At 36.7% G+C, this 72089-nt stretch overlaps 4 protein-coding genes across 4 annotated transcripts; 3 read left to right on the forward strand and 1 right to left on the reverse strand.

The window, feature by feature from the left end:
- Nucleotides 1-21307: 21307 nt before the first annotated feature.
- On the reverse strand, nt 21308-22132 carry LOC123306962 (putative nuclease HARBI1). The gene has a single exon (XM_044889163.1). It carries the CDS (start codon nt 22130-22132, stop codon nt 21308-21310), a length of 825 nt encoding a protein of 274 aa, XP_044745098.1.
- A 5206-nt stretch (nt 22133-27338) lies between these two features.
- Nucleotides 27339-27845, forward strand: LOC123306963. The gene has a single exon (XM_044889164.1). It carries the CDS (start codon nt 27339-27341, stop codon nt 27843-27845), a length of 507 nt encoding a protein of 168 aa, XP_044745099.1.
- Nucleotides 27846-49560: 21715 nt separating this feature from the next.
- Nucleotides 49561-51487, forward strand: LOC123306964. Its single transcript, XM_044889165.1, has 6 exons — nt 49561-49691; nt 49743-49947; nt 49996-50187; nt 50242-50771; nt 50851-50945; nt 51434-51487. The coding sequence occupies exons 1-6, from the start codon at nt 49598-49600 to the stop codon at nt 51485-51487; spliced, it is 1170 nt and encodes a 389-aa protein (XP_044745100.1). The 5' UTR covers nt 49561-49597.
- A 3150-nt stretch (nt 51488-54637) lies between these two features.
- On the forward strand, nt 54638-55402 carry LOC123306965 (uncharacterized protein KIAA2012-like). The gene has a single exon (XM_044889166.1). The coding sequence runs from the start codon at nt 54638-54640 to the stop codon at nt 55400-55402; it is 765 nt and encodes a 254-aa protein (XP_044745101.1).
- Nucleotides 55403-72089: the final 16687 nt, after the last annotated feature.

Here is a 72089-nt window from a genome sequence, read left to right on the forward strand (position 1 = left end):
ATAGGAAATTAATTAATTATTTGGTGCTTGTTGCCAATTTGTAGGTGCAACGAGAGATCCCTTTTATGCTTCTGTCCCTTCGACTTTTTAAGTAGCATATTAAAGTATTAGACACGAATAACTTTTCTCAGATTCACAAAACAACTCAGTAAATCTTTCGGACAATCAATATTATTATAAATTTTTGTCACTAGGCCTTTTTGAAATTTTTCACCTTGTGGATACTTCAATCAATAGGGATTTTCCGTTCAAAATATCTAAATCAACCTTTGAATCCTGGCATTTTCTTGTATTGTAGACCTGAAAAATATTGCACATCATTTTGAATTGCATCGAGCGAATTTCGAATGAGGATCCGCAAAATGAATTGAATAAATATTAATTATAGACTGAACATTCAAATTTCAGTTTTCGAAATAACGCACTCGCGTTTCAATTATGCAACGTTTTCTACTACAAACTTATTTATAAAGTACTAATAACTTTTAAAAGTCTTCTCAGCACACACTAACGACAGAAATATATATTCTATATCTCTGACTAACGACGAAGTTTCTTTCCTAACGATTATTCTAAACAATTTACGTCCAGATAACCTACGCCACTGCTAACGACACCAGTTCTGTAAATTTAGCTTGACATATGCGTCCAATGACGTCATAATTTTCCCGACGAACTGGTGACCTGCGCCTCCTTTCCTATATCTCCTTGGATAGAACGAAGCAAATGACATGGTGGCGCCGCCACGAAACTGATCCCATATCCCCGATATTCTGAAATGTTGATGCTTGCAAAAAGTGACAAGTGCACACACCAGTGTTTTAGACATCTTAGTTTATTCTAATTCGTCTCACAGTCGACTGACTTCTCTCGACAAGACGACAGGAGTCTTCAAACTCAATACGCGTGTACAATATATGACATCTTCCTTTTTCAATTATTTTTATATAATATTTACATTACATACAGTTTTATTGATAATTCAGTATTTAAAATCTTTCAGGTTTTCTAACCTACCAAACTTGCTTTTATACATCGTTCGTCTTGTTACCTTCTGACTAGATATATCATCTGAATCTGAGACGAGTTCATGTTCAGAAATATTTTCATTTATTTTACTACAACAAGGTTCATTGCTTGAACTCGTCCTATGTTCAGTGTGTAAGTTTTCAATAGTTTCTTCCCTTTTTTCCTTTTTACAATTGCCAAAATCAGTAACATCAGTAACATCTAAGTTTTAATCAGTAGTGTTTTGATTAATTGGTTTCAAAAATATTCGGTTTCTTCTTCTTAAACCATTATTGCCAGAGTATTTCACTAGGTTGGAATTATCACCAAAATCTTCAATTACATTACCAGGGGTCCAGATATCCTTCTCCCTGATATATACTTCCTGATCTGGCAACAATGGTTAAAGTTGTTTTGCACTGGAATCATGATAATATGTTTGATATATTTGTCTTTCCAATAAGTTTTTTTTTTTTTTTTTAATTTAGAAATTTCGCTTCAACCACAAGGGTTATTAGCGATGGAGTGGTACATATTAATATTATTAATTATATAAGGTTGTCAATTTGTACACTTCTGAGAAAGTTTATAATATTTTTCACTTCACACTTTTCCACCAAAATGTCTTTCAGAGAACCTGCAATGAAATTTCTTGTTCTTTCTTCGTGGTATCTTGGACATTCACAAAATATATGTTTTACAGTTTGTTTCACGTTACACGTGTCACAGGAAGCTTCTTGGGTCCGGGTTATGAGGTGTTCGTGTGTTAGTCTGGTATGACCGATCCGGAGTCTACTTAGTATCACTTGGTGTCTCCTAATTTTCGGAATGTTTTTATGAGGTTCAATGAAGTTTTTTACTTCTGCCAACTTGGTAGTAGATGAGTTCCATTCTGCTTGCCACAGTTTCTTCTGGGTTTCTTTCAGAAGAGGTGTCAGATCTGTTTGTATGTTATATGGAACAAGTGTAGCGTGTTTGTATGTTATATGGAACAAGTGTAGCGTCTACGTTGGTTGTGGCAGTTTTAGCTAGATAGTCGGCTCGCTCATTACCTCGGATTCCTGTGTGTGATGGAGTCCACAAAAATTTGATTTTCGCTGCGTTGGTATTTGCCCTTTCTAGTTCTTTTTTAATCCTTGTCAAAATTGGATGGTTAGTGTAGAGATCTTGCGTGGCCTGTAATGAGGTGAGGGAGTCGGTGATTATGACGCATTGTCGAAGGTTTTCATCGTTGCAGAATTTTAGTGCTCTCCATATAGCGTATAGTTCACCAGTGAATACTGTTGCTGTTTGGGGTAATCTGAAAATGCTTTCGTGGTCGTCTGTGGTGAATGCAGCTCCAACTCCTTGTTTTGTCTTAGATGCATCTGTATATATATGTTTGTAATCTTGGTATGTTTGCAAGTGGTCATTGAAAATTCTTCTAATAGTATCATGGTTAATTTCTGTTTTTTTGATGTAGGTGAGCTTACAGTCACATTCAGGGAGAGGGACTATCCAGGGTGGTGCATCGTGAGGATTCGATGTCTTGATCATAGTTGGGATGGAGGTGTTGTATTTTGATAGGTATTTGTTCAGTCTTTCATAAAATGGTGGATCAGTTCTGGGATTTCCAAGGTATGTAGTTTTGAAACGATTAGCTATTACGTTATGGAGAACTGGATTTGATGGATTCGATGAAACTGACATAGCATATTTGATGGTGAGGAACTGTCTTCGTGATGCTAAGGATGGTTCTCCAGCTTCACATTGGATACTGCTGACTGGACTAGTACGGTATGCTCCCAAAGAGATTCTGAGTGCATGGTTTTGTATTGTTTCCAAATCTTTCGTTACAGTCTTCTTCGCTGAGTCGTAAACGATGGCACCGTAATCGAGTTTTGACCTTATGAGTGCTTTGTATATTCTTATAAGCATGGTAAAGTCTGCTCCCCAGTCTTTACCTGCTATGGACTTCATAAGATTCAATCCGTTTTGACAGGACTTTTTCAAGTGTGAAACATGGAGTTTCCAGTTCAGTTTTTCATCGAATATCATACCGAGGAATTTAATGCTCTTGACATATTCTGTAGGATTTCCATGTAACGTGAGTGAGGGAGGATTATCTAGAGGTTTCCGGGCGAAGAACACACATTTTGTTTTTGAAGAGGAAAATTGCAGTCCTGATTCGAGTGACCATTTTTCCAAGCCTTTGAGGATATCTTGTAGGTATCTTCGTGTTGTGTGTTGGTTTTTTCCTCTGGAAATTATAACCAAGTCATCTGCGAATAGTCTTGCTTTCACAGGTGGTTTGCAATCTAGTAGAATGCTATTAATTATGAGTAGGAATAGGGTAACGCTTATAGGGGATCCTTGTGGGATGCCGTTTTCTTGGATTTTTGATCTCGATTGATACCCATCTAATTTCACATGAAATGTTCGTTCTTTAAGGAAGTTTGCAATGTATCTGAGTATGTTGCCTTTGATGTTGTAGTTTTCCAATGTCTTGAGTATTTTATGTCGCCAGACGGTGTCATAGGCTCTAGTTATGTCAAAAAATATGGCTATACAGTGTTGTTTGTTGGCGAAGGCCTCATGAACTTCTGATTCGAGGTCGATCAAATTATCCAGTGTTGATCGATTCTTACGAAACCCACTTTGCTCGGGAATTATGAGGTTTTTATGTTCCAACGTCCACATAAGTCTTCTATTAATAATCTTCTCCATTAATTTGCTCATGGTGCATGATAGAGAGATTGGTCTGTAAGATTCAGGAAGGATTCTTGATTTTCCGATTTTGTGTATTGGAATGACTTCGCATTTCCGCCAGGCTTCGGGAAAGACATTGGTTGTACAGATGGTGTTGTATATTCTGACCAACATTTCTTTGGCATTTTCTGGAAGGTTTTTAAGGAATAAGACAGGTATGTCATCTGGTCCTGCACAAGAATTTTTTGTACCGCTCAGAGAATCATTGAGTTCTTGCATAGTGATTTGGGCATTGATTGGAGATTCTTGGTCGGTATCAAATTCCACTGGGTTGTTTTCTTCTTTTCTCTTGATATTTATAAATTCTTTTGGGTAGTTACTACTTTGAGAGTGTCGTTGGTAATTGAATGCTAGTGCTTCGGCCATGTCAGCAGTTCGAGATATAGTTTTGTTTTTATAGATCAAATTAGATATTTTTTTGTTGCCTTTTATTCCTGAGATTTTTTTGATACTATTCCATACAGCGCTTATTGGAGTTGAACTGTTGATGTTAGATGCGAACTCGGTCCAGGATTCCCTACGGCTTTTTTTCATGATGAATCTAGCTCTAGCTCTAAGTCGTTTGTATTCAATGCAATCCTCCTCGGTTTTAGATCTTTTGAATTTTTTGAAAGCACTTTTGGATTCTTTGATAGCCTTATCACATTCTGGTGTCCACCATGGCACCGGATGATGTCCGCTTACCATCTGTTTCTTTTGGACGTGGAGGTTGGCGGACTCTAATATTATGTTGGTGAATTTGTCGACAAGTTCATCGATGTTTTCAGAATCTGGTGTATTCCCAAAGAGTTCGTCCGTTTTCTCTTCAATGTGTGATGTGAATTTAGACCAGTTCGCCGATTTTAGGCGCCATTTCATAACTGGGGTAGTAAAGGGTGTTTCAAATTGCGCGGTTTTTTTTAAGAATAAATAAAATATAGATGGCGCACCGAATTGGTCTGGGTATTATAACATTTAAAAAGTATGATGTATGACATTTAAAAAAATGGCTTCGTACACGATTCAACAACGCGTTCAAATTGTTGAATGATTTCATGAAAATCAGAGTTCTGAGAAAAGTGTTTTTAGAAAATTTCGTGAATTTTATGGTTTGCATAATTGTCCATCTGAAAGCACTGTTGGTCCAATTATTAAAAATTTCAAGAGACCGGTTCGGTGATAATCGAATTTTTGTGGCTTGAATTAATGAATTTTGATCAGGAGGATATTTGGTTTTAACAGGACGGCGCCACACCTCACTTTGCAAATGACACAATTGATTTATTGAGACAATAATTTCCTGGACGAATAATCTCCATAAACGGTAATGTCAATTGGCCACTAAGATCATGTGATTTGACACCATTGGACTATATAACAATCCACAATCGATTCCTGAACTAAAGGATGAAATTATTCGTGTCATTAGTGAGATAGAGCCTCAGTTATGTCGAATTTTCATTGAAAATTTTAACAAAAGATTGGACGTCTGTAGAGCTGCAAGAGGAGGCCATTTGGCAGATATTATTTTTCGTACATAAATGTCATAACTTATTCTTCAATTACCAATAAAAAATTTCTGAAAATGAATGCAAATTATGTGTTTTATTTATTGTTGAAAAAAACCGCGAAATTTGAAACACCCTTTATTTGTTTCAGTTTCGTTGTTCGTGATAACTATTGGGAAATGGTCACTACCATACAGGAAAGGAAGTACTTCCCAGTCGAATGTGATTGACAGTGCAGGGTCGCAAAGTGAGAGGTCGATTGCTGATGATTCTCCCGTATGGGCATCGAAACGTGTTTCTTGTCCATTGTTCATTATGTTAAGGTTAAGATCCGTGATTAATGTTTCAATGTTACGTCCCATCGAGGAAAGCTTTTTTGAACCCCATATTGGGTTGTGAGCATTGAAATCTCCAAGGATAATCTTAGGGGACGGTATTTGGTCAATTAAGTTGGTGATCTCCTCGATGCTGGGTTGTTCGTTAGGAGGTATGTAGAGATTGCATATATGTAGTTCTGTTGGCCCGTGTATGGTGACTGCTATTGCTTCTAGATTAGTATTTATTGGGATTTGTTGTGCCTCTAACTTGTTAGATATATACGTGGCTACACCACCCCAAGCATGTTGTAAATTTCTTCGGTTTTTAAAGAAGCCTGTGAAGTTCCGGAGTCTGTGGGTATTGCTATCCCTGAAATGAGTTTCCTGAAGACAAATTATGGACGGGGTGAAGTCTGAAATAAGGAGTTTTAGCATTTCTAAATGGGTAAAGTACCCATTGATATTCCATTGTAGGAGAGATTTGAGCGTGCTAGTTTTAGTGGGTTTCTTGTGAAGAGTCACTGTCAGATGTTTTTTCCAGATCCAATTGTTTTTTTATTTTATTTTGTAGTTTTGTGCATCTTGTTTTCATCTTTCTATCCGTGAAGCAAGGATAGATTTTGTTCAGTGTATATAATAAACCATGTATGTCAGATGTATAAATTTTGGCAACGCTCAAAGGGTCTGGTGATCCATATACATTTTCGAAAAAATCGGAGATTTGTTGGTAGGTCAAGGGAAAACTGGATGCTTCTTGGTCGAACACTATTTTGGCTGGTCGCATCAGTTCTTCTATAGATGTTCGGGTGGTTGAGATGTTTTCGGTTTTTTGGTTGTTTTTTGTGCAAAATTTGGTTTTGTGTTAGCTTCGTTATCATCAGTTTGAATAGGAGGGGTGATTATATCGGATAATGGTCGTTTTGATGAAGTCTGTGGCTGCGGAGTATCTTTGATGGGGCTCACTGGTTTCGGTAGTTCTTTTGTTGGACGTGAAGGAGGTATATTTGTGCAGATAGTCGTGGTGGAATCATTCTGATTGATTGGTGTGTTGTGGGGGGATTCTGTTGCAGGGCAGTTGGCTGCAAGATGTCCTGTTTGTTTACAACGGAAGCAGCTATGATCAATTGACAGGAAAATACGGTATGATGTTTGGTCATGCGACACTACTATTGATTCGGGTATCTCAATTTGTTCTAGGGGAGCAATATAGGCTTGTCTACGAAAACTTAAAATATGCTTGAACTCGGGGTTGGGTGTACCGATCCTTAGGAAAGTTATTTGTGAAACCAGTTTAATTCCCAATTTCTGTAGTTCTGTTTCGATTATGTCGTGTGGGATAGAGGGACAAACATTAGATATCAGTAGTCTCTCGTTGGGTGTGATCAGCCTTCGCGCTTGTAGTGATTGTTGACCGATTTTTATTGTTCCTTGGTTTGTATCCATAAAGTTGTCGACAATTTCTTCCTTTGATAAGTAGATACAAATTCTGTTGTTCGATATCCTAGATGAGAATATGATATTACTTGGTTTTATTTTGTTGCCTAAGGCAATAAGGTAATCTTGTAGCTTGAGGTTTTCGAGTGCGGGGAAAATTATTGCTTGTTTCTTTGAAGGAAAAATTGTTGTAGGTTGGTTAAGTACTGATGAGTAGGATCTAGTAGTTGGTGAAGTTTGGGAAACCCTGTAGTCAGAGTTTTCCGTCGCAATGATGGAAATTATCAGAACAAATACACTTACAGTTAAAGCGGTCAATCGAAGTGAGTTTAGGTAATGGCTTTCACTTTTGTGTTTATTTCACTACACTTTGTCACAGTAGAAATCAAGTATTTTAGACAGACTGGTGCAGGTACGTCTTTATCAGTCGGTCAACCATACGGGAATCCTCCAATAAGTTTTTTCTCTGATTACTGTAATTAATATGCATAGGATTGAGCTTTTTTGGCATTATTGGTAAAATTTCTTATTTCTAAAAGTGCTAAATTTAAGTCTGTTTTGCTATTGATACATTTCTTCATTGTATTTTTTATTGTCTGAATCGCCCTTTCGACCATACCATTTCATTTAGGATAAAGCGGACTAGATGTATCGTGGTGAAAATCATAACTTTCTGAAAATTCTCTGAACAATGAATTCTTGAACTGAGGTCCATTATCACTATATACAATCAATGGAATTCCGTATTTGGAAAATACATTCTTTAAGATATTAACAATGGTAATTGATTTTGTAGAAAACAGTTGATGCACTTCAAAAAATTTCGAAAAACAATCTATTAATATATAAGATATGATGTATTATTCAAGTCAAACAAATTCAATCCTATTTTCTCCCAAGGAAATGCTGGAACCTGGTGTGGAGAAAGTGGCTGCTTCTGATTATTCCTTGAATAACGCATGCATGTTTCACAAGATCCGACAAGATTTTCTATATCGCGATTAATTCCGATCCAACATACAACATCTTTTGCTCTCAATTTAGATTTAGTCATTCCCAAGTGACTATAATGTAATTTTTGTAAAATATTTTGTTTAAGATTTTTTGGTACAACAATAGCATTACCTTTGAAAAGAATATTATCTATCACAAATAGTTCATTTCTGAAATTCCAATTTGGTCTTGAAGGAATGCAACATTTATTTTTAGAAGAAGGCCAACCGTTTAGAACATTCTTAATTACACTGCTTATGATTAAATCAGTCTGACTTTCTTTTTGAAAAACTTTCATCATTCTGGTGCTCACAGGAGCATATTTTTTAATAAAATCGATCTGAGCATCAAATTCTAAAAATACGTCACTTTCATATTCTGGTTTAGTTTTAATTCTAGATAAAGCATCAGCAATATACATTTCTCTACCGGGCTTGTATGTAATTTCTAAATCATATATCTTCAAATCTAATAACATTCTTCTTAAAGGAGTTTCATTTAGAGGTTTTTTGAATATTCCTAAGAGAAGTTTATGATCTGTCTCTACTACAACTTTTCTACCATATAAATATTGGTGGAAGACTTTACAACCATGTACAATTCCTAATAATTCTTTTTCAATTTGGGCATATTTTTGGTGTGTTGAATTCAAAGATTTAGATGCATAGGCAACTGGTTTGCATACCTGTATTATTGCTGCTCCACAACCTTTTTGTGATGAATCTACAGTAAGAATTATTGGTAAGTTCGGGTTATAGTATTGTAACAGTGGTGGAGAGCTCAATATTTCTTTGAGTTTACAAAAAGCCTCTTGTTGTTCCTTTTTTAATGAGCATTCTCAAAGGAGCTGTTATTTCAGCCGCATTAGGTATGAATTTATGAACATAGTTAATAATTCCGAGAAATGATTGTAACGATTTTACATCTTTTGGTACCGGATATTCTCTTATAACTCTTACTTTATCATAATCTGGTTTTATACCTTTTTCATTGAATATGTGTCCCATGAATTTAATTTCCTTCATTGAAAATTTACATTTTTCCTTATTTAATTTTAAATTCACCTCCCTAGACTTTTCCAGAATTATCCTCAATGGATAATGGATTGGGCTCCCCACTCTATAATTTGAACAAATACTTAGCTGAACTTTTGATGAATATATTTGAGAAGGATGAAAAGTATGTTGTGGATTCTTTTCATTTTGTCGAAGATCTGACTAATATCAACATTCCAGATGACTTCATTTTAATTTCATTAGATGTTAGTTGGTCGTTGTAATAGTTTTAAGGATCTAGTGGATGTAATTGGTCATAGCCGCGAATATGTCAAAAGATGTTTGGGTAACCACTTAAGAGGTATCTCTACTTAATTAATCGTTTTTTTTTTCGCTGAATCATTTTTTTCCCTTTTTTATTTGTGAAGGATAGAAATTGTTTAATTGAATATCAAAATTTTGTTTTTTTTTTGCTTCTATGTAAGTATTTGCACTTCTGTAAATCAATGTTAATTAGTGGACATTGTTTTTGGGTATTAATTTACCTGTATATGTTCTTGTTATGAATAAATAAATAAATAAATTATTCACCAATATACCGATAGAACTCGCGATCGATCTTATTAGAAAGTATTGGGACAAAGTAGAACCACACACTCGTCTGACCGCTGATGAGTTCATTCAATTGTTCGAGTTTTGTGTTAATAACGGTTATTTTGTTTTTAATGATCAGTACTTTTGCCAGACTTTCGGGCTTGGCATGGGTAACTGTTTGGCACCAATTGTTTCTGATGTAGTAATGTCGGAATTACAGAATTTCGCTTTGTCGCAGTTACCTTTCGAGGTTCCAATTTTTAAAAGATATGTTGACGATATTTTCACCTCAATACCAGCCGACAGCATTGATATTGTTCTTAATGCGTTGAATTCTTTTCATCAACGCTTAAAATTCACCTCAGAGATCGAGAATAACAACAAATTACCTTTTCTGGGTGTACTTGTCATTAGGTCATCAGACGGATTAAAGACGGAATGGTATCATAAGCCGACCTTTTCTGGAAGATTTTTGAATTTTAATTCTCAACATCCTTTCACACAAAAAATAAACCTTATAGAAAATCTCAAATTTAGATCTGTCCGTTTAGCTAGCACGGAGTATCGTTATGATAATTTGAATAAAATCAGGAGTCTCTTGATAAAAAACAATTATCCTGTAACACTGATTAAGAGAATTTTAAATAAAAATGATACCCATCACCCCAGAACGCGCTCCACGGCGAAAAGATTTTTCAAGGTTCCCTATATTAAAGGGCTATCTGAGAGGGTCGGTCATCTCCTAAGAGATGAAATAGTAGAAATAGCGTACAAACCGGTCAATACAGTTAAGTTTTATTCCAGATTGAAGTCAAAAACTGCACTAGACTCAAAATCAAATGTTGTTTATAGAATACCTTGCCGTGATTGCATCACGGTATACATAGGTCAAACGAATAGATACCTTAAAACGAGGATAACTGAACACAAAAGAGACATTAATATTCACAATCCCATTAAAAATAAAGATAATAACACAGCATTAGCTGAACATACTTTGAATACGTTACACTCTTTGGATTTTGAAGGTGTCACTATTTTAGATACTCAAACCAACTTGAATAAAAGATTGTTCTGTGAAATGCTTGAAATTAAAGAAGATGCGAATTCTGTTAACAAGAGAAGCGACATTGATAACTTAAATACGGCCTATTTTGATCTCATACAGAGAATACGAGATTTATAACATCCACAGATTTGTATTGTTCGTGTTCGCTTGAATTTACCTACATATTATTTCGTTTTTCTTATTTGATAATTATCAGATGATTAACACTGAATGTCATCCGTCCAGCTCGTTTTCCTTGACGTATTTTATTTCGTACAAGTTAGTCAACCGTATAATGTCTTTTATTATTTCATCCTCGTTGTTTTTAATTTTCGAATTGACAATAGAGACCAACTGGCAATGTGAGTAGCTTCTAATTGTTATTTGTATATATGTGATAATTTCAAAGATACTTTTCATCATATTTATTACTTTGTTAGTCTGATTAATGTTCTTATTCAATAATTGTTATATGTTCCTGTTTCGAGACTTCTATTCTCTATTCCTTTGAATTTTTATTTGTTTTTACTATAAAGTTTGTCATTTAATTTAGAGCCCTGAAGATGATATTAAAATAAAATCGAAACGTCGGCATTTTATCTAATTGAGTCTCTGAAATTTCGACCTAAAAGAAACCTCTAATCACTAATACACATTATCCTCAACCTATCATCATGTTCTTCCATATCCCTATCATAAATTAATATATCATCTATGTAAATTTCAGCTCCATCAATATTTTCAAAAATTCTGACATTTTACGTTGATATACTTCACTTGCTGACTTTATACCGAAAGGCATGCGAAGATATCTATACCTTCCGTAATAGTCCAAGAGCCAGAGCCAAAAAAAGTCTCTGAATTCCTTAAGCCTGTTTTTTTCTCAGGTGATTACAATCATAATATACACTAAAATGCTGCGGTCAGTCAAGTAGATGTTAGAACATGTGCCTCTGGTGCGCGGTCAAACATGTCGTGATTACCGACATAATAAAATCAATTTCTTAAGGCTGAAACTTTATAAACTTTTGTATTTTGGTATCTGAATCAAAATTATGATAGTCAGTCAACGTCCATTCGGGACACAGCTGGTCAGTCAGCATTAATAAGCGTAGATAGAAGTTGGGACTAGGAATCATCAAAGGATGATAAATGTCCGTAGAATGCATCAAAAATTGTGAAATTCTGTTTGCAATGCTCTTCCTGGACTGCATGCTCTAATTGGAAGTGATATTAACCCAGCTTTTTATGAGAAAGGTAAAAAAAAACCTCTGCAGATAATGAAGCAGAGCGAAGATTTTCAAAAAACATTCGCTGACCTTGGACTTGCAGATGAAAGCAACCAGAACAATATGTTAAATAGGGTTCAAGGATTTGTTTCCCATTTGTATGTCTTGAAAAAAATTAAATCAATTGACGAGGAAAGATTCGTTTTATTTTCGAAGACGTATAAATGTCTTAGTACCACAAACGATCGTTTTTAAAATTAAAATAATTAATGCAGATGGGTCGAGTATGCCACCATGCCAATCAGAATTGATGCAGCAGTTCTTAAGAGCGAGATTCATTACAAATATTTGGCATAATGCTCACCGTCAAATTCCAACGGAGCTATCTCCTACTGACTACGGCTGAAAATTGGTGGATGAGAAATATGAGTGTGATTGGTTCAAAGGCGATCAATTACCAGAACTTGTACATGATGATATTATTCAACCTTTACAAGAAAATTCAGGTATATCTTTATCTGAATTGAACAATCACAAATTTATTTATTTTTTAGATTCTGCAACACCTGAGCTTGACGTGTCGGATCACGATAGTGAGAATAATGATATGAAAGATTCAGATGATGAATTATGTGATGATTATTTATAGCTTGTTATCCATCATGAATTAAATGAATATTAATTAAAAATGTTTGAAAATCAAGGAGTTCTTACCTGTGAGTATACCTGCGTTAGTTGAGTACACTGTTGATTTCAAACGAATTTTATTTCTGAGATTTTAAGGCACAATTGCGACATGGAAGTGCTTTATTAAAATAAATGTGTTACTTTGAATGATTATCATGTAATATCTATAGAGAGCGAAAAAAATTTAATTTTTTATCCACTGACTGACGGGCGTTGTTCTGCGGAATGGCTGATTGACCATTTTATTCACTAATAATATAGTCAGTAGTAGTTACAAAAAATTTTCACGCTTGATAAACGAATTGCACCCTTCTAAACGACGCTACGCCTCGCGCTACGCACATTTAAGCTGACTGACCAGCTGTGTCCCGATTGGACGTTGACTGACTATCATAATTTTGATTTACATACCAAAAAACAAAAGTTAATAAAGTTTCAGCCTTAAGAAATTGATTTTATTATGTCGGTGATCACGACATGTTTGATCGCGCACCAGAGGCACATGTTCTAACATCCACTTGACTGACCGCAGCATTTTATTGTATATTATTATTGTAATCACCTGAGAAAAAACCAGGCTTAAGCAATTCAGAGACTTTTTTTGGCTCTGGCTCTCCGTCTATAAGGTGTGTTAAATGTGCACAATTTTGAACTTTCATCATCTAATTCAACGCACCAAAATCCACTAACCACATCTAATACAGAAAAATACTTTGCACCTTACATTTTTATAAATATGTCATCAAATGTGGGAATATGAATATGTTCTCTACGAATGGCCTTGTTCAATTCAGAGGGATCCATGCAAATTCTAAAATCACCCCTTTTTTTACCTACTACAACGAGAGAATTAACCCATTGTGTTGAACCTTCCTCTTTAATAATTATTTTTTCCTTCTCTAGTTTATTTAACCTTTCTTTAAATTTTTTCATATTTGCATTTGGAAACTTACGTGCTGCATGTACAGCAGGAGAAACGTTCCTGTCTATCTTAATATTATATTTTCCAGGCATTTTTCCGACACCTTGAAACAAATCAGCAAACTCTTCCGTTGAGTCTTCTTTCTCCACACCATCAACTTAGCAATACCTATTTTTTCTATCCCCTCCAAACCTATAATACAAGGGGCATTACATTTTGTAATAAAGAACTTTGATGAATATGAATTGTTTCTGTATAAACAACTCAAATTGCCACTTCCTATTCCCAGCAAACACTGAAATGCAGTCACTGTACAAAAACTGTACTTCGTTGCTTCAATTGACTGCAGTTACGGTAATGCAATAACTGCACCAAAAAGGACCGTATATGTCCCGGTGGACTTTGCAGTTTCTGTACAGTACAAACTGCATTCGACATACAGCCACAGTTGCACTTAAAAAACAGCGATGGTAGTGCAATCCACTGTACAGCAAGCTGCAATTCAAATGCAGCAGTGACGTGCTAAAACTGTACAGCAAGCTGTACTTTAAATGCAGTATTCACTTTGCAAAAACTGCACAGATAGCTGCACTTCAAATGCAGCAGTTACGTGCTAAAACTGTACAGCAAGCTGTTCCTTAAATGCAGTAGTCACTATGCAAAAACTGTACAGTAAGCTGCACTCAAAATGCAGCAGTCCCTGTGCAAAACCTGTACAGCAAGCTGCACTTCACAGGCAGCAATTAAGTGCAAAAACTGTACAGATAGCTGTACTTTATATGCAGTACTCACTGTGCAAAAACTGTACAGCAAGCTGTATTTTAAATACAGTAGTCACTGTGCAAAAACTGTACTGCAAGCTGTACTTTATGTGCAGTAGTCACTGTGCAAAAACTGTACAGCAAGCTGTATTTTGAATGCAATAGTCACTGTGCTTAAACTGTGAAGCGAGCTGTATTTTAAATGCAGCAGTTACTGTGCAAAAACTGTACAGCAAGCTGTACTTTAAATGCACATTTTCGATTGATGGTTGCGAAGGTTGAATTAATCAAACGAAACTTTCATTCACTAAATATATAATATTAATATTTATAATATAAACTACATATATATATATTATATATATATATAAAAAAAACAAAACTAAAAGAACAAAATAATATAGGAATGAAAAAATCAAAATATGCTTGAAATGTGAAATGTGAATAAAAAATAATTTCAAAACGGAAAAAAAATGGTCATTTATAAAAATTGCACTTCATTGAGTAGTCTCTCTGCGAGCTTCTCTCTCGTAAACGTTTCTCAACCATGCCTTGATAGTGCCTTCCATTTCTGATTGAGTGGCATCTTCGCACCCTTTATTTTTTTCTTGTTGCCACTAAAAGCAGAGAATAAAGAGTAAACAAGAGATTATTTGAATGGTGTCACTGTAATACCTAAAATTGTCTTATTTATATAGGCAAATTTTGAAAAGGCTATTTTCTGGTGGCGCCCCGTCCAATTCAGTTGGCAACAGAAATTTTTTGAAAGTAAATTGGAGAGGATACTTCGACAAATGTCTTCTCTGCTTTTTCCTCCCATAAATCCAAGAATATTAACCTTAAAAAAGTAGATAATTATGAGTCCAAAATTAGTTACAATGAAGGAAATAAAAACAAAATGTATATGTTACCGGCAATGTGTAAAATCCGGCATTCTGCACAATGCCTAGGCCTTGTATAGAATGCCTGAAAAGGTCAGGCAATATGAAATATTATTAGTTTCATACATTGCATCAGGCATTCTATAGAATACCTAACGCTTAGCAGGCAATGTTTTAAGGTAAGATCAGATTGCATTGAAAAGGGAAGTCTTTGACCATTTAAAGGGCGCGTTCGTTCGTTGCGAATTAATTGAAATGGCGGCCGATCAACGAGTGCCTCTGATGTTCGTTTTAAATAAAAAGTAAATATTAAACATATCTTCTAGGATACGAAAACTCGACTACTTTACTATTTACGACTAATAACACTGATGAGTTATTACGATTTTCACAAAATGAGTTTTTAAAGCACGGTACGTGATCTTTCGACGTCACAATAGCATATTCTCTTCGATTCAATATTTTAAGAAAGCTGCAACTGTTAATAAGTTTTGTTCGGAATGGATTTTCAGGTATCTCTCCCTTCGGTCCTCCATCAAAAGATGAAATGAAAAAAAAATTAATGTATATCAATCATAAAATAATTTCAATTACATATCACAAAGCATAATATGGTACATATATACCATTCAGATAAGATGATGGATTCACAACTGAATAATTCATTTCTGACATTCCCGGCAGACCCTCAGGCATTTTATATAATGCCTAGGATTCAAAAGTGTCCACCCACATGCAATAACTCAACCTCGAATCAGAATTTGTGAAATCCGACAGGTCGATTTTTGTTGACAGATCATGTTCCGGATCCAGGATACAATGAAGCTCTTGTTTCTACTAGCAACCCACTGGAGAGGGTTGCAACCCCATCAGGAATTTGAATAGGGAGAGTGGGTAGTTTTGTAGAACAAAAGTATGTATGCATGGATTCAAATTTGTATGAACCTGCAGTTTGTGTTCTATAAAGTGAATATTCACAAAGTTACAGGGTGTTCTTTAAGGGAATTATGGTACCAGTAAAACCGAATGAAACAGAGATATTCTCATTTATCGTATAATTCCTATTGAAAGAAAAGTATTATCAACAATTTACCACAATAGATTGCATGCAGCCATAAAACCGTGATTATCTTTTGTTCGAAGACGAAGCTAAAACACGGCTTTATCTCCGCAATCTAATGGTGGGGAATTTGTGGTAAATTTTTATAAATGCTGTTTGTGAAAAATATTTTTCTTGCAATAGAAATTATACAATCAATTAGAAACATCTCTGAGATATCGATTGAAATTTATTCTGAGAGGATTCTGTTTCATTTAGTTACCTATCGGTACCACAATTACATAAAAACATCCTGTTACTTTGTGAATATTCAATTTTAGAACACAAACTGCAGGTTCATAAAAATTTGAATCCATGCATACGTTTGTTCTACAAAACTACCCAATTTCCCTATTAAGATGATTCCTGATGGGGTTGCAACCCTGTCCAGGGGGTTGCTGGAAGAAACAAGCCCTGTATCCCAGATCATGTCCCCCTGTCATAAAAAATTGACCTGTCTGATTTGTTGATGAGTTATTGAGGGTGGAATTGAATTATATTCAATTGTTCTCCTGAATAAGTTGATAATCTACAATTCTCCGAATTGTCTATCTTAATATTTTTGAAAAGTTTTTTATACAATTTCGAAGACATACAGTTAGCCTGAGCTCCAGTATCAACTTTAAGATAAACTTTTTTACCTTCTAATGTCAAATCAACATTCCAAGAATACTTTGAATTAGTTTTCAAAAAATTATCAAGAGACAATTTTGATTGAATACAATAAACAGGCTTGTTATTTCTGTACTTACACTGTTTCGAAAAATGATTCATTTTACCACAATTCGAACATTTTTTACCGTGGGCTTTGCACATACCAAAATTATGTTTGGATCCACATTTGGAGCATTGATTTATTGATAATATTAGTTTCATGACCTTCAAATTGATATTTTTTGATAATTGGTTGAGGTCAGGGATGAAGGAAATCAATTAGATGAAAATTCTGCCGACGTTTCTATTATATTTAGATCATCTCCCTGTAGGAGTGCTCAGCTGAGTCCCAGAGCCGGATTAACCCCAAGGCAAAAAGGGCAATAATTGCCCTGGGCGAATTCAGTATTGGGGGCGAATTCATTGTTAGTAACAGTATCTAAATACAGAAATCACTGAAATCGAAAAAACCGATTCCAAGTAATAGAAACATACTGTTTTGATCGATATCAGTCGTCATATACATACAATACACGGTGAATAGAAAGCGCACGCATCGAAAACGAATTTTTGCGGTATGGAAATAGACGGGAATGTGATTTTATTTTATTATTTCTGTTTTTATATTTCTAATAGTACTGTCGATTTACGCCATAATATATTTCATTGGACGGTGTTCATTGTGCAAAAGATAAAAGTGAATGGAATAAGAGTGCTTAGGCCAAGCAGAGCAATCACAAAGGCACACGAAGCTCAATTCAATTGTTGATTAAATTCTTTAAAAATTTTGATGCCCCCAAGTGAATTTCGACCTCCATTCCACGCTTTTCTGGTTGAAGGGGTTATTTTGCGATACATATTTTGGATATATATTGTCTTTCATAACTACCAATTTTTCTGTCTGAAAAATATGAGAAACGTTTTGTTTTTTTTTAAATTGAATATTCTTGAATTTTTCATCATGTTCAGGCACGTACTCACTGAAAAACGGTTAGTTCAACATCAATGAAAATCCCAACCCCAAATTTTATGACTTTGTCAGTGTGGACGTATAGCTAACGGAACCCCTGCGTCGTTCGGAGCGATCCGATAGTTGTCAGTTTTAAACTGACAGGCTCAAAGGAAATAACACTTGGTCTGTGGACGAGTATTTTGAATGTTAGTGTTGGAGTCCTTAAATTATTAGCCAAAAACAACGGCTATTCCACTAACATAATAGACAAATTTATCTTCAAAAAACAACAAACCAAATTGTTAACTTTAATTTATCCACCTCAATTTAAAAATAAAATCAAGAAATTTACGTACATCAATTACATCCCATCTCTCAGTGAAAAACTTTGTAAAAGAATCAGAAAAAAAAAATGAAATTGAATTTATATGTTCCAATAAGAAGAATTTAAGATCAATATTTTTTAATGGCAAGGATCGACTGATTAATTCGCAGTTAAGTGGTGTATATATGCTGTTATGTGATGAATGCCCTGTATTTTACATAGGTCAAACTGGCCGTTCTCTAGGTTAGACTTGAGGGACATAAAAGATCTATTCTGCAGAATAAATCAACAACTGGTTTCTCTAATCATTGCATTACTCTCAATCACTTTATAGATTTCAATAATGTAAAAATTCTACATAAAGGTGATAAAGGTAAACGTTTAGATCTTTTAGAAATTCTAGAAATATCTTCAGCCCAAAAACAAAATCTCCCAATTGTGAACGATCAATTAGATTTCCGCCTGTCTCCAATTTTAACATGTGTTTTTTGATTATTATATGAATGTGTTCTTTCTGTATTTATGTATTCAGTTTTGAAAATGGGATAAAACCCGAAACACGCGTGTCAACAAATATTTTAATTAAAAATTGTGAAACTAAGTCAAGTGTTTTCTTCTCTTCGTTTTTATCTAATTATACACCAGTTTGAAAACGAAGACACCAAAATGAATGCTATCCAATATAATTTATGAAATACCTTGTAAGGACTGTGAATATGTTTACATTGGACAGACGGGTCGGTACCTCGAAACGAGAATTAGTGAACATCGCAGGGACAGCATTAATGTGCACAACTCAAGCAAAAGAAAGGAGAATAACACGGCCTTAGCTGAGCACTCCTACAGGGAGCTTCAAGCTTTTGATTTCGACAGTAGAACAGTAATAGGACGTCAGCAAGTTTTAAAAAAGAGATTGATACATGAAATGGTATCAATTCAACAAAATAACAAATCCATTATTGAAAGGTTGGATATTGAGGGTTTGAATACAGCCTATTTCAATATAATTGCCAGGTTATAAGAAAACGGCTGAATTTATGGTCGTTAGGAAGGAAATTCCTTATGACTGTGTTTTGAAACTTTTTTGAATGATAATCAAATTTCATTATCAGCCTGCGCGCCGTATGAAATATTAACAGGTTTTTCACGGTGGTTGTATTTCAGTTCCCCTCATGTCTCGGTCCTTCATGTTACGTCCGTACCTGTACTTTATAATGACACCATTTTACGTGTTTTTTGAGTGGACAATAGGAGTCAACCGATTATGTGAGTCACCATTTTTAATTTTAATTTTTTTTTATTGATTACTTGTTCATTCCTGCCTATATTCATTTATATATTTATTGTTGTTTCATTTTATTTCATTCAAATTGTCAGTAAAGTTTCCTATATATGTATATATGTTTGTACTTTTGGATGGCTATTCAAAGTTCGTGATCCTTCAGGTTCGGGATCCCTGATTTTTTATTTTTGTTTGAGTTGGCCATTCTGTATTGTTGTGTAATGTCCTTGTATTGCTCTTTCATAGTCCCGAAGGTGATTTAAATATAATCGAAACATCGGCAGAATTTTTATCTAATTGATTTCCTTCATCCCTGACCTCAACCAATTATCAAAAAATACTGATTATTATTGTTCGCGTGCAGGTTGGATTTTTGATTTCTACCTCTTGAATGGATTTTTTCTTTCTGCCTTCCATGATAAGTGTGCATTCCGGATGTTTCTCCTCTTGTTCCGCTTAAAACGCTTTTTTCCCATACTTTGTGTTTGTTTATCTGCATTATTTCGTTGGAATTTTCATATTCTGGGGTATGACAGAGTTGTGAAAGTTGTTTATTTGTCATTTCGGCTGCTTTACATATTTCGATGGCTTTATTTAAGTTAAGATCCTTTGTTCGCAATAAACGATCTTGGACAGATTTATCGCGTATTCCTTGAGCCGTATTCATAAAACTGAAGGATATCCTTCTAAGTATAAGGTAGAAGTATAAGGTTTTGAGTTGAAGAAAAAGGTAAGAGTATAAGCATTTTCTTCTTCACGTATTCATAATGATTACCTTATACTTGCAAGGATATCCTTCTAGAAGAAGTAAAGGGATATTGGCTTGTGCGCCGCATCTGTTCACGATGGTTTGTTTATTTATAATACATATTTCTATGTTATTTGTATTATTGAAGCATTGGTATTAATTCGATCAGAGAAAATGTATTCATCAAGCAGCGATAGTGAAAGTGCAGAAAAAGATATTGTTACGACCGAACTGCAGTTTATAGCAGATGAAGTTGCCAGTTCCCCAATGATTTTGGAAAAATCCCAAATACCAAAAATGAAAGCAAGAAAGGATGAGGCTATTAAAAATGTTATCACAAAGTACAATGTGACCTTTGGCAAAGCACTGGATAACAAAGGACTTTTGAAGAAAATCAACAATATGAAAAGCAGGTTGAAGAAAAAAACTGATTTGAAAAAAACTGGAAATAAAGCAATAAAACTGGTGGAATGGGAGAGAAAGTTGTTGAAGGCTATGGAGGGTGGCAGTAATCCTACAATTGGAAAAATCGTAGGCACAATGCAAGTTGGTGTTGCTGATGAATCTCCTCAGAATAGGATGGGCGAAACTTGTACTGCTCGAGAAGAGGCTGAATCAGCCATGAAATCACTAACTAGTGTTAAGACTGTCGAATCTCTTGTACCTAAAAAAAAAAAAATCTGCAACAGAAGAGTACGAAACAAATGAAACTAAAAGACTTACTACCAAAGAGCTTCAACGGCTTGTTCTTTTAGAACAGTATAAAACAACTGAGGTTCAAAGGGAATATTATGAGAAAAAGTTGGAGAGGATGAAGCGCCGGGAGGAATCAACAGCAAATATTTTTGACGAGGGGGAGGTAACATACTACAATATGTAAAAAATTCTCCAAATTTTTCCTTAAAACATTATATTGACAATGTAGTACATATTATGTTAGATACTTTTAATTTTTTTGCACGACTACATGAAGTTTCAAATAAAATAAAAATAGAACTGTTCGCATAAGAATTTTAATACTTTAATTTTTGTTATTCGAAATTAGTTTTCTGAGAACCCAAAAAATTTCATATTATTATAACGTAAATAATAAAAAGACATTAAATTTGAACTTTTATTTTATACACAGTCTTATACCTTCATTCAATTACAAAAGTTGTTGATTACAATGCTCAAATTTCTTCTGATCTCTCGTCCTTGCTGTTGAAGAGGTACATCAATTTCGCCATTATCATTGTCATCTTCTTCTATCACTTCTTCAGTTACTTCCAAATCGATGTCTTTCAAAGTTTTTGCTACGTTATGAAGCACAAAACAGGCAACAATTATTTTTGGAACCTTTTCCAATTTCACTCGGCAAACATATTGCAAAATAGGAAATCGACGTTTCAGTTGACCGAAACAACGTTCGATTATAACTCTTTCTTTCTTCAAAAGTTTATTATAATTCAGTTCAGGGCCTGAGTAGGGATTTCTGAAGGGAGTCATGAGCCACGGCTCTATACCATATCCTTCATCTGCAAGTAGCACTACATTTTTTTTATTTTGTAAATGAACCCTTATTTGTGAATTTCTCCATATTCTTGAATCACGAACCGATCCAGGCCAACTGACATCCACACTAGTGAACATTTCTCTTGCATCACAAGTGGCTTGCATATTGAGTGTTGGATGGCCCTTTCGGTTGACATACTCATCACCATGACGCTTTGGTTTCAGTATTCCAATGTGGGTACAGTCAACTACACCTATTGCTGTTGGAAACCTATACTTGCTCTGCCATAAATGTTTCGCATCCATAAGTTCACTGCTGGTTGACGGAAACTTTATCCACTGATTTGATTGGGCAACTATACTGTCAATAACGGCAGTCACTGTACGAGATACCGTTGCTTGACTTACACCCAGTTCTTGACCAATGCCTGTCTGATACCCAGGGTCACTCAGATAGCGTAAACATATCTTCATTTTAAGGAGGGATGATAACGCACCTCCCCGAGTTCCAGAATTTATCCCCAAAAATTGGTTGGCAAGCCAATGTACATTTTCTTATTCAAACCTGTATAAATCTTTGAAATCTCGAATAGGAGTGGATGAACGCCGCTTGTAGTGTTTGATCTCTCTCAATTCCACAACATCTACCATCGCTACCACCGATCACTACACGAATGAGTCTGCTACTGATCACACTCAAAATTATTGAAGCATATCCTTCTCCTTCAGAGTAAAAGGTTATGCTTATGAATAAGCAAATACTTTTTCTTGAAGGATATGCTCCTACTCTATAAGTATAAGGTTTTACTCAAAATATTATGAATGCGAGCCGAAGGATTTCCTTCATTTTCTGCAAGTATAAGCTTAAACTTTTTTTTATGAATACGGCTCCTTGAATCAATCTGTCTTTAATTATCTATCTATCTATCAACTCGCCAAATTCGCATGTTGAACTCTTCTCACGCAGGTCGGTCACATATTCGTCAATTGTTTCGCTTAGCTTCATATCTCTGCTGAAGAACAGATGTCGTTCGAATGTGTCATTTTTTTGTTGGTTCGAAGAAATCTTTTTCCATCACTTTTGAATTTTTCGGGAAGCCGAAATTCTCATTTAAAGTGATGAGGAATTCAGGCAATGAATTCACAAGCCATTTCGACAACTAATGCATTAAAATCATTGAATGAGGTGATACAGTGGACGGACTGTAATCAAAATCGTATTGACTATTTCACAATACTGGTCCTACATAATTTGAGGCATACAATGGTTCAGATGGGTCTAGAGAAATCGCAGAAGCAAACAAAAATCACCTCATTTTTTGAGAAAAAACCTTGAAATATCAAAATTATTTGTATGTATCACATTAAGTACAATGAACTCTTGTGAATTCCACTAAACTATATCGTTTCATCTAAACTTCGTTTTAGTGAACAAATCAAAATAGTGAACTTGGCGTGCACTAATTGTCACTACGTTTTCCATAAGTCTGTGTAGTGTACGCGATTACACTGTCTCGTGTATTCATGACTAATGCTATGAGTCAGAAGACGAGAACCGCAGGTGTCGACGAGTCGACGATTAGCAGTTAGTTCGTGGATATTGCCGAGCCAGTGTCTACAGAAGTGAATTCTACAGTCTGGACTGCCCTAGTTTATGAATTAAGATGTAAATTTATGAAAGCAGTTCAAGAAGAACAAAGTTCACACAATAACTTGAAGGTAATATCGGTATCACACCTTTAAAGAGCTGCTAACAAATCCTATGAAAACCATTTTTTTACCTTTGTGTAAAACTGCTAGGGTTTTCTGTCATGGTTGTTACCATGAAGAAATAATTCGTACAGCTTCTATACCAGACAGTGGTAAGGATGATATCGAAAAAAGTGTTCAAACTTCCCTTTCGAACAGAAAAATATTTGGCCATAAATGTAGGAGGATGTCGAGAGAAATGGCATATATGGGGATACATATGCATATGTAGGTATACCTATCTATATTGAAGAATTAGAAAAAAAATTCTTGGATATATTTAAATCACCATTATGAATATGTAACATCTGGAATATTAATAACAACAGTACTTATTCCAAACGACGACAACAGAAGATTCTTTCTGTTCTGGTATATTGTTTCAGACATAATTTCGAGATGGAGATGGAATATAGTAAAGCTAGTGCATAATGAAAAGGAGTATGACAATGTACTATATTTAGTTATCATCATTGTATATACAATGAAGGTATTTTGTGACAATCGAAGAAAAAACAAATTTTTTACTTCGACGGAAAATAAATCCTTCAGTATTGAAAACTTATTCTGTGAACAAATCTACATCACTACACTATTCACGGGGAGACGGGTTTTTTACGGAGGTTGTTCCCTAACCTCTTGTATCATACTCCCAATTGTATGGTACCCCCTTACGCTAACCTCTGTTAGAACTCATACATATGCTATATTGTTCGATGACTAAAAATGTCTTATTTTGGAGAACAGAAAAAACATCAATAGCGGAAAAATGAATCATTTCGTTTAGTCACGGCCAACTAATAAATAACTAAAGGACGGATTGTCTTACTGCTGTTCATCAAAATAGTTTTTTTTCGAACCAAGTGCCCTGGCAAATTTAATCACACATTTTTCTGGTGGTACTGCTCATTCGCCCGCACATAGCTAGATGTCAATGAAAATTGCTGACTTTTACGTGGTGCCAAGAAAATTCAACATATGAGATTTTTCCGTTTCTTCTTCAGCACTTGACAGCACATCGCCAGCATCGCATTCTTTCAAAATATCGATGGAAAATGCTGGCTTTCCTGGGCTACATATAAGTTGGACCGGAAAATTCAATTTCCAATTTTTACAAATCTATATGAGATTTTTCAGTTTTTTCTTCAGCATTCGCGAGCATTTTTGATTTTGGAAATATCGATGAAAAATGATGGGTTTTCCGGGCTGCACATAAGTTGGCCGGAAAATTCAAACTTCAATTTTTACAAAATTTTATGAGACTTTTCAGTTTTTTCTTCAGCATTCGCCAGCATTTTGCTAGCATTTTCATCGAAAAAATTGTCTTGCCGAAATGCCACAACTTCCGGGCTAACTTGATAGACCTTTCAAAATCTATGTTTTTGATATTTTTTTGATATTATCAGATTTTGAATGTATTGGCTCCATTCTAAAATCAGTCGTTCTCGATCAATTCTAGTGATCAATAGTTTTTCTTTCGTTTGATTTTCTACACTCGATCGATATGCAAGGCGAAACACGCAATTTGACCCAAGAGGAATGTGCCCAAGCGGTAGTTTTGCGAGAAGAAGGGTGGACATACACAAGAATTGCAGAAAGGTTTGGCGTTCCCCATACAAGTGTGTCCAGAATGTTGCAGCGATTCAGGGAGACAGGTATGAATGTCCGAAGACCAGGACAGACGGGTAACAACTGCCATTCAAGAACGTTACTTAAGAGTTTCTTCGTTGAGACAACGGTTCGCAACCGCTCGCCTCCTTCAAATTCAGCTTGAGCAAACTCATGAGGTGCAAATTAGCACTCAGACAATAAGAAATCGCCTCAGAGATTATGATTTAAGGCCTCGTGTCGCGGCAAGAGGCCCAGCTCTTACCCCAGCCCATCGAAGAGCGCGTTTGGATTTTGCGATAGAGCATATCCATTGGGAAGAGGCCGATTGGGAAAGAGTTCTTTTCACAGATGAGTCTAGATTCTGAAAATATTGAAATTTCATATGGTGCAAAATAATAACCATTGAGTTCTTTCATCTCCATGTAAATTAATTTTGAATAGAGAATACCATTTTTTCTGTTATTATTGAGAAATACAATGAAAAAGCAGTATAACTCAACGAGTTATACCATTTTTGCACTTAATTGATGTCCTAGTGCTGTCTCCACGTCATGGTGGTTAAAATGTCTTTTTATAGATTTCTTCCCGGTAACGGGAGGCAGCAATGAATTAAAAATTTGAATTTTGTTCTTTGTTAATTATAGTAAAAGTAGGAAAATACATGCAAACATTACCGATTTATTTTATAATATTTCATAAAATTTTCATGACTTTCTTGGAGGAAATAAAAAAAAGAACACGCAACTCAATGATAATAATTATTCTGCATCTTCTCCAAAATCAGACAGAGGTCCATGGTCAACAGTGTCATATATTGTACATGCGTATTGAGTTTGAAAATTCAAAAATTCAAAATCTTTATTTCCCACAAGACAATAATTCCTCCAATAAGACTCCTGTCGTCTTGTCGAGAGGAGTCAGTCGATTGTGAGACGAATTAGGCCACCGGCCTACTGGTGAAATGATGAGATCAAGGAGCTAAGCAGAATATGCAATATCGAAAAGAAGCTCAACTAGAAGTTACATGGAGCCAATGATGAGGAGTACGCAGAGTCAAGGAGGAACCTAAAGAATGCAATACGAAGAAGCAAAAGAGGAAAATGGAAAGACCTCATAAACGACCTGGACGAAGACATATGGGGTCAAGGATATAGAATATTGGTGAAACGAATGGGCCTACATGCAAGAGAAAACCTCGACGAAGAAACAGAGGATCGTGTAGTAATAACTCTTTTCCCTACAAGAGATGTTTTAGAGACAGAAGCCAGAGGACCAGAAACCGAAGCAGAACCCTTCACAATGAAGAATCTCGCTGCCCAGAAAATTAAGAAGAAGAAAGCACCAGGGCCCGATGGTATAACGGCAGAAATACTAAAGATGATAATGGAAGACAACAGCGAGAAAGTACTAGATATGTACAACGGAGCCTGGCAAAAAGCAGAATTCTTGGACATATGGAAAGAGGCGGAGTTAGTCCTTATACGGAAGCCGGGAAAAACAGATACGGAACCCAGCAGTTTTCGCCCCATATGCCTGCTGAGCGTAGTAGCCAAGCTGTACGAGCACCTAATACGAGGAAGACTACTCAAGGAGCTAGAGGGTAAGCATATAATATCCGATAATCAGCATGGTTTTAGGAAAGCCAGATCCACGATAACGGCCATAGAAGAAGTCATTAACTATGCAAGATGGTCCAGAGGAGGAACCCATAGGACAAGACGAGTAACTATCCTCACAGCAATTGACGTAAAGAACGCGTTCAACTCCGTCGGATGGAAAAAGACCCTCGAAGAACTAAAGAACAAAGGAACATCTGACCACCTACAGGATGTAATAAGGAGCTACTTCCAAAAAAGGACGCTGAGGACAGCGCACAAAAAGGTATTCCTAACATGTGGGGTTCCCCAGGGTTCTGTTTTAGGTTCCACACTATGGAATATAACGTACAACGGGGTACTAGAGCTAGCCAATGACGACCCCGATACAAAACTAGTGGCATATGCGGATGATTAAGGCATGATAACGACGGGGAAAACAGAAGAAGAAGCCTGGGAGAAAACTGAACAAATGGCAGCTCGAGTTGGAGCCTGGTTGAGAAGCAGAGGACTGCAATTGGCTCCATACAAAAAGGGAAATACTCCCGCTAACCGGAAGACGGCCAATAGAAAGGACCAAGGCAACCATAGAGGGCGTAGAGGTAGAGGCAAAGAGGCAATTAAAATACCTGGGAGTAATTTTGGATGAAGACCTCACCTTCCTCCGACACATAGACTACGCCGTAGAGAGAACAGGAGAGACGACGAAAGTCCTACGAAAACTCATGCCAAGAATAGAAGGACCCGCATCAAGGAAGAGAAGAATACTGGTAGCCGCAGCCATTTCAAGATTGCTGTATGGGGCTGAAATATGGGCAGAGAGCCTTAGCACCTACACAACCGCCAGAGACAAGATTAGAAAGGCGCAGAGAGGAGTCGTGGTAAGTTCCAACAGAGCTTACAAAAATGTTTCAGGTATAGCAGCGCTCATCATCGCGGAGATGATACCGGCCGACCTCTTCACAGAAGAGAAAAGAGAGATTTACCACGACCGAATAGACAAGAAAGAAGCCCGAGAGAAGACCAGAAGAAAATGGACAGAGGAAATACGAAATCACAGAGGCGCCAGATGGACGAAGGAACAGATACAAGACCCGTTGAAATGGATGGACCGGGCACATGGAGACCAAGAACACGAAACCGTCCAATTCCTGAGTGGGCATGGCTGCTTTGGGACCTATAGGAAGAAAATAGGAAAGAGTAACAGCAATGTTGAAACTGCCAAGGACTAGACAAGCCGGACTACATCCTATTCTGCAGAAAATGGGAAGACACCAGGAAAGACCTGGCAAGGGCGGCAGAAGGAAACCCAGACTTCCAATACAATAAGCACAACATCGTGGACAAGATGCTTTAAAATGAGGATAAGTGGAACCTCATAACAGAATGGATCTGGTCCGTTATGAAGGCGAAGGCAGAATAAGAAAAAGAAAGAGAAAGGGCAGGAAGGTACGACTAATGAAATAGACTAAGTATGTTTCAGGCAACGACCCCGGAAAAAGAAAGATCCAGAAATGACGACAAGATGCAACCCAAGAAGACGACCCAGCCCGATTATGACGATCCCGACCCCAATTCCTCTCGCATTCCAAGGGCTAAAGTCTAGGCGACCAGTTCGCCGGAAACAGAGCTATCGAGAAAAGGCTTCGGATGGTTCGCAGGAGGAAGTGGCGTGGTTAACTATGGCTTTCTTGGCTCCTCTAGTCCGCGGACAAGGGGTAGATCCAAGAAGTATCGTTAGTACCACCTACAAGAAGCAACTATGGCTTCCTTGGCCCCTCGTGTTCCTGAACACGGGGTAGACACAAGAAGTATCGTTAGTACCACCTACAAGAAGCAACTATGGCTTCCTTGGCCCCTCGTGTTCCTGAACACGGGGAAGACCCAAGAAGTAATGTTAGTGCTTCGAATTCGAACTGCGACTTGCCTTTCCCGGCGGGAATTCGAGTGTGGACGCAAGGAGTACGCCTCACTTTCCCCCTCGGAACCACGGGCTTGGCACAGTTTGCGGCGACCTGTCAGAGAGACTATGGCCTACTTGGCCCTCTGGATGGGGAGTAGACCCAAGGGGTACTGTTATTGTCTGATAGACACTACAACCTTACTGCGCAACCTCCGAGGGACCAGGGCCAACGGTCTGCTATAAATATGTCGTATTTGCTTATGAACCATACACAGCGGACCAGGCCAAGACCTTCCGAGGATCTACCCCGGACAGCTCGAGTTCCGTAACCAGAGTGCCAGAGTCAAGGGGAAACGACGGAACGAATCAAGCCAGTCAATAGACTGTGAGATCCGTGAGACGGGGTCCTAACTCCTTCCCCTCATCCCCAAATTCCCAGAGGGGCAAGGAGTATGTGGCATTCCACGCAGACAATACCGTAAATACCAATCGCCTTGGTCGAGACGGTTATTGTCCTGACGCACAACAACTTAGTCGTACAGGTCAGTGTCTTGAGACCTCGACTTCGTTGTTGAGGAGGGGGTTTTGGTGGGTGAGAGGTCCACACGAATCCGCAGCATTGCACCGCCCGCTGCGGAGAAGCCGGTATCGGTTTCCCCCTACCTCGTGGGCAAAAAAAAGGTTCATCGGGACGAGCAGCTAAACCTTCTAACCATGAGCTTGTTTTCGTGGTATAAGAAGAAATTTTAAAATACCTGCCTACTTTTTCATCCAGTCCAGAATACCATCAAGACTACAGATTTAAAACAGTTGATAGTAATAATAACAAAAGAATTACAAAGCATCGATATAAGAGCTTGTGCTACAATTTGTGATCAAGGCAGTACCAACAGAGGTACACTTGCCAGTTTGGTTCAAGAACGTACCTATCACAATTTTCCTTCTTCGTTTTCTAATAACTGGTGAATCCATTGTACCAATATTTTGTTCCCCATCTTCTGAAGCGTATCCGAAATGCTATGGTAAATGCTAAAGTTGAGTATGAAAAAAGGAAATTTGCAAATAAGTACACAACAAGCTTTTTGTATTGATGAATATCATATATCAATATCAACATTTATATCACTTGATCAATTGAATGAAAAACATTGTAATTTAGAAGATAATTGTAGATGGGTGATACACAACTATAAAGTCTGTAACAGTTTTTCGGGAAAAGTTAAAAGAACATAAGTTTGAGTTTTTCAATTTAAGGATTTCAAATCAAGATCCTCTAAAAAATCTTTTTGACCAGATAAGGCAACATGGATGCCACCATGTCAATCAGAATTGATGCAGCAGTTCTTAATAGCGAGTTTCCTTACAAATATTTGGCGTAATTCTCACCGTTAAATTCCAACGGAACTATTTCCTACTGACTACGGCTGGAAATTGATTGATGAGAAATATGAGTTTGATTGGATCAAAGGCGATGAACTACCAGAACTTGTACAGGATGTTATTATTCAACCTTTACAAGACAATGAGGGTATAGAAAATTCTTTATCTGAATTAAACAAACACAAAAGCAATTTTTTTGTAATGACTTTATTTTTTAAATTGTCAGTCTGAAACATCTGAGCTTGACGTGTCAGATCACGATAGTTAGAATTATGATATGGAATGCTTTTGTCACATCACTAAACTCACCAACTGTCATTACCTAGAGAAATTGGCAGGTGGAGCACAATATTTCTCCTGGTATCTCCCCGAAACTCTATTTTAAAAACATTGCTAGCCCTAGAGTGCTAGTACACAAAAATGGAAGTATAAGGATATGCTGCCATTACAGGAAAGAGCACTGTGAAGGATAGGTTAATTAGTTCCTTGAAGGTTTGGTGTGGAGGAAGTGTGAAATATACTTCATTTGTCACACATAATGGACAGTATGAATTCTTGAAGTATCCATTCCGCTTGAGCAACAGTTGTTCATCAGCTGTTTTTATATCTCGATGATCTAATCATCCCAAGCAGTACCGAATAAAAAGGTTAAGGATAGTTCTTAAATTTACACGAAAAAAAAATGTTTTGGAAGACGAGAGTGCAGCCGTCAGAAGAAAAGACCCTAGCGGACAAACGATTGCAATGGATTAGTCAAGTCATATTTCATAAATTTCGTAAATTGCGAACAGGTACCACAATGAACTCCAATTCCGCCAATATCACTTACTTAGTACATTCTGTAATCCACAGCTATCGATCGAAGTCGAATAGACTACATTAACCCAATTTAATTTCCTGATTTACAAAGATAACGTTAGTTAGTAGAACTAGGTGTAGGATAAATCGAGGATTCTTGTGGATCATAGGACAGTGTAGTTACTGTATAAATATAAAAGGGATTCAAGAATACGATTTTTTCCCTATCCTTACCACCAACATTACATATGGTGCTCCTGCCTTCGAAGATCAGGCTTTCGGAGAAAATATAAAAAAGGAATTGGCGTTGGTGGTTTGAAAGGTCCAAAAAAAAATCATCCGAAGAAACATGGGAAAACCAAAATCCGAAGAACCGGCGATGGATCTACCACTAAGGCAGACCAAAGCTCCATTTTCGTGAGAGATCTCGTCTAAACTATCATCATAGGGGTGGTAATTGCCATAATCGTATACCTATGCTATAGGTAGTAGCTGCGAAAAGAAATTAGATAGAAAAAGTCCCAGAGAAGTGAGCGGAAGTGAAGAAAATATTTAACATTCGAAGGGGGAAGAAGAACATTAGATCCAATGCGAAAGTGAGTTGTGACACGAAATGTCCCTGAAAGTGATCAAGACTCTAGTATTATTTCAGTCCAATTTGGGTCCCATTCCCTTAGCCCTTATAATATTCGCATCAACTTTTTCGTATTTATCACCTAAATGCATATGTTAGGGTAGTTTTTCCGGCATTACCACAGGCTTCTACATTTCGAAAATGGATGCATGAAATTGATTGGGAACCAGGTATTTTTGAAACATCTCTCATTACTTTCACGACGAAATCTGTCGGAGCTACAAGTGTTGGAAAACAGTAATGTCACTGTGGACGTTATGGCTATTAGGAAGCGTGTTAGGTGGGCCAGAAAATGCTTGAAAAGTTTTGTCATCTTTCGAAGAACCAGTACACTAGAATCTGAACAGAGAATCAGAGCAAAATATGTTATGAAAAATGGCTGTTTGTTGGAATGAAAATTGGAAAATTTGGGTAGCGTATCATTTTACAGACAATCTCAGTGAAGATGATAGAGCCACTATAATAAACGAAATGCATTGCAAAAATTCATAGCAACGGTATCACTACTTTAGCATTGACCTTTGAAGGTGGCTCGTCGAGTAAAAAGGCAGAATAATTAGGTGTTAATATGGCTCATAACAATTTTGATTTGAGTTTTCCACATCCAATAAAAAAAACCGATTAATTATATATAATAAGATGCTTGCCATGCAATAAAACTGGTAATAAATGCTTCCAATTTTATGAAAAACTATGGGACAGTGATGGAAACATAATCTACAGGAGTTGTTTTAAGAAACTCATGCATAGATGTGCAGCATGAGTATGGATTGCATGCCGGAACCAAAATGAGACAAATGCATATAAATTGTCATAAAGAGATAATGAAAGTAAACTTGTCTCGCAATTTGTTTGGTCCGTAAGTAGCGCTTTAAACTTTCTCAGAACATCACAAAATATGTTGAATTTGAAGGATCTTTTGATATCGATAGGTTCGCTTTAATAATCATGAATGATCTATTAAATTCACGGCAAGCATATTTCAAAGTAGAAAGTAAACAATGTATAACAGAAAAAAATTTTAAGAGATCACAAATAAAGTTCTACAATATATCAAAAATATTAAAATCGAAAAAATAAAAATATTGAACTCGTAACGCCGGTTAGGATATTACGGTCTCATAGTGTCAATGAAAAGTTGTTGGCAGATATTTAAGAAATACAGTATGGTTGAATGTGAAATATTACTACACATTATCTCAGGACCAACTGGAGCTATTCTTTCTTTTGTTCGATCACGTGGAGGTCATAATAATAATCCCACCGAAGAACAGTTCCAAGCAGCTCTAAAATGGTAACTGGTATATGCAGATGCATTTATAAAGATAATTGATGCTGGAAATTGTTTGAAGCCAGAAAATACTTGCTTTTTGAAAGCTATTATTATGATATTATATATTATAATTATTATATGCATTATATTATTATATATATTATTATAATACAAAAAAAGAAAGACAGCATTTCATCTGCTGCAGATAGTTTGTGAGAAAATGATGAGACAACTCATACAAGCAATATTTTATCAGAACATAACTACTGTTTGCCGAATTATTATAAAAATCACAAACATAAAAATTGTGTGGAAAAAGTCGTGGCTCATATTGTGGGTATCGTTGCCCGCAAAATATTAAGAATCTCAAAATGCGAGGAGTAGTGCAAAACTATGGTAGTTGAAATCATCATCATCAATATAATGTGTTTGCAGGAAAAAGGTTCAACACATTTCAAGAAATTTTTTACAGAAACTTTGCTCATTGGATTGAAATTTTAGAAGTGAGTTAAGAAATCAATGCATACATGTAATTGACGACGAACAAAATTTCATTCTGGTATTTTAAAATTAGTAACTTTATGACGACTCTCTCTCGCTCAATTTCGTTGCAAATGTAGTCAAATGTTGAAGTTGGCAGTTTCGTGTAATGAAAAAACAAATCTACATGACTAATCAGATCGCGGTAAAGATGATGAAATTCACCTAATTCGGATCGGGTTCTAACTAATTTCATTAGTTTTTTTCCTCTTATTTGGAAGAGCCGATTCTGCGAGAAGTATCGGAAAGTGCAAATTTCCCAGCAAAAATTCAGCATCTTCGTTTCTAGAAGTCATTTTAACTTGAAAAGCAGCAACTGCGCAGTGTGAGGTGGTCGCGCGAATAGGCGGTCCGAATTAGGACACCCATTTTTCATCACGCGACCAAGACGCGATGCGACCGACCAACGCGATCGCCTGCTCGCGCGATCATTTACCAATTAGGACATAGCCTTAGAAAAATTTTGTCCGACACTTCGGAAATCAAAACTCCACTATTTATTAATAACATTCCCGTTAGGTTTTATTATTATTATCACAAATCGACTAGTTGATCTCGCTAGAAATGGGAATAAGAAGGTAGGTAAATTGGATTATATAGTGAAATATCTTCAGTATTTTGCCCCCCACTAGAATTGACAATCTGATATCCAATTGAGAAAGTGAATATTAGGGCCATTCGGTCATAGATTAACTTGAAATATAGATGGATCACTTTGACAAGTGGCGCCACCTATTGTTATGGTACACTAATCACAAAATATTATTCTAAATTTGATCGTTAGGTGTCACTGCATTTTGAGCTTTCGATCGTTATCACTCGTGAAGGACCGTGATCTCCGCCGAATATTCAAACGACTAATCAAGATATCTATAGACCGACGGACCTAAATGTATTTTTGATTATCTATCAATATACGAATTGAAATAATTTACTAATAAATTATTCAATAGGCAAAGCGAAATGTCTGCAAGAGTGAAGTCGTGCTGTGTTGTTGGGTGTAGAAATCGTGATGGAAGAAGGTAATTATACGATATTACATTGAATTCAAAAGACCTTAAAACCTTTATTAAACAAGTTCATGTTCGCTACTTCCACAAAGTACAATTAAACATCGCCCTACAATATTCTCGAGGAAGCAGGGTTTTCTCACTGAGGTTTCTTCTCTGAGCTCTTGTATCATACGCCGAATTGTATGGTACCTCATTACATCAACATCTACTGAAACTTTTCCATGTCATACCTACATATGCTTTATTGTTTGATATTCAAAAATGTATTGCTGATATTCAATAGAACATGCGTAGTATATTAGGTATAAATATTGAATTGTTTTTGTGATTAGAAATTATGGTAGTTTATGAGAAATGTTTTCGTGTAAAGGCGCATTTATACCAAACGAGCATTATTCGCGAACACTGTTTGCAAACAGTAGTTCGGGCGGTGTAAACAGTCATCGGCGCCGAACAGAGTTCGCAAACCCTGTTTTCGAACGTTTCAGAGAGCTCGAGCTCATTTCGCCACATGCCAGTAAAGTAATGTTTCATTATAAGGCACTGTTTGCGAACAATGCACGCAATATGCACAGGCGGTGTAAACACTCATCGACGCCGAATAAAGTTTACGAAGCCTGTTTCAAAACGTTCAAAAAAGCTCGATCTCGTTCCGTCTCATGTCGGTAAAACGACGAATCATCAAAGGGATTCGGATTTCCTTGCACATCTGGCGTCGTGTCATCGAAAACACCTGAGGAATGTGATAAGTTATTGGGTATTTAATTTGTTATTGAAGTTTGGTGCGGTCTCTTGAATCTCAATTTCGTTATTAATTAATCCATTTGGAATGGAGTCGGACCACGAAAAATGCCTTGCCTTGATTGGGCTCTACGAGGAGAAGGCAGAACTGTGGCTTCCCAATCATAAATACCATCATAACAAATTTAAAAAAAATGATGCTTGGGAAGAAATTGCCAGCAAGTTGGGAGTGTCTCCTGATGCAGCAAAAGGAAAAATGCTGTCCTTGCTTGCCTCCCACAGGAGAGAAATTAACAAGGAAAGATCAAAAAGAGGAACTGGAAAAGGTAAGTAGCAAATAACTTTAGTAACTGTACTATAGGTACTGTAAAAGTATAGATATATTGCATTACATAAAAAGTCCAAAAAAAGTGAAAAATGATGAAAAGATATTTTTCTACAAGCGTGCGCGTTCAACCTTTTTCCCGCACGCATTTCAAGTTGCAAAGAGTCACTTTTCCAAAACGTGCGGGAAAAACGCCTGCTATTTCTTTCCCGCACGCATTTGCGTGCGGGAATGGATTAGCAGGGGTTTTTCCCGCACGCAAATCTTATAGAATAAATTAAATTCTATCATGTCTCTATGCACCGAACGTCAACGATGAGTAACCCATGGTAACGACATGCAGAATTACGTCTGTCATTTTATATGAATTAATCAAATGAGATATGATCTGCATCGTGCAATTGATATATTTATATATTTCAAGCGCTTGTAGAAAAAATATTGTTCCTAACTCTTGCGGAAAGTGTCTTGCCCGCACTCAACTGCTTACCCGAACTCTGCTTCGCATCGTTCGGGCAACGGCAGTTTCGTGCGGGCAAGTATCACTTTCCGCACTTGATAGGAAAATAACTATTTTCTACAAGCGTGCGCGTTCAACCTTTTTCCCGCACGCATTCCAAGTTGCAAAGAGTCACTTTCCCAAAACGTGCGGGAAAAACGCCTGCTATTTCTTTCCCGCACGCATTTGCGTTAAATTCTATCATGTTTCTATGCATAGAACGTCAACGATGAGAAACCCATAGTAATGACATGCAGAATTACGTCTGTCATTATATATGAATTAATCAAATGAGATATGATCTGTTTCGTGAAATGGATATATTTATATATTTCAAGCGCTTGTAGAAAAAATATTGTTCCTAACTCTTGCGTAAAGTATCTTGCCCGCACTCAACTGCTTACCCGAACTCTGCTTCGCATCGTTCGGGCAACGGCAGTTTCGTGCGGGCAAGTATCACTTTAACTATTTATTGCAACCAAAATATAACAAAAAATTATTCAAAACTACAGAAACATGAATTGACAGTGTAAGTCAAATGTAAAACTTGATAAATTGGTATTTATTTCCAGGGCAGGACGAAGTATACTCAAGTAAATGGTTTGCATATGAAGCTTTGAGGTTCATAAAGGATAAAAACCAATGTAAACCAACTCTGATCTCATCCCTTCCGCCAAAGGTTAATCAGGAGACAATTTCACAGGTAAACCTGAATCCAATTTCAGCATATGAATAATAAAATCATGTATAATCATTTTGCCATGATACTGCCCCTGTTGTCATGAAGTATTCAGAAAAAACTTTCCTGATTTCTTTACCATTTTTTGCTGGTTTCCTTGCGACCTTTTTCAAATTAAGTAGAGATGTCATTTCGGGATCATTTCTCCAGGAACCAGGTATAACCTCCACATTTTCTTCTGTATCCATAGCACCTGAAGGACAATATAAATTATGCGAAGTTGAACTTCGGCGTAAAAAATTGTGGAGGTACACACACGCCATTACAACCCACTTGGCTTTCCCTGGTTCTAACAGGAGAGGTTTTCGCAGTACACGAAAAACCGAACATAAAATGCCAAAAGCATTTTCGACAACCCTTCTGGCTCGACTCAGCCTGTAATTAAAAATTCTCTCCGGAGAACCTTTGGAGTAGAATCCTGAATAGGGTTTCATCAAATTGTCGCTCAATACAAAAGCATCATCTCCTAAAATCACATAAGGTACTGGAATTTCTCCATTTGGCAATTTAGACGGTTGTGGTAGATTCAAGCGTTCATTTTTTATATCCTGGTACAACTGAGAATTTTTGAAAACCCCTCCATCGGAAATTCTGCCTTGGCATCCAACATCCACAAAAATAAAGTTATAGTCAGCGTCAACTAAACCAAATAGGACTACACTAAAAAAGGACTTATAATTGAAGTATTCGCTGCCACTTTAAGGTGGACATTGTATGATGACATGTTTTTCGTCGATAGCTCCAACAGCATGGGGAAAGTTCCACTTTTGTTCAAACACCTGGGAGACGCGCTGCCACTCTTCTTCATTTTCTGGCATCTGTAAAATAATGAGAAAAGTACATTTTTGCACCTTGTGAATTAATACCTAACATACAATGACAACGAAATAAAGGACGAATGTTGAACACTTTTCATTTAAATAGTACATGGTGGCCGTTGGAAAATGAAACATAGCCATTTACTGGCGAATTGGCCACATTTGTTGAAAACGCCGAGTCAGGTCGATTTTATATCGTTAAAATGTACTCGAATTGGGCGTTTTTGTTGTGACAATGGTTTACCTCACTAAGACGTATCACTTTCCAGTGATTTGATATCTTTTTCGTTTTTGTGTTAGCAGGTTGAGGATCTGGAGTGCACCGCAACTGTTGATGTAGAGGACGAGGATAATGTCGTCATGGAAGCAGATGATATCGAACAGTCTCAGTCTGCATCTACTTCATCAAGGGAGCAATTTGTACAACCTTCTGCACCCAAGCGCAAAAGAAAAACACCACCTACTGGTGGTACTCAGGTGGACCGAGTTGTGGATATGTAGGAACGATATCTGGATGGCAATGATTGTGACGTGTTTGGTGAGCATGTAGCTATGAAATTAAAGAAGTATGACGAGAAAACAAGAGCTACAGTTGAGTACTACGTCAACAATATTCTGTTTGACGCTGACATGGGCTATCTTCAAGTGCCTACTCGGTATCAGCCACCAACATTAAGGTTTTCTGACCCTCCTTCACCCTTCACAACAAGCAATCCTTCAGCTTCAGGACGGTTTCCCTTCAACACCGAAATATGTGATCGTTCAGACACACTATCAGCCACGGGTGGCAACATAATTTCCTCGGCTGCAGGGAGCTCATACTCCCAAATCCCCGATTAATTATTAAGAATATCAGTTTAAATTCTTTGTTCTAAACTTTTTTCAGTTTCGCATATTTAATTATTTAAATTTTCAGTGTTGTTCTAGTCCAATTTACAAATATATGTTGTTTGTTCCAAGAAAATTATTAAATACATGTATACAAAAATGAAATAAAAAGTTTATTCTTACCTTTACATATTCCTTCAGTGCATTTACGATGGCTTCACACACTTCGGGAATAATTTTCGATATAGATGGTTTGGAAAGTCGAAAAATGTACATGAGACTTCCATATGAATCTCCTGTAGCCAAAAATCGAAGTGTTAGTGCCAGTCTAACTGACGCTGGAATACTCTCTCGATAATTGGTGTCCTTTCTTGACACTTTTTCCTCAATTTTGGCGAGTAATAAATTGAAGTCCGATAATGACATGCGGCAGAAATTTCTGAAAAGTTCCGTTTCGTCCGATCTCAAGTCATCTAGCAGCTGGGTATAATTTCTTCCTTTCAGAAAAGAATTCACCCAGGTTTTTCGTCTCCTCCTTTGGCGTAGTTTTTTCATTTGAGGGAGTATCACTATAAAAGCAGTAGAAATTGCAATTTTGGACAATGCGGGCGCCATGTCTGTGCACTTTAGAGAGACTTCGTTGAATTATCAAGAACAACTGCTCGCTCGAACACGCGCGGGCTGTGTGAACACCTCCCATTCTGAGTTTTCGAACGTTTGAAAAACGTTTTGAAACGTTCGAAAACAATGCTCGTTTGGTATAAATGCACCTTAAAATAAGTTTTGTAATTAGAATAAAAAGAATTTAAAAGCTAATTTCAATAATAAAATGAATCCGTGTTTGAAGAACAATGCAATAAATTTCTCAATTATGAACTGATTTTTTTTTCGATACTTCGGATCAGAGAAAAATCCAGATAAAGATTCGTATTATTCGTTATCTCACTGTAATTTCTCAATGAGCAATTTATTCGAATCTTTCTCTGACTTTCACTCAGAAATTTTCAAGTATATGATTATTATAAGAAAATTAAAAATGAGCCTTACAGATTCCCTCTTTATTTGGTTTCGTCGAAAATAAGTGCATGTACCGTAAAAACAGATGACGCTGAAATTTGTTTTTGGATACAGTGACTCTATCAAACACAGTGGCGACAATTGAAAATTTAGCAAGAATATGGCGGCTTAGAAGCACATATTTCAATGCTATGATCTCTAATTCGGAATGCGGATTGGCTCACGTCACGTCATGTGACCAAATCCGCCATATTCTTGCTAAAACGATGAAAAACGAGACCACAATTGTCGCCACTGTGTTTGATAGAGTCACTGTATTTTTGGAGTGGTCCATCTATTCTCTGTTCATTTAATATATGCATTCGGTGACGTTTCAAAAGATTTCGCCGACAATCTTACTCATTCATGACGTAATGATTTTGCGAAAAAAGGAAAGTGCGGGCATTGCATGCCAGGTGGCATATTTATGATTAGGGCAGAGACAGAGTTTGTCTCTGATTAGGGTAATGTCAGACGCGGCGGTTTGGACCGAGACGGTTCCCGCTAGCGTTCGTCTGGTGCTGGTGAATGTCAGACGTGTCGGTGAAGTCCGCGCGCTGGCCGAATAGAAGGAATTGTACGCATTGTACATTTTACATTGTTTCTACAAAAATTCAGTTTAATTGAAGATGAGTGATAAAAAAGAAGTTTCGTTGTTGTCCCTTCTTTAATGCCAATATAAGAAGAAGAAGAACAGAGGCAAAGGATATGGGTCCATCCAATCATTCAACAGAGGGAAGAAAAAGGACATTTCAAGAACCTGTTTTCTGATTTGAAGAAACACGAAGACAAATTATTCAACTTCACTCGGATGTATACAAATTCATTTCCAGAACTCCTGGATTTAATAAAACAAAATCTGAAGAAGAAAGACACAGTGATGAGGAAGTGCATATCCCCCGAAGAAAAACTGGCGATAACGTTGAGGTGAGTAGCAACAAAAATTGAGAATCTATGAAAATATCTACTATTTAATCAGTTGAAAACATAAATATCTATGTAACAAAAACAATATATGAAAATAAAAAAGTGAAACATAAAAAAATTACTCTTAAAGTATTAAAAAAGAATAAAATATAGGTACATTGGTCAACTCGATTGGCAGTTTCAGTTGCTGCTACAAAAATATCTTTTTGAGCCTGTATATTATATATTATCATACTGGGACTCTGATATGTAGGAAAAGGGTGTGGATTCCGATGTATATGCACTAGAGTAAGAAGAATACCTTGGCGGATCATTATTTTGCAGCAATGCGTATTCCTCATATCTATTGAGCACCTGCATTATTTCTAATCTACATTTTGAGGCAATAAGAGCAGCAAAAAATAAATGGCTGGAGGAACAGTGTAAGGAAATGGCACATCTACAAGAACGGCATGACGAGGATAACTTGCACGAGAAAATAAAGAAAACAGCTGGAGTATACAAGAAACAGACTTTCTCAAACATAAGAAATGAACAAGGACAAGAGGCACAAGACGACGCACAGATAAAAGCTATCTGGGAACAATATATTGCTAATCTCTGCAGATGAAAGAACCCAGTTAGAAGATAATCCGGAGGATAATTTGTCTGGACCATCAATCACAGTAGAGGAGATTACTAGAGCAATAGATAGCTCGAAAGATAGGAAAGCGGTTGGGCCAGATCGTGTGCCTGTTGAACTGCTCAAATTATTAGACAACGAAGGTATTAAGATACTTCAAAGAATTTTCAACCAAATTTATAACATGGGAAAATTCCCAACCAAATGGCTTACATATATTTTCATTCCACTACCAAAAAAGAACAACGCAACAAAATGTGAAGACCACAGGTTGTTCAGCTTGATGAGTCACACCTTGAAGATATTTCTTAAAGTCATTCATTACAGAATTTCCACAAAATGCGAAAGCTTTATAGGATCCTCACAATTCGGATTTAGAAGGGGTTTCGGTACGAGAGAGGCACTGGTCGCAACTCAAGTATTAGTGCAGAATTGCTACGACCAGAGGAAAAATGTAGCGATGTGTCTCATAGACTTTGAAAAAGCCTTCCACAGAGTGCAGCATCACAAACTCGTTCAAATACTAAAGCGACTTGACATAGATCAAAAAGATATACGCTGTATTGAAAATTTGTATTGGAACCAATCAGCTGCGGTTGAATGTGGCAACGAAGTTACAAGGGCACAAAACATACCTAGAGGCGTAAGATAGGGATGTGTCCTCTCCTCCCTCCTGTTTATCGTTTACTCTGAAAACATCTTTCAAGAAGCTCTCGAGGGACAAAAATTAGGTATCAAAGTAAACGGTACATGGATCAATAATATACGGTACGCGGATGACACAGTCGTGATAGCAGACAACATGAATGACCTCCAAAGGTTCTTGGACATAATAGGAATACACAGTCGGCTTATGGGGATCAACATTAACACAAAGAAAACAAAATTTCTAATAATCACACGTAATACAGATGATTTCCAGAATGCAAAACTATCATACAATAGTGAGGACATAGAACGAGTGGAAAAATTTAACTATCTGTGAACTTGGCTGTGTGCAGACTGGTCTTCAGACTTAGAAATCAGGTGCCGGATAGAAAAAGCGAGGAACTCATTTATGAAATTTAAAAACGTCTTTACGAACTCGGACTTTGACCTCAACCTCAGAATAAGATTCACAAAATGTTACGTATGACCCTGCTATTGTACGGCATGGAAGGATGGAAGGCTGGACACTGAAGGTTAATACCATGAATAGGCTGGAAGCATTTGAGATGTGGGGCTACAGGCGGATACTGAAAGTTTCTCGGACAGCAAGGAAAACCAACGAGGAAATTCTGAGGAGGATAGGAAGAGAAAGTGAGTTGCTGCTCACGATAAAACGCAGGAAAACAGCATATCTGGGACATGTAGTACGCAACGAGAGGTACCATTTGCTCCAACTGTTGATTGAGGGAAAGATAGAGGGAAAAAGGGGACTGGGCAGAAAGAGGATGTCGTGGCTCGGAAATATCAAACATTGGACGGGGATAAGGACGACTGGAGAATTGATCCACAGCATTAGAGACAGAATTAAATGGTCAGAAATGATCGCAAACATCCATTAGTGGATAGCAGCGGAAGAAGAAGACATTTTAAGTTCAGTCTTTTCGGAAGAGCCGATATAGATGGCAAAGACAACAGAAATTGCCGGTTGTCGTCATTTTCCATGGATGACTTGGTTCTGTTGTGATCAAGCCGATCCAAGGATTCGATAATTCTTTCTTCAAGAATACTTATTTTCTATCGCTTTTTGACGGTTCTATTCGAAACAGGAATTGTCTCAGTAGATACGGAGGAAAAACTAGCTTCCACAGCGGCATCCACTTGAACAACTGGCGATTCTTCTTTGGAATTGCATGTTCCCCTCAATTCAATTGTGTCCCTAAAAAATTGAAGTTGTTGGGAATATATACATATATATGGTGCTCTGCTGGCACCTCCTTCGCTTCCAGACTTCCTTTTTCTTGAGTGCAGGTTCCTCGAATAAGTATCCCTGATATTTTTTCGCAGGTTCCTCGAATAATTATCCCTGATATTTTTTCATCTCTTGTGCAATGCATTTCCTAAAAATAAAATACCACAATGTATATTAAAATTTCTAGAGAATTAATAGAAATAAGTGAAAATTAATCGAATCTAAGTAAAGCCGTTTCTGAGTGTTCCAATTTAAATCTTTTCAGACAAGTTTTTGTTACAGTGGTTACTGGTTTCCTTTGAGAATTCATTCATTTTCAGGCACACTATACCTTCTTTTTGTTACAGGTATCCAGCAAGTGGATGTTCTTTGACTGATTCACACCACAACATTCATGTAGGAAGAACTACTGCTGGAGTTATTGTAAAAGAAGTATGCGAAATGCACGATATCTCCATTTCCAACAGATCGATGGCATGAAATTGCAAGGGGATTTGAAACATACGCAAGGTTTCCTAATTGCATCGGAGCTATTGATGGAAAACACATTAGAATGAAACAGCCTCCAAACAGTGGCTCAATGTTTTACAATTTCAAGAACTATTTTTCAACAGTTCTTTTCGCAATGTGCGATTCTAATTACTGTTTCACATATACTGAGGTTGGATCTTATGGGAAGTCCAGTGATTCTGGTATATTTTAAAACTCCCTTTTTTACAAAATGATTTGTGATGGAACTCTCAATTTACCTACTCCACGAAAAGTAGATGAAAGTTCGAACGAACTATTTCCATATGTTATAATAATAATAATAATAATAATAAAGTTCGAAAAAGGTTCCTTATTACAATTACCATCCGGATGCTGTGTTGGAAAATGAACATCACAAGCTCTACTGGGATCGCACAGTTCTCACAGACCGGAAAATAACCCACAATAGACCAGACCTCATATTGCTCAATAAGGATGAGGACAGAGCACTATTCATCGATGTGGCGATTCCAAATAATAACAATCTTCTAGATAGGCACACTGAAAAAATTTCAGAATACAGAGATCTCGAGGAACAAACCAGAAGACAGTGGAAGCTGAAAGATATCAAGACCATCCCTATGTCATTTCATCTACAGGCCTGATACCGAAGAAACTACTAGAGAACTTGAGGAAACTTCAGTTGAACGAAAATATCTATAGAGTCATGCAGAAGGCGGTACTGCTCGGAACGGCGAGAACTGTACGCAAGTACATGGGGAATGCAGAGGAACACCATCTGCTCCGACAGAAAGTGCGGGTGGAGCAAGAATCCAACCTACAATAGGGAGGCGAGGAGCGACCCGGACCCGACCACCACCACGAGCCCGAAAACCTGGAAAGGGCTCCAACAGAGCTTAATCCTTTTGATATCTGAGATATCTGGGATAACTGAATTTTCCTCTGGAGAGGAGTGTGAAAACCGCAAGGCTAAAGTCATAATAAATTTATAATGATAAATCTATTGATCCTTTGGGACAAGTACATGTATAGGACAGGTCAGATAAACAAGAAAAAAAAATATATGCAATATACAAAAATACCCTAAAGGAAAACAAGTGAATCATAAAAATAATCGGCAACAGTATAGTAACAATTCTGTAGTAATTTAGCCTTATTACATTTCTGAATTCTTTCAGTTTGAGAGACTAAGCACATTTAGGCAGATGATTATTCAGTTTGATACACTGATAAGTAGGCGACTGTTCAAATTTAGTCGTATTGTGCTTGGGGATATGGAGTAAATTCTCATTTCTTGTACTATATCTATGAAAACTTGAGAGTTTTGTAAATTTGCTTTCGTTCTCCCTAACATATACCAAGCACTTAAAGATATAAATGGACCCCACTGTCAAAAGACCATTTTCTTTGAAAGTATAGTTGGTGACGACGCCTTTCTTCTGTCAGATAATTTGCTCAAATCCTACGGAGGAAAATTTTTATCCCATTCTAAGCAGAACTTCAACAATCGGTTATCCACTGCCAGGAGATACATTGAAAGCACATTTGGAATTCTGGCAAACAAGTGGCGCATCTTCCATCGACCGATCGATGTTGATATTGACATGGCAGAAAGCCATGCTGCTTGCTTGCATATTACATAATTTAGTGAGAATAAGCGATGGACTCCAGCTATTAAATGATATTGAATATGATTGTCCATTTCAAGAACTCTCCACGGACTCAACACATCGGGGAAATATCACAGCATTATCAACAAGAGATAAATTTGCAGATTTGCTCAATAAAGATAACAATAGGTAATCATTGAGCCACCAAACTATATATTCAACTTTTCACTGTGTTATGGTAATATTTTCCCGATTGTTTTCTAGTCTATGCCTTATCGCTTGCTGGACGTCGTCGTTATTTTAGATTTTAACGCAGAGCTCTGTTGCGTATGTTGGAGAGCTGCACCTGTCCGATCAGATTTTTCTTGATCATTTTGGATCAGATAGATTGATTGACTGCTACTTCGAAACGAAGAAATTCTCAAGATTGTGAAAACCCTCACTTTACCTGTACAGATAGATAGGATATAACCAAGAAAAGTGTATTGTCGACAGAGGAAATTGTAATACAGTTTTAATTAGTACCATCTTGATTTTCATTCAATGAGTGCATCGAATAAGTACTGGAGAATCACAAGGAAAAAAAAAGAAGAATCGAACAGTTCGACTTTGAGTCGTAACAAATTGGTTCATTTTTAATTAAACTGCTTTGATTCCTGATTCTCTGACTTCTAGGTGCACTTGTTGAATGCGGTATATTAGTCCGAGAGCTGGCAGCAAAAACAACTACCTCATAAGTTACCAAAGGTTTGGTTTGGCACTTTGGTTCAACTTTATTACCAAAACTTGAAACCGCCCGTCTGCCGGGCGTGAGTGGTCGCCTTATGGGATAAAAAAAAATGAAAAGATGAGAAAAAATCGATTGAAACTTTCTAATAGTTACCAAGATGAATGTTGTGTCAAAATGGTCTAGGATCTTAACTGAATTGAAATCGTAAGCGTCTGCCAACAGGGGTGGTCGCTATTTCGAAACAGACGCTGTCAAATACAGGGTGGTCCAGATCATAACCAAGAAATTTTAACCACGTATTCTACATCAAAAATAAGCCTTAGTTTGTCATATAAACATATGTCGAGAAATGTTTCCTTTCCGAGATACAGGGTGTTAAAATTGTAGAAAAAAAATGTTTTTTATTAATAACTTTCACACCTCTTGGAATATTTTTATAAAATTTGAGACATAGGTTTTGAGCGTCAAGGAGCACTTTTTGCATAATATCCTTTTTTTTCTATTCTACCAGTGGCGTCCGTATTGCAGCGAGACTGAATATTTTCAGATAAAAAAATAATACGCCACTGATTTTTCCGACAATAAAAATCACTTTCTGAATCCTTATTTAATTTGGAGCAAATTCGGTCTCTTGACTTTTTGCTGTAGGAGACACCTACAACCTACCTGTTTTTTGCTGCCAGCTCTCGGACTATATGTTTAATTTGTTTTGAATTTGGATAATCTTCTAAATCAATTCATTCACACTACATTGTAATTTTTTATAATCAATATTTCCATAGGTTCTCCTTTTCAATTTTTCTTTGGTGTGGACTGAGGTGGCACCTTTCCAGTGGACTAGGACAGATTTCGGTTCTCAGATAAGATCCAGGACATCTCCCTGAGCAGCAGTTTTTTCATATATCAGGTTGCCAGGTGAATCATTTCCGCTTCCTGGCCACAAATAAAACTTTACCTATAGTTCGTTTAGATTCTGCAATCTTCATAACTACTCATTTTTATTGTTTTGAATTTGGATCCAGACATGTCAGACCTCGATTTTGAATTACTTGACCGATCATGGTTAGTTTATGAACTAAACATTAGAGGTTTCACCGTACTCAAAGAGAACAAAACAGAATTAGCTAGGCATTTGGGCGCTTATATAGCTCGAAAAGGTGTTGTCATTTCTGAGCTCCCAAAGGAGTTAAAACTTGATTTTGAAAGTGAGATACAAACTTGTTCCGAGATATTGAATACATTGTCAAAAAAAAACTTAAGTGCATATTCACTGAAAAACTAGTTGCGTACCTAGATGTGTCATTCTGGCATGTAAAGACTAGAATTGAACGGTTAGATCCTTCATCAGAAAACAGCACTGCTAGAATCAATGATCTTATAGTCAATTATGAATCAATCTTCAAAGAGTTCAAGGAACTTCGATCAATTTTGATGGACGAATCTTTGTCGGAGTCCAAACCGGAAACTGATTTTAGTTTGACTAAAAATTAATTCGTTATAAGTGATCCGGACTATTTACCAATGGCAAAATGGAATATCAGATTTGAGGGTAGACATAGAAACAGCTTAGACGTTTTATTTTTCATTAGGATGGTTAATCAGCTTAGTAACACGCATAAAGTTTCTGACACAAAACTCCTGGGATCATTTTCAAATTTTCTTGCGGGCCGTGCGGAAACCTGGTTCAGATATATTCAGTCAAAAGTAACGTCTTGGGAAGACTTATGCGATCGTTTGAAGAAAGAATTTTTGCCAAATAATTTTCATAAACACGTGAAAGAGTTGATAAAAAATTGTAAACAACAAGAAAACGAAGGCATTGGCACGTTCATAGCTAGAATTAGCGAACTAATGGATTTCCTTCCCCAACCATATACTGATGAAAAGAAAATAAAAAAAAAATAGGGAAAATTTACTCTGACAGAGTAACATTTCAGGATCCAATTGGCGAATTTTCGAATTCCGAATTTGGTTACCTAGATTTTCTCACCTCTTCATCAAGCCAAACCAAGCAAAAACTTTCTTCGAACTCATTATTTGACGGAAGACCAAAAAACTGAACTGAACAACATAATAGAAAATTATTTCGACAGCATCAAAGATATAAAATTAGGTTGCACTCCTGCTATCGAACACAATATAGAAATAAAGCCCGATGCTATTCCAGTTAAGCGAAAGTATTACCGAGTGAGCCCTGCAATGCAAAGTGAAATTAATGCAGAAATAGATCGTATGTTGGAACTCGGAGTTATCGAATCAAGTCAGTCCGAATGGTCATCTCCTATTTTAATGGTAACATAAAAAGATGGCACCTTTCGTTTCGTGACGGATTTTCGGGAGTTAAATAAAATTTCAAACAAACCTAGTTATCCCCTACCTTTCATACATGAAATCTTAGATTCTCTAGGCAACGCCAAATATATGAGCTCATTAGATATTTTACACGCTTTTTGGCAGGTTCCTCTGTCCAAAAAATCGAGAAAATACACAGCGTTTACCGTGCCAGGCCGAGGCCATTTTCATTATAAAAGACTAGCGATGGGACTACATGGCTCAGCTCAAACATTCCAAAGTTTGGTTGATAAACTTTGAAGCCTTACGTTTTCATTTATTTGGACGATCTCATCATAGTTGCGCCCGATTTCGAGACCCATAACAGAATTCTGAGAGAGGTATCCAAACGGCTGATGGAAAATAATTCAACTTTAAAAAGGGAGAAGTGTAAATTTTGTAGGGATGAATTGGAATACTTAGGATTCATTATTAATAGGAAGGGTTTGTCAGTATATCCAGCTAGAGTAAGTGCGATTGCGCAGATGCCAAAACCTAAAAATACTAGGGAAATCAAAAGAATTATTGGCATGTTATCGTATTATAGACAATTTGTACCTGATTTTTCGAAGATAGTTCATCCTCTCATACAACTAACAAAAAAAGGTGTACCCTGGAAGTGGACGAATGATTGCGATGAAGCGCTTAATAAAATAAAAAACACCTTGATATCTCCCCCCATATTATCATGCCCCGATTGAAGTTGTCCCTGCATTGTTTAAACTGACGCTTCTTCAAAGGGACTCGGTTGCGTTTTATATCAACACTATGATAATAGAGATCACGTTATTTGTTATCTGTCAAGATCTTTAACGAAAAACGAATCGAAATTTGGTTCAACGGAATTGGAAATCCTGGCGGTTATTTGGGCCATTGAAAGTTTACGAGGTTATATAGAAGGACAAAAATTTACAGTTGTGACAGATAATTACGCACTCAAGTGGATTAACGATTTGAAGGACCCTAGGGGCAGACTGGGACGCTGGTGCCTCCGGCTGCAAAGTTATGATTTTGATGTGGTTCACAGAAAGGGAAAATTCAATGTAGTAGCCGATTGTTTATCCAGAACACCGGAGCCATCAGTATCCTCAGTAAATCCCGATCCAGTACAATTTTCCGACAGCAATTTAGGTAACACAGAAATCATAAAGAGTGATCCATGGTACGAGCGATTATTCAACAACATTCAAAATCACCCTTTGCGCTAACCCAAGTATAGAATTATAAATAATAAGATAGTGAAACATATTCCTCTGGGTTTCAAAGATTTAATGCGGGAGGTCAATGAATGAAAAGGAATAGTGCCAAAACATGATAGGTTGCGCCTTTTAAAAAGATACCACGATGAAATGGCGACAGGTGGCCACTTTGGAGTACACAAAACCTACAATCGTCAAATTCAGAATTTTACCTGGCCACGTATGAAAGCTGATGTATACCGTTATGTGAAGCGTTGTCCTGTATGTTGTGGTCAAAAACCTCTACAGAAAACCCCAGCAGGAGTGATGGGAAAACGGCCAGAAACCGAACAACCCTGGCAACTAATATCATCAGATATTTTTGGACCATTACCGTCCAGTAATGGCTACAAATATATTCTGGTAACAACTGATTATCACACGAAATTCAGTATATTCACTCCCCTTCGTACAGCAACAGCGCAAAACGTCATTAAAAGCATAGAGAACCATGTATTTTTAGTATTCGCGATTCAATGGTAGGTTGCGCCCTCTATAAACATTCGTTTTGTGACATCTACACAAGTAGGTGAACAGTGAACTAGTGAACAGAAGGAAATTGTGTAATTTTGTTATTTTTTACGCAAAAAATGATGGCTAAAAACGGAAATGGTGTATTCCTAAGCCTCAAGGAGTATTTCAGATATTTAGGATCCATTCCTACTAGCAGGAATTTAGTAGAAGGTGAGTACATGCAAATTTATTAATGAAATATTAATTGACCAAACATTTTAGGAGAAGCAGTACTGAATGCCGGTCACATTATGATGTGTGGAAATTTGGGAAAGAGCAGCAGAGTAATAGAAATTTTTGGTTTGTGTTCGCAAACATCGGCCCTCTCTTCAGATCCTCATGAAATTGAGGGAAAAATTATAATCGATGACGGATCTGCCATAATATCTGCATTTACCTGCTCTTGTAAGGCCGGTTTAGGAGGGAGGTGCAAACACATCTCAGCAATTCTATTATAACTTGAAAAAATTTCAAGCACAGACCTGAAATGCTGGTGGAAAAAGAAAAAAAGTGAAAAAAAATCAAAATATCGAGCTTTTCCACTTCTAGAAACCAATTGCTTGAAAGACAAAGCGTCCCCTGTGCATAAATTGTCATCACAGGATGAAGATGATATTAGGAAATTTGCTATAAATAAGATGCCTTCATGCAGCATTGCATCTCATAAGTAAATAACTATAATCTCAATTGAACCTTTGAAACTTTAATGATTTATTTTCAGAATGAAGAATTTAAATAAGGCACCCTATAAGATGTTCATCCCAGAAAAATGTAAACTAGTTATTAGAAATGCAGAAAATTCAGATTTTCTGAAGAATTTCTATAAATTTGGCCCACAAATGAATTTCAAATGCCCTCAGTGCATTGTCACATACAACGAATTGGCAATGTTTGATTCCCTAAATGTATGTATCATGACTGAAACTAATAAGGCTCTCTGGGAGCAAGAAAGAAAATTTCGGGTCACTGGTTCTCGATGCTATGACCTGTATACATATTCGAAAAATGATTGGGAAGAGAAATGTAGATCATATTTCTATCCCAAGCAATTTTCGAGTGTTTATACCAGGCATGGTATGAAATACGAACCATTGGCTCGAGATATTTTCGAGAAAACAACGGGATTGTCAGTACTGAAGATGGGCCTGATAATATGCAGAAGCGAACCTTGGCTGGCATATTCTGCTGATGGAATTATATTCAAAAATGATGAACCTTATGGTCTCTTAGAGATAAAATGTCCATATAAGGGTAACAAAATGTTATTTATTTTCTCAGTTATAATTAAGATTTTGCAAACTACCATTTTTTAAATTTCTTTATATTTTAGCAAAGAACACTTCTGATGTGGCGCAATGCTGCAGATATATTCTTGAGGAAAATGGTGTGCACGTTTTGAAAAAGAGACATAAATATTTTGCACAGGTACAGCTGGGAATGGCCATCCTCAATTTAAAGATTTGCCATTTTATAGTTTTCTTTCGAGTGATAATACTTATTTGGATATCAGGGTGCCATTCGATGAAGAATATTCACATATTTTATTATTTTCATTAAAACAAAAATATCTAGATAATATGTAACATTATATTTGTTCAACTAGTTGAGTTTTTGACATTTTAAATTACAAAATTTTGTATATATATGTTATGTTTTTTATAATATAATATTTCAAAAATATCTTGATTTATGTCTATCCGAATTGTTTAGGTGTTCTGCGATATTTTAGATTAAAGAATTATGTATGTATATGTGTTATGTATGTTGGCTGGAAGACCTAGGTCGATAGCCGTTTGACTGACTGGTCAATAAATCTTTTTTTGTTGTTATGTTTATCTCTGTATATTTGTTATTTTTATTTAAAAAGAAATATTTCAAAAATATCTTGTTTTATGTCTGTCCGAATTGTTTAGGTGTTCTGCGATATTTTAGATGATGATGATGATGTTATTGGCTGGAAGACCTAGGTCGATAGCCGTTTGACTGACTGGTCAATAAATCTTTTTTCTCTCCCTCTATGTGTTTATACATATCTTTACCTATCCTGGAGATTTGAATTAATTATTGAAAACATTGGGAGTGGTAGTGATTTGAAAGCAATACAATTCAGATATTTTAATGTAAATTTCATACACAAAAAAACAATGAATACATTTATAGAATGGGCGAATATGACTTCAAACAGAAATAAAAATACACTAAAAATATAACACAAATTATAAACTTTCAGAAACTATCCTCAGAGAAAATCGAACTGGATAAATTCACCATAGCACAACATATTGTCATTATTTCTTCAACTTTAGGCACCAGATTCCAAGGCAAAACATTGCACAAGATTTTAAAAATTTTTATCCTCTGACTCACCCGTTCATTATGGACTCTTGTCCTCGCTATGAATAAATTACTCTCAGCTTCTTGAAGCGTAAATTGCTTCCTATTCCTCATAAATGATGGACGTATAAGTTTAATCTTCTTTTTCATGCAAATTTCATCGATAAGAAATCCTCTGTCCACCATAATGGCATCCTCGTTTGGTTTCAACAAAGATATAAGTCCACTCTGCTCAAAAATTATTTTATCAGAAGCACGTCCCCCATAGGCTCTACTAACAAAACTTATTAATCCTGCAGGTGTCACTGCAACCATGATTTTTATTCCTATTATTTCCTTTATAGTGAGAGTAACATCTTATTCTACAACAGAGACATTTTGTTTTCTGCACAAAAATTTCTGTGCAGTCAAGAATAACTCTCACGTTATCAAATTGCTCAAAGTGTCTGGGCAAATTTCTCCGGATTTCCTCAGCTGGAGGAATATATATTAAAGGTTTCAATACTGTTCCTAACACAGTAAGCATCTCATGGAATATTTCTTTTATGCTTTGAGAGCTCATGTTTCCAAAGAGTACTGACAGTACAACATAGCTTGTGTCGTTTTTAAGCTTAGTGAAGGTAAGTATAATTTTCTCCCTTATAGTTAAGGATGAAAAATTTTCTTTTTTGATTCTCAACACTAAACTTTCTATTGTATCAAGCATTTGGAAAGAATTCAGTCCTGTCATGCTATTCAGTTTTTTGTCACTAACAATATTATCACAAATCGTCCTTATTTTTAAAGTGTTGACTTGAACAGAAACATCTTGATACTTCAATTCTGCCAAAGCACATAAAGCTTCAGCAGCCAACAATTCCTCAGGTGTTCGAGTTGGTTCCTAAAATTTCAACTTCAATATACGATTATATTAGAATATTTCAATATCTTACGTGCCTGAGGAGTTCTTCCTGAATTTCTTGCTCTTCGTCCATTGATTCACAGTTAGTGTTTAACTGAAAATTAAACAACAATGCATTAATTCTTACTCATAAGAAGAGATTTCAATTCAAGTCTGAAGCATATACTTGCAATTGGCTGTACAGATTCATATTTGGAAATATTTCGTCTTTCTTTCTTCTTAGTGGTATCATGAGAACCCTCAGGAAGGTTTTTTGTTGGGACAGCATTCTTCTTCAATCTTCGGCGTCTGGAATTATTTGCTAATTATAGAAACATATTAGAAAACATGTAACTTGGATGATATTCTAATAAGTAACTCACCACGTGGATAAAAATCTGATTCTTCAAAATGTTTTGAACAAACTCTCATAGAATTTGTTATTTTCTTTCCGCACCTCAAATTCTTCTCCCAAATCTTTCTCACGTCCACTTTTTCAACGATGCCATTTTTGTTTGTTATTCGTACTTTAAAACTATTATGTTTGGGAAAAAAATGAAAGGACACTATGTCCCTTTTGGCACAACTATTGCATCCATAAACGCAACAAAACACTTTTGATTTCGACATTTCGACTAATTTATCATCCATCTTAATATACAAATATATAAACCAAAACAATATAAATCACTGAATTCTCCAAACCAACTGTTTACTGTTTGTTTAATAAATGGACGATATGAAAGCCAAGCCAAACAACTTTTTCAACCTACTTCTGGAGTTTCAAATTTTCGCCACCAGATGGCCTGAAGATGAACTTGAATCGCCAATATGGCGTTCCTGAGTATATAATTGTGGACAATGCGACACAGTTCGGTAGAAGTCGTGAATTCAATCAGTTTTTAGAGAAGTCTGGTGTAAAACTGTTGTACAATGCAAATTATCACGCCCAGAATAATCCAACGGAAAGAGTTAATAGAGTTCTTAAATCTTTATTAAGTTCATATATCGATGAACATCAGTCAAACTGGAGCAATAATCTTCCACATATTTTAGCTTGCTCTTTAAGGACCGCAAAACACGAAACTACAAAGTTTACACCATATTTCGCCATGGTACCATATATTTCGCCATTACCACCATATGGTAATATTTTTCCGATTGTTTTCTGGTATATGCCTTATCACTTGTTGGACGTCGTCGTTATTTTAGATTTTAACGCAGGGACTCTGTTGCGCATGTTGGAGAGCTGCACCTGTCCGATCGGATTTTTCTTGATCATTTTGGATCAGATAGATTGATTGACTGCTACTTTGAAACGAAGAAATTCTCGAGATAGTGGAAACCATTATATAAATATATCGTTGTCGGTAAATCCGGATAATTGTTGGTTTCGCAATCAGAATAAATTTGCTTCGATTGTTGTAATTCTTAATCGAAATAAGTCACGCTTTGTTGCGGATAAGTTCGAGATCGAAAGGTAAGATTTTTATAGTTTCACAATGGCAATGGCGGAACACGAGCGGCGGCGCTAAACCGATAAAAACGGTCGTGTCACGTAAGCGATAATTAGTGCGATAAAGTGGAAAAATTGGATCGAATTTGTGAAAAACTGTGAGATAAGGTTTTTGAGCATTGAAGTGTGCCTAAGATCGGTGATAGAAGTGGTTGAAATTGAATTTGCAAAGGAAGTTTTACGGAATAAAAGATTAAGGTTAAAGATAAAATCGGACAATAACAAAAGAATATACATATAAATTCTGTAACTGGCGAGCTAGCGAGGGAGCGGGTCGGTTCCTGAATCAAGTAGGGGCCCGGCGCAACTGTTCTGTCGACGCACGGCGGTTACGGAGTGGGAAATTTCTAAGAAACTCGAAGAGAGTGCAGTAACTGGAGATCTCAAATGAAAAAGACCGATCACAAAAGGAATAGAAGCGAGGAAGAGGAAGAAGATATTTTAGTGGAGAATAAAAAAGTACTGCGATCGCCGACTGTTAAGAACAGGGGAAAAGAGATGGACATCGAAAATTTAGAAAGAATGTTCCAAAGGATGATGGAAGAGATGAAGTTGGAGATCAGAAGGAATACTGAGGAAGTGAAGTTGGAAATGAAGAATTTGAAAGAAGAGATGAAGAAGAGAGAAAAGAAGTGGGAGGACGAGAGGAAGGAGTTGGAGGGAAGAATAAAAGTTTTGGAGGAGAAAGCGGATCGAGAAGAGAAAATGAAGAGGAAAAATAACATAGTAGTGAAAAATTTGAAGGTTCATGATGGGAAAGAAAGAGAAGAAGTTAAAAAACTGGTTGATGAAGAGTTGAATTTGAAAGTGGACATAACTAAGGCGTATAAAATAAATCGAGGAACGAAAGTAGAGATGATAGTCGCTGAAATTGCAAGCTGGGATCAGAAACAGAATATAATGAAGGCAAAACAGAGATTGAAGGGGAAAGATATTTACATAGATAATGATCTGACTCTAAAGGAAAGACAAGTTCAAAAACAGATTCTTGAAATAAGCAGAGTTGAAAAAAGCAAGGAGAAGAAAGTGAGGGTAGGATATAGGAAAATATTTATAGATGGGAAGCTTTTTGTATGGGATGATGACGAACAAGGGGTGAAGGAGAAAGAGTATGCGAACATAAATAAAGAGGCTCACTCGTCAAAAAACTAGTGAAAAAAGGAGGATGTAGGACCATGGCAACGACCCAGCAGGAAAAGGAATCTGAATTTGGAGAAAAACTTTGCACTACACAGGGAAAATTTAGAGGAAGAGATGGAAATATAAACTCGTCGAGGAATCAGCAGAAAAGAACAGCAAAAATGGAGAAAAATGGGAAAAAGGAAATATACAAGATTGGGACATGGAATGTGAGGGGAATTTCGGGAAAGGAGATGGAGCTTTGCGGTGAATTCGAGAATTCTATGTTGGATATGTTGGTGATAACTGAAACTAAAAAGAAGGGAAATGGAAAGATGGCAATAGATGATAGGTATACATTGGTATGGAGTGGTGTACATCAGGATGAAAGAGCTAGAGGCGGAGTAGGGTTCTTGATGAAAAGCGAGGTGGAAGAAAAGTACCTGAATAAATGGGAAGCAATTAATGAAAGAATAATGGTAGTTGAACTGAGTTATGGGGGGGTGGTGGAGACGATCATAGGTGTTTATGGACCAAATGAAGACGATAAAAAGGAGGAAAAGGATCATTTCTGGAATGAATTAACTTTGGTAGTGGAGGAGGCTAGAGGAACGATCTATATTGCTGGTGACTTCAATGGCAGGGTGGGAAAAAGAAGTAACCAGCAAACAAGATGTATCGGGGAACACGGGGAAGATGTTTGAATAGTAATGGAAAGCGATTGTTGGAATTTTGCGAGATACACGGATTCATCATAGGGAATACTTTCTTCGAACATAAGGACATACACAAGTACACAAGAGAGGTTAAGTCAAGAGGGGAAAGATCAATAATAGATTACATACTGATAGAGGAGACAAACCGAAGTCAATTAAAAGATGTGAGAGTATACAGGGGGTTCGAAATATCGAGTGATCACTATCTGTTGGTTGCAAAGAGTAAAAAGTTGAATGGAAAATTTTCGGAAATGGGATCGAAGAAGGGAAGAAAGGAAGAGACAATAAAGTACTACAAACTGAGAGAGAAGGAAGTTGCTGATCAATTCAGATATGAAGTGGATAAGAAACTGCTTGAAGAACTAACTGAAGATGCATACGACGACAGAAGCTTGGAAGAATTATGGCAAGCATTCAAGGAAGCGCTCATACAGTCCGCTATTAAAGTGTGTGGTACTAGGAAAATTGCGAGGTATAAGAGACAAACGAATTGGTGGTCTGAAAGTATCAGGATGGAAGTAAAGAAAAAGAAAAAGATCTGGAAAACCTGTCTGCACGGGAGAAATGCAACAATAATGGAGGAATATAGAGCACAGAGGAAGAAAGTGAAAGAGCTGATACAAGAGGCGAAGCGAAAGAGCTGGGAAGAATTTGGCAATAGATTGGAGCTGGATAGCAGGAAGAACCAAAAATTATTCTATACTGCAATGAAGAGCATGAAAGGAGGAAAAGCGACAGAGTTAACTTTTAATATCAAGGATGAGAAGGGAAATATAATAAGGGATGAAGAAAAAGTTCTACAGAGATGGAAAGAATATTTCGAGGATTTACTGGGAGTGGAAGAAGAAACAGATGATACATTGGTGAACGAGGGAGACATTCAAGAGGAAGAAGAGGCAGAAATAGAGAAAGAAGAATTGATACAGGCACTGAAGAGTATGAAATTGGGTAAATCACCAGGGAGAGATAGAATAAGTGTGGAAATGTTGAGGAGTATGGGTGATAGAGGATTTGAAATACTTTGGAAGATTATTCGAAGAGTTTGGCAGTCTGAAGAAATACCAAAGGAATGGGAAGTGGGGTTACTGGTACCAATATACAAGGGCGGAGACAACAAAGAGTGCAAAAACTACAGGGGAATCACGTTGCTCAGCACAGTAAGGAAGATTTATGAAAAGATATTAGAGAACAGAATTAGAAAGAAGATAGAGAGCAAGTTGTTGAAATCTCAAAGTGGATTTAGGAAGAATCACAGCGTACAAGACCATATTTTCAGTTTGAAAGAATTGATGAGGCGGACTTTGGGAACAGATGGGGTTCTCTACCTGGCTTTTGTAGATATAGAGAAAGCTTTTGACAGGGTGATACGGGAGACAGTGTGGCATGCGTTAAGAAGGAGAGGAGTCAGTGAAAAGATGATCAGCTTGATAAAGAAGTTGTACGAAAATACCGTGAACCAGATTATACTGAAGGGAAGAATTTCAGAGAGTTTCACGACGATAAGAGGACTGAGGCAGGGAGGAGGATTGAGCCCACTATTGTTCATAACCCTTATGGACGATATAATAGAGAAAAGCAGACAAAAAACTAAAAAGGTTACAGTGGGTTTTCATAGAATGGAAAGGGTATGTGTTTCGGAGCTAGTGTTTGCAGATGATGTAGTAATATTGGCTAAAAGTGAAGAAGAATTACAACAGAACTTGAATATCTGGGATGAGGTTATATCGGAGTATGGAATGAAGATAAATAGAGGGAAAACAAAGGTGATGGCGGTGGCAAGACAGGAAAGAAGAATGGAAGTGTATTTGGGAGGACAAAAAATCGAACAGGTAGACAGATATAAATATCTAGGAGTTATTTTTGAACAACACGGGGGACGGGTCAATGAAATCGACAATAGAATAATAAAGACAAACAAACTATACCACGCCATGAGGTCAGGCATTATAAATAAGAGAGAAGTATCAAAGTCAACAAAGCTCAAAGTGTATAAATCGATCTACAGACCAACTTTGACTTATGGATGTGAAACATGGAACCTGAACTTGAGAGAAAAGTCAAGATTGCAGGCTATGGAAATGAAATACTTAAGGAGAGTAATGGGAGTGACTAGAAGAGACAAGATAAGGAATGAATCAATTAGAGAGGATTTGCAAGTGGAATCTTTAGAAGAATTTATTGAGAGGAGACAACTGGAATGGTGGGGACACTTGAATAGAATGGAGGAGGATACAATGACGAGGAGAATTTGGGATGCCAAAGATGTCAGAAAGAGGAGACGGGGAAGACCAGAGAGAAGTTGGGGACAAGTCATTGCGGAGATATTGAATAAGAGGGGAACGAATATTCCGGAAGCTAGACGCATATCATTGGATAGAAAGAAATGGAGGGAATATATTCAGATGTAGAGGCCACACAACACCCTACACCCAATGGGTAAAAAGGGTCAAAATGACTATATATATATATATATATATATATATATATATATATATATATATATATATATATATATATATATATATATATATATATACAATGGCGTCTGCTCTGTCCGATATGCCACCTAAATTTATTATTTATAGCTCAGGGAGTTGTGCTGATAGTTTAATTTCGTGCTGAACATTCATCCAATCCAGAAATTTCCACGATTTGGAGGAGCCCCTGCAAAGGACGTCGCCTCAACCACCACCGCCACTACAAGGGTGAAAACCTGCACTTTACCTGTACAGATGATGGGATATAACCAAGAAAAGTGTATTGTCGATAGAGGAAAGTGTAATATTGTATATTGTATATTGTACAAAGAAACCTTCAACTCATACAAGGTAAGTCATCTAAAATTAAACCTATAACACATATCACAAGGTAAGTCATCTAAAATTACACCTATAAGACATATCACCTAACATAACAAATCTAGATCAACAATTGACACATAATTTACGAATTATACAGTTTATTTAGAACTAACCAACGTATTCAAAGCGTAAGTACTCTTCCACACTATAAAAAACATTTTGCCTGAAAAAATGTTTGACTTCATTTCTGAATTTATTATATTTCAATTTTTTTATTATTTCAGGTAATTTATTGAACAGTTTGAGTCCTACAAATTCGACAGATTCTTGGGTCTTCCTCAATCTACATTTTGGGACCTCATATTTGTGTGCATTTCTGGTAGAATATCCATGGACGTCGCCATGCTTCAAAAATTCTTCTCTTCGTAGATGTACAATGCACAAGGCTTCCAACATAAAATGACTTGGCAGAGTTAATATTCCATAATCCCTAAATACACTTCTGCAACTTTGAGTATTTGGAATTCCAGCGATTGATCTTGATGCTTGTTTTTGTTTAAGAAAGACTCTATGCATTCCAGGAGAAGCCCCCCACAGGATTATGCCATAAGTGGCCACACTATGGAATTCGGCATAATAAGTGAGAATTGCCTCCCTTGAGCCCAAGATCGATTTTATCCGTCGTATGGCATAGATAGATGAAGACAATCTACTACATAGTTTATCGACGTGTCCTGACCAACTCAATCCTGTATCCAGAGTGAAACCCAGCAGATTCAAAGATTGGAGTTCCATTGATTTTTTCATTGTAAGTATTATACTTTGAGTTTTGCTCTCATTTACCGCCATATGGTTACTTCGAAACCACTGTTTTGTGCAATTTAACGACTCTCTAGATTTTGCAACCAACTCCTGTCTATTTTTGGATTTAGTCATTAGAGTTGTGTCGTCCGCAAACATTTTCATTTAAGTCTTCGAAAACGTCCTTTCATCATTCCAAAAGCATTTTCAACAACAACCCTCTTTGATGAAAGTCGTTGATTGAAAATCTTTTGGTTTTCACTGAGAAATCCTGTATCCGGGTATGGTGTCACTATCTAATCCAAATAAGGGTATGCAGCATCCCCTAATAAATAAAAATCTCCTATGAAATCTGGATTGTCACTGATCGTTGCATAGAGTGCCGACCTTCTTAACAATCAAGCATCATGCAACGATCCTGGTTCTCCACAGAAAACTTCTATAAATTTTTTATTGTGATCAACCACTCCTTGCAATAAAAGACTATGGTAACCTTTTCTGTTGATATAGGAGTCCTGATTTTTATCGGGTTCTGGGATTTCAATGTGGCTTCCATCAATGGCTTCAATAGCACCAGGAAGTCCATTATTTCTGGTGAACATTCTTGAAATTTCAAGTCGTTGTTGTTCATTCGGCCAAAAAATGTGCTCACCTTTGATGCGCATGAGAAAGCCCCTTCGGGCCCCAGCCGCCCAGTGGATAAACCGGCACTGATTTGAGCTTGTTCATAATCCGTAAGAATTTCTTCCTGATAAAATTCAGATACACATATGCTATTCGCACATGTTCGAATTGATGGCCCTAGACATGAAAACTTCTTCTTCTTCTATTTCTCTCTATGACCCGGCTACTTGGCCATGTGGTCAGGCTCAAGTGTCTCCTGATGGGCAAACCCAGAGGATATCTGGACCCTTCTCCACCTCCGGATCTCCACCAAGAAATTTTCTTCTTCCACGCTCGCTTTCTCTTCTGTCAACTTCTGATCCTATGGACTTCTATGGTCTCACTTTTAGGTTATGTTCGGTTTTGTTTTGGTTTATCTTCCAACTCAGCGGTGTTAAATTCCGATATAGGTAAATCTACAGAGGAAAAACACAGGAAGGGGTGTTAGTACATTCAGCTGACTGAGAAAAAACATGCGTTACGATATCTACAAAGCCAAAATCATGCCTGCAATCCACAATTCAAAGCGCACTACAATCTAATATGAGAGGATGAAATAAAAGCTACAATTGTGTTAATGGTAGTTTCTTTCAGGTTTGAATCTAACAAGCAATCATAAATCGTTAGTGGAGCGACCTTGCACTCTTTTACTAATGTGGAGTACAAGGTTTGACAATTAACAGTATTATTCGAACATCCGAAGAAGATGTGATCCAAATCTCCCTGTTCTCCACACTCACAATTGTTGTTATCCAATACCTTTATTCGATATAAATGCTCTGGGGAACAACAATGACCCGATCTTAATCTATTCATAGTTGTGATGGCTTTCCTTGGTAGACGAAGACATTCTGCAAACCATGGTTTTGGAGTAATTTTATTTTTCGTTCTCAAATGGGCATATCTTCTACCCTTTTGCCGGCTGACATCGTGCCACTCGTTTTCCCACTCTCTCCATATCTTCATTTTGTATGTTGGCCAGTGTTCACGCGGGTGTGCCCTAATCCTTTGTGTCTGAACTGGACCATTAGCACCTATTTTGGCAAGTGAGTCTGCCCGTTCGTTTCCAACAATATTGGTGTGCCCAGGTATCCATATTAATTTGGTCGAATAATTCCTACATTGTATATCATGTATCAGTGCTCTGATCTTCAACACAAAAGGGTTGACATCCGCACTGAGAGACCACGAAGCTATGGATTGCAAAGAAGACATGGAGTCTGTAAGAATCACCGATGATTTTATATCCTGCGAAAATATGTACTGAAGAGCCCTGTATATGGCAACAATCTCAGCCGTGCACACAGAAATATACTTTGGCAAACCCTCCGACATCGAGTAACCGACCGTAGACGAGAAAACTCCAATACCTACCCCTCACTGAGCATTCTTGGATGCATCCGTAAAAAATTCCAAACAACCCTCAAACTTTTCACGAAATCTTTGTTGGAACAAGGGTTCATTGTTTACATGTTCTTTTCTTAGGCCCATGGTGTCATACCGTATAGGGTTGTGATGAACCTGTATTGAATACTTAAAACAATGCAGAATTGGGGAAGAGTCTATATCTGGGAGAATCTCCAGCACCTCCTTGGTGGCCTGGACAAATGCAGGGATTGGCCTATTGTTCCAAAATCCTTTAAATCTGGTTAGTTGTTGTAATAAGTTCATCATCCCCGGGTTCTGAACATAACATAGTCTGCTGATAAATTTAAATGCCAGCCATCTCCTCCTATATTTCAGGGAAGGCTCTCCACTTTCCGCCAACATTACATTAATTGGGGTAGAACGCATATATCCCAAAGCTATACGTAGAGACTGATACTGGACCCTGTCAAGTTGGTTATACAAAGATTGGGCGCATCTTCCCACAAATATTGTGGCGTAATCCAGATGGGGGCGAATAAATGACTTGTATACATTTAACAGTAGTGTAGGGTGGGACCCCCACCAAACCCTTGTCAACCTCCTCAGCAAGTTTATTCCCCTCATAGCTCTACCACATATGTTCTCCACATGCATTCTCCATTTAAGTTTATTGTCCAAATGGCATCCCAGATACTTGACACTGTTACACCAGGGGACTTGGGTGTCAAAAATTTGGATCCTTGGCAGTTGTGGGAGTGTTTTGCCTTTATGGAATGCCAGTACTTTTGATTTTGAGGGGGATAGTTGTAATCCTCTATCATTCATCCAACTAGACACATTATCCAAGGTTCCGTTGACCCTCTCGCATATCCTCTGCAAATCCCATCCTGCCGATATTACACAAAAATCATCTGCAAACTGTACTATTAATGTATCTTCCTCAGCACACTCAGCAACCGAAGCAGTATAAATATTAAACAACAATGGGCTCAGTGATGAACCTTGTTCCAAACCAGTGTTGGCTTCTCCTGGGCCGATTGGTTCTCCAGAGTGAGGATCCAGGACAAAAACGTCCCTACCCGTGAGCATATTCTGAACTATGGATACCAAATCAAATGGAACCCTCAATTTCAGGAGATCCTGTAACAGCACCTCAACCAGAACCCTATCATAAGCTCTGCTTATATCCAAAAAGGCAATCACTACAAACTTATTAAAGGAGATTCCAAGATATATCTGCGATATCACATAACACAGACAGTCCTGAACTGACCTACTCTTACGAAAACCAAACATCAGACTGTCATCTCTCAACGAACTCTCGAAGATATGTTCTATTCTAACCTTGATTATAAATTCTAGGGTCTTGAGCAGACATGAAGACAATGCAATGGGGCGATAGCTCTCTGCTTCAGTAGGGTTCTTCCCCGTTTTACAAATTGGAATGATCAAGGTGCTTTTTAATGATTTGGGGATACTGGGGTTAATCAATAATGAATTGAACAGTTCTATTATTTTTAATTTCATTGACATGGGTAGATTTTTCAACATGCTGTATGTCACACCATCTATTCCAGGAGCCGTGTCTTTCTTTTTCAAATGAAGGATATTCGTGAATTCGTAGTAGGTGAACGGTGGACTAACAATTAGATTATTCTGTATAGTAGAAAGGCTTTGTATTACAGCAGGTGTTATCATTGATAAAATTTCCTCTCCACATGATCTTTTAGAAAGACATTTAGGGCGAGGAAATATCGAATTCTGAAATCTTTTAATAGTATTCCACATATCCTTCTCATTTTTGTGATGTAGGGTCTCGCAGAAACTCCTGAAACTTTCCTTTTTTGCCTGGCGAATTAAGTATCTAGTTTTGGCCCCTAGTTTTTTTGTTAGTATATAATTCTCCTGAGTTGGCTGATGAGAGAAATCTTTAAATGCCCTGCGTCTCTCCTCAATGGCCTGTGAAATTGTATCGTTCCACCATGGTGCTTTCGGGACTCCCGTTCTAGATTGGCATCTTCTGGGGATAGTAATTGAAGCAACTCTCTGAATGGAGGTAACCACCTCCTCCAGAGATCTAATTTCTCTAGTTTCATTTAGGTCAAATGAGGTGTTGTATGCAAGCCAGTCAGCTCGTGCACAATTAAATCTAGGGAATGGGAATGTACTACGACGATGCCTCCTACTGTTCCTGGGATCCACTTCAATGGTTAAATATATTGGAAAATGATCCAAATAATTACCGTCGTAAATAACAGACCATGTTGCACTCCTGGCAACCTCATGTGACACCAATGTCAAATCTGGAGCGCTTTTGTTCTGACCAGGAGGGGTGTGTCGTGTTCTGGGTCCATCATTCAACAAAATTAGGTCTTTTGATTCTATTAGGTCTTCTATTAGCTTGCCTTTTGTATTGAGGGCGCCCGACCCCCACATGGGATTTTGGGCATTAAAATCACCCAACAATATGAAGGGAGGTCTAATATGTTCAATAATTTTTTCCAAATGTTCTTGTCTAAGATTAAATTTAGGGGGAATATATATATTAACTATAAGGATTTGATCTATTTTAATCATTAGCACCTGTAGACCATCAGGAAGCCTGAAATTTGATGGACGTACATGTTCAAATATAATGTTGTCTTTAATAAAGAAAGCTACTCCTCCATATCCATCTTCTCTGTCTTCTCTAACAATAGAGAATCCAGGAAAATGGTATGGTTCCAGTGGTTTAGAAAAGGTTTCTGATAAGGCAAATATGTCAATATTCAAATCCTTGAGTTTTAGTTTGAGTTCTTCTTTATTGCACCTTACTGAATGTATATTCCACTGAAAGATATTTAAAGTGGTTCTAATCTTATTTGCCATAATTAATGTTGTTGGATTAGTTTCCCTAGTAGAAATCGTCCTCCGAAGGAGAACGAACTCTCTGGGAAATTTCTTTCATTATATTTTTGATAGATTCTAAACTCTGTGGACATATGGATTCTTGGCTTAAAAAGCCGTCTACTTCTGCGAACAACATCTCATTACTTAGTCCTGAGGTTTCCCTATTTGTATAAGAACTAGGGCGATTATCTGAATTGATAACATATGAATTGTTCTCGGATTGGAACATAAAACCGTTCGATTGAGCTCTGGCAGGGGAATAATTTGTTAGTGCCATTTTGTGTTTCTCAGAATCGTAACCTGGGGAGGATGGATTTTTACGTTTTTTAGGAGATGCTACTATGTTACTATACGGCTTCATCGGTGTTTTAAGCAACAGTCTTCGGTGTGGGGCTTCCACCACCTCAGCTCGCGAGTGGCGACTTGACTGCGATGGCAGAGCTGGAAATGCCTGAACGTTTCTTGTATTTAAGTTATTCGACCTAAAAAATTGCTCGGCCTCAAAATATGACAGGTTGTCCACTGCCATTTTTTCCCGGCTTTCTGTCTACTATACTCGGGGCACAAACGATTTGTCGATTCGTGGTTATTGTTTTCTTTGCAGAATACACATTTGGCATACTGCATATCATATTCACACTCCGCCTCCTCATGGTTTTCTCCACATCTACGACATCTTTTCTTACCTCGACATAATTTTTTTGTGTGTCCATACCTAAGACAATTATAACACTGTATGACAGGCGAAATATAGAGTTTCACTTCCTTTTTGTTATAGCAGATACCCAGGTATTTGGGTAGGGTCTTTCCTTCGAACGTTATAAGGTATGAAGCAGAAGGTACATAGTTGACTTTTCCATTTTCCACCTTTCTTTTATTTAATCTTCTGGCGCTCACAATTTTAATCGGTGATTCACAGTTCAGAATGTCGTCGTCTACAACGTCAGATCCAACATCGCTAATAACCCCCCTGCAAGTCACCAAACGGGATGGAACATATATTAAATAATTTTCATCAAAAATTGTTTCGTTGTCATTGAAATCATTTGCTTGGCTAAAGTTTTTGAAGTCAACCGCCACTTTGTTGGCTCCCTTTCTACTCAATTGTTTGATTCCCTCTATATTATTGATCGCCAATATTTTCCCTATATTCATAGGGTGAATATTGTTGTTTTTTGATTCAATGATTACCGAAAATGGAGCTTTATCTGTCTCTTTATATCTTAATTGAGCCAAATTCCTAGTAACCTGTGTTTTGGAAAAATTCTTTTTCGCTTGAGCATTCATCTGGTCGGAAAAAGATAAAAGACTTATGATTGCTTCCATCGATTCGAGGTTCTGAATAAAATTATCAAAATTGGCAACATCTGTTTTGTTTTTTAAGCTGTCGATATCTCTCGCTAACTCCTCTAGGTCAGCTTGAGATATCGTTTTTTTCGAAATTAAATTATCCCAAATTAATTTACTCTTTTCGGAAAGGTATGGTTGAACTGCTAGGAGTCAGGGGATATAGGAAAAACTACCAGTATCAAAATTGATTAAATGCAATTTACAAAATAAGGTTTACTCAATCAACTAAATATGTCGATCAATCGACTCACCAGTTGTGTTAGCTATGGGATGGATAGGATAACACACTCACACACTGAAAAAATAAGGAATTTTTCGGAATTTATTAGCTCTCAGAAAAAGTGACCGCTTTTTTCGAACCTTAACCTCCGAATTCACGTGAAAACTTATTATTATAAAGATCACAAAGTTATTGGACATATTACATATGAAAGAAATTTTAGGCATCGCATGTCCGCATATAGCATCAATGATTGGGATGTTTTTTGTAGTTGGTTACGAATTCCGGAACAAGAACTGAAACGTTAAGAAATGCTTTCAATAATGTATTGAAAATATCTTGTTCTTAAAATAAATTCTGTGATGTTGAACTACAAAGGAGATTTTAAAATTAACTTTCATTAGCATACTCGTGGCAGCTTCGAAAGTATATTTGTCAATATTTTAAACAAATTCTATCTACTTCTAGAGTTGATTTTGAAGGAACATTTCATAGAAAAAAATATATAGGTATAAACAATTAGATTTTTTCGAAATATTATAATGACCTTCGTGATATATTCTCTTGAATAATAAAGAGCGCGTAAGTAATGCAACAGTTGTGAGAAGTGGTATTGTGGTATTGTGTGGTATTGTGAAAAATATCATAGTTAATGAAGCAATGCGCCAAAAAAGCAGCAGGTTGATTAGAAAACTCCGAAAGTACATTTTATTTATTTTGAAAGAAACCGCTTGCAATATTCCTAGAACGAAATGATGTAAAATTCCAATGAAAAAAAATCAGATTAAGTCTTGCTTCACAAGAAATCTGGGAGAAAAAAGAAAAGGAACTTAATATTAACTTTTCAGGAGTATCACTAAAACGGGCTCTGGAAAGATCCCAACTACTGGTTACCAAACGAATGTGATTTGATCCAAATTTATGTATTTATTGAGGAAAGGGAAAATTGGAATTCAAGGCTTATTGATAATTTGGACACAAGTTTGAGCGATGAGTGGTAAGTTTTGCAAAACTGATACGAACCCTGTTGGGCTGAATGACATAACCTGACTATGCTGTGAATATTTTGACAAAAAAAAAAACAATATCTGACTAGGCATTGTTGGAAATAGAAAATAAAACTAGAGATCAGAGACTCTTCCATAAATGGTTTGAGGAAAGACGCATTCCTGAAATAGCATCAAATTACGGTGAGATAGTAACAGTACTAGCAATAGAAGTTCAATTAATATTTTGAAAGGAAGTAAGGAGATAATGAACCACCGTTTTTCAAATCTGTTGCCATTAAACATGGAATAAATAATGAGAGGATTGCCATTTCGAATTATGAATAAAACACCCCCAAAAAGTGTATTAAATCCGGTTTCCCAATTCGTTGCTGGATCTCCTGATGGATTAGTGCCTAATTGAGGTAAAATATTCCAATCAATGTAGAAATATTGAAGTACGTCGCAGGACAGATAGAAAATTCGAAGTGCAAAGCAACTTCTGTTTTTCCGACTAGTACGATTGGATCAGCTGCACAAGTTCCATTCTCCACAAGAATTACTGAGGACGTGGAAATTACACCGTTGATAGGACTTGGATCTAAAGCTATGAGAACGAACAGCTATACTCAGTTCTCATCACATATAGCCGCAGCCAGCGCAATCATGGGATACAGATTGCAAAGGAGGAGGTTAATAGTCGAGATCACCAAAGTATTTCGCACATGAGATGCAAACAAAATTTTTTCTACAAACGTCAAAAATATTATTCTAAAATAAGTAACATGCTTAGCTTAATATGAAAAATAGTATTGAACTTGCTTAAACTGTTTTTCCAAATCAAATAATCACTGTAACTATGGAAATAAAATGGCATTTGTTGACAATTATTTCAAAGTGACAATTCTTGATGATTATTTTGAGTGACTTTTTATTCGCGTCAATTTCGTGCGTGATATTTATAACTGCAAAATAATGGAAATTTCGAGCGACGATGAAGTAAGCAGTACCCTAACTTGACAGATGAGGCCAATTCAGTAATTTCAAATCTTTCACCAGAGAAATCGAGGCACCAGTATAAAAATGCATATCAGCAATTTAAAGAATGGTGTGAAGCATATAAAGCCTGAAAAATATCCGAAAATGTGCTGTTGGCATATTTTGCAGAGAAGTCTACGAAGCTGAAGTCTTCCACTTTATGGGCAATATATTCTATGTTGAAAGCAACACTCAATGTTAAAGAAAACGTGGATTTCGAGAAATTTGGTTCCATATTTGAAAAAATTGTCAGTTGGAAACCATCCTAAGAAATCTAAGGTATTGACTGAAGAAGTTGAACAATTCATAAGAGAGTCAGATGATGAAACCTATTTGTTGGTTAAGGTAAATTTTTGATGATTGTTTTATGTGTTTTTTAAATTACTGATTTCCTTTTAGGTTGTTTTAATACTGGGTATTTCGGGTGCTTGCCGCCGTGGGGAACTCACTAAAATGACGGTCGATGACATAGAAGATAAAAATTCCATTTTGATCGTTAAAGTACCCGATACAAAAACGAATATACAACGAATTTTTACAGTTTCAAATTCAGATTATATTGACATTTACCGAAAATATGCGGCTCCTCGTCCAAGTTATGCTACCAGTCGCCGATTGTTTTTGAAGTAGCAAAATAAAAGATGTTTTAAACAAGTTGTTGGAATAAATAGTATTGAAAAGATGCCTAGCTTAATAGGAAAACACCTAAAATTATCAAATCCTGATGCTTGCACGGGCCATGGTTTTCGGAGAACATCAGCCACACTCCTTGCTAATACGGGGGCCGATATATGTGTTGTGAAGCGACATGGAGGATGGAAATCTCCGTGGCCGAAGGATACGTGGAAGATTCTATCAACAATGAAATTCAAATATCAAATAAAATTTAAGAGTGTGAAATTTCAGGATCAAGTGTGAAGGCTGTCACCTCTACGGCAGTTGCTTGCAAATCAAAAATGGATCGTCTTCCAACTCCCAAAACTTCGATATCACGAGCTGAATCTGAGTTATCTGGTTTAGGAATAAATATTGGTTCGTGCACTGGATGCACCATCAATGTTAACATTGTAAATAATAAATGAAATTAGGTAGTGTTAAATTTTCTCACTATTTGAAAGCCTTAAGTCTTGTTATACATTAATAAATGATTTCGAAGTAAGTATTTCGCACACTACTTCGCGCACGGTGTCATGGTAACGAAGGAAAATGAAAAAAAAGGTCACTTCGCATATTGTTGTCAATGCGCGAACCTTGTCATTTTTTGACGTTTGTAGAAAAAATGTCCGTTTTGTGAAATCGAGCTTGATTAAACATCACTTAATAACGTCAAATGTGACAATTTTCAAAGGATGTGAAGTGTCAATGTTTCAAACTTGTGTCCACATTCGTGTCAAAACACATTTGATATATGCACCTTATAGGAGTTGTGTTTTCTGTTCTGTTTGTAAATATTTTATTAAGTTTTATTCTTGTTCTGTACAGAATATTATTTAATTTTTGAAAAATTTTTATTGTGTTAAGTAACAGGTGCTGGAAGTTATCCTCAGGTGTCCAACAGATAACAATTTTAATGAATATATTGATGAATATGTCACCCAATATGTTTTTGAATATTTTTCTCTTATTCAGGTTTTCAAAATTAACAAACGGAATACCATCAAATTGAAAACTAAAAAAGGTGATTATCCCACTACAACCAGAGAGAAATATGCGCCCTTTATTACTTATATTCGTGTGTAAATGGTGCCGGCTGCAAGAAAGGCGATCATCTTTATGAAGCTGGCAACACGGTTTCCATTGCCAGAAATCAAGATGTAATGATGGGGTACTTATCTCATATCCTGAACAAGATGGAAGCCATAGATAAGTCAATACGAGACCTTAAGAAGATATTATCTGGTTACCATACATGTCCTGATAAGTGCAATGAGGTCCACTAATCAAAACGTGTGAATAGATCAAAATCCTCACCCACGCCATCTAAAAGAATTAATAATGAGTCCGATCATGATATGACAGATCAGGCTGGACCCCCCAACATCAGAGGCGTACTGTCAAATGGTGGAATCGAATTGTCTTCCTTTTCATAACAAATGCACTTCATTTATAAAATGAAATAAACAATTACGGAGTTAGGAGAAAAGGTTGTGGAGAAATTATTGAAGGCAGGAAACCAATCTGAAATGAGCTTTCATAACCAACCCTCAACATCAGGAAACGATTCTTCTTCATCAAATTCGCCAAGGGCTGTATGCTATGTGCTGCAACATCAGCAAATAGATCGTCAAGCAAAAAAGCCCATAAGCTGAAAGAAGTAGAGGACCAGGAAAGAATAACAAGAAATAAATGTTCAATTCTTTATGAAAAATTCTCTGCCCAACGTGGTGCTGCATACGCAAGAAAAAATTCCAAGAAGGTCAACACAATATGTCAAGGTTGTGACAGCATGCCGATGTGCATTATGGGCTTTCAAACGCAGCATAAACTCAAATTAATCCTTTCTTTTGTTCATTATCTGAAAAAATTTCAATAAAATGATTTGTACGTTCTATGGGCCGTAATTATTTTTGCCCGACACAAATACGAGTAACTTGCCTCTCGGACCACACCATAGACCGATAGACACTCGCAGGTTGAAATAAAACCCCGATGTGACCACTGGCAGGCACGCAGCGCTCAACGTATTAAAAAGGCCGAAAAATTAGGTGTTGATATAGCTCATAACAATTTTCATGTGTGATTTCCACATCCAACAACAAAAACCGATTTATATATTATTAGATGCTTGTCATTCAATAAAACTGGTAAAAAATACTTCCAGTTTTTAAGAAAAATTATGTGACTGTGATGGAAAAAACATAATCGACCGGAGTTATTTTAAGAAACTCATAGATGTCCAGCGTGAGTATGGATTGCATGCCGGAACCAAAATAAAACAAAGGCATATAAATTATCATAAAGAGAGAAAATAACAAGAGAATAACAATTTTCATGTGTGGTTTCCACATCCAACAACAAAAACCGATTTATATATTATTAGATGCTTGTCATTCAATAAAACTGGTAAAAAATGCTTCCAGTTTTTAAGAAAAATTATGTGACAGTGATGGAAAAAACATAATCGACCGGAGTTATTTTGAGAAACTCATAGATGTCCAGCGTGAGTATGGATTGCATGCCGGAACCAAAATAAAACAAAGGCATATAAATTATCATAAAGAGAGAAAATAACAAGAGAATAACAATTTTCATGTGTGGTTTCCACATCCAACAACAAAAACCGATTTATATATTATTAGATGCTTGTCATTCAATAAAACTGGTAAAAAATGCTTCCAGTTTTTAAGAAAAATTATGTGACAGTGATGGAAACATAATCGACCGGAGTTATTTTAAGAAACTCATAGATGTCCAGCGTGAGTATGGATTGCATGCCGGAACCAAAATAAAACAAAGGCATATAAATTATCATAAAGAGAGAAAATAACAAGAGAATAACAATTTTCATGTGTGGTTTCCACATCCAACAACAAAAACCGATTTATATATTATTAGATGCTTGTCATTCAATAAAACTGGTAAAAAATGCTTCCAGTTTTTAAGAAAAATTATGTGACAGTGATGGAAACATAATCGACCGGAGTTATTTTAAGAAACTCATAGATGTCCAGCGTGAGTATGGATTGCATGCCGGAACCAAAATAAAACAAAGGCATATAAATTATCATAAAGAGAGAAAATAACAAGAGAAATAACAATTTTCATGTGTGGTTTCCACATCCAACAACAAAAACCGATTTATATATTATTAGATGCTTGTCATTCAATAAAACTGGTAAAAAATGCTTCCAGTTTTTCAGAAAAATTATGTGACAGTGATGGAAACAT

Source organism: Coccinella septempunctata, chromosome 2 (assembly GCF_907165205.1).
Source record: "Coccinella septempunctata chromosome 2, icCocSept1.1, whole genome shotgun sequence".
Taxonomy (NCBI): Eukaryota; Metazoa; Arthropoda; class Insecta; order Coleoptera; family Coccinellidae; genus Coccinella; species Coccinella septempunctata.

Coding starts and splice junctions, on each gene's coding strand:
- LOC123306962 (XM_044889163.1), bottom strand. CDS start 22,132: ATGAAGATATGTTTACGCTATCTGAGTGACCCTGGGTATCAGACAGGC.
- LOC123306963 (XM_044889164.1), top strand. CDS start 27,339: ATGCCAAGAATAGAAGGACCCGCATCAAGGAAGAGAAGAATACTGGTA.
- LOC123306964 (XM_044889165.1), top strand. CDS start 49,598: ATGATGGCTAAAAACGGAAATGGTGTATTCCTAAGCCTCAAGGAGTAT. Junction 49,948..49,995: donor AAGGCCGGTTTAGGAGGGAG/GTGCAAACACAT, acceptor AAAAATTTCAAG/CACAGACCTGAAATGCTGGT. Junction 50,946..51,433: donor GACATAAATATTTTGCACAG/GTACAGCTGGGA, acceptor CGAATTGTTTAG/GTGTTCTGCGATATTTTAGA.
- LOC123306965 (XM_044889166.1), top strand. CDS start 54,638: ATGAAAAAGACCGATCACAAAAGGAATAGAAGCGAGGAAGAGGAAGAA.